This window comes from Gopherus flavomarginatus, chromosome 4 (genome assembly GCF_025201925.1).
Source record: "Gopherus flavomarginatus isolate rGopFla2 chromosome 4, rGopFla2.mat.asm, whole genome shotgun sequence".
Lineage (NCBI taxonomy): Eukaryota > Metazoa > Chordata > Testudines > Testudinidae > Gopherus > Gopherus flavomarginatus.
Window position 1 is genome coordinate 190,845,872 of NC_066620.1, and position 72,089 is coordinate 190,917,960.

Here is a 72,089-nt window from a genome sequence, read left to right on the forward strand (position 1 = left end):
GGCTCAATTGGTGCCAATTTCCCAGAGCAGTGAACTCCCACGTGAGTCTAAAAATGAGCACCCAAATGGCTATTTGCACCTTTTTTGGTGACTATCATAACAAAATGCATTGGGACAAAACAAATTGCATTACAAAGTAACAAGCAGGTCTAGATTTTCAAGGGAACATTTTATTCCCATGTTTTCTTCTAATAAAGGGTAGGACGCTCCAACTGCAGTCATTATACAACTTCCACTGAAGTAAATGAGAACAGATTTAGGTCAAAATCTCCTCCTAAGATTGTAATCATTTAGTTTATGTGACAGATAAACCAAATCTTCATATTATCAACTGCCAACTCTTGTTTCCTTTTAACATGGGTATGTAAAACAATGTACAAAAAAAAATACAGGCCAAGCACACTATATCTATTTAGACACTGTCATATAATAACTCCTTTTAAAGTATTATAAATAAAAGGTGGTGCTTCCACACATAATTGTGAGCTCTTCATGATATTTAGATTGCATTCACACAGAGCAGGAACTTAGCACTGCAAATGTAAAGCACTGAAGTACAGTGTGTTAATACATTTGCATCCCACAACAAGGTCATTCTACATGCCCAGTAGAAGACTCAGGAAATAACAAGCAGGCCAAGCAGATTGCATTACAGAGCTTGATTATTCGAAATTAAATCGCACTATGGCCTGACAGAATGAAGCATAAAATTAAAACCTTACAAAAGGTATGAAATTTGGAGTTCAGATTAAACTCCTTCTTTATCATATGCTACTGTGCATGCATATTACAAAATGTAATGGGCCAGATCCTCAACAGGTATAAATCAGCATTGTTCCACTGAAGTCAATAGATTGTACCAATTGAAACAAGAAGATATTTAGTCACTGTAAGGAGATCCATGAAATGCCTATACTATATAAAAGGTAGGTTAAAGACAAATGTAGAATGCTATTGAGGAAATTAACTAGCCATGGAGTGAAAGTAAAGTACTTTCATAAATTAGAACTAGCTAAGAAACAAACAACAAGAAATTAAAGATAAGATTAAATAGTCTATTTTCAACATGGCAAAAGGTTAACACTGGGTTTGTAGTAGGACTGGTACCACTTAATGTATGAATTAACAGTCTGGAAAAGTTCAACGGTGAAGTGAGAATCTATTGATGACATATTTATTTAGTATAGTCAAGACTATACTGGAGAAAACCGTAAGGAACTCCAAAATCAGATGAATAAGCAGTATAATGGCAGATGAAATTCAATAGCTACAAAGTAAGGCACATTGGGAAGAATAATTTGAGCTACTTAAGTATGTGGGTGGAATCTCAGGGTATACTATATTATGAGGAATATGCCGGCATAGCTATGTTGTTGTAGTTATACTGGCATAACCCCATAGTGTAACATAAGAACATAAGAATGGCCGTACTGAGTTAAACCAATGGTCCATTTAGCCCAGTATTCTGTCTTTCAACAGTGGCCAATGCCAGATGCCCCAAAGAGTGTGAGAGGGCTTTCCCTTCACCCTCTCCGCTGGTTCTTGTCACGCAGGCAGAGAGCAAAAGACTGGAAGTATGAAGTGCAAACAATGTGATATTTATTGGGGTTAGCTTCCAGCAAGCATGTGTCCCAAACTCTGATGCTGCAGAGCTATGTTTTCCAGTGTTCCCCCTCTCCCCTCCTCAACTCGTGCAATTATACCTGAAATACACGCCCAGAGCCCCACCCCTTACAACTTATGGTCATGTTCCATTTTGGGGGGTCATCGGGCTGGGGTCTTCTTTCCCACCCATCTTGTACCCTATGAGAGGGGTAAGGAGTGAGGTTGTGCTCTGGTCAGAGGCAGGCATGTCTCTGGTCTTTTAGTGTTTTACCTTCCCTCCCTCTAACCCGCCGTTTGCCCCTCCCGACTGGTTGCTTTACCTTGCTTTGAGATAAGGAGTTGAGACAGTCTTCAAGTGTGCGTTCATATATTACATTCCCACCATGCTCAGTAACATTTTAACTGCTCTTATCTGTTTCCATTATACTAACAAGCCCATTTGGTTTAGGCAAAAGCAACATTTACAATGTCTGTCTTTGTTTCTATTAAGAATTGTTTGTTCACACACAGTAGTAAAAATGTATATATATCAAAAAACCAAAAAGGCAAGCAAAACTCAAAATACTGTCTCAGGCGAAACTACAAGCCTGAATCCTACATTGACACTAATACTCCTAATGGAGGGAGTGAAGACTATACTTATGGGAAAGGGTTTTTTCAAATGATGGTAGGTGGCATTCTCCATTGATCTAGCTGTATCTATACTGTAGGTTAGAACAGCATAGCTATGGCGCTCAGAGGGATGGATTTTTCACAGACCCTGACCAATGTAGTTATATCAACCTAACTTTTCTGTGTGGATAAGGCTTCAGTTAACTGTAACTACACAGAAAATGTCCTGGTATCATTGCGAACAGCTCAAATTGCACAGTGGCAGTCAGAAAAGGAAACAAAATAGAATGGGATAAAAAGCACTGAAAATTAGAGCTGATTGAAAAATGGTAAGCATGTAAGTAAGGCAAGGGCGGGGGCATTTCAGCAGGGAGGAGAGACAACTCATCCTCCAAATACTCCAGTGCACAGCTGAATGTACATCTGTTATGCCAGCACAGCCTGCTGTCCACTGTGTGCTTGGCCTGGGCAAGGCTATGGCCTAGAATTCTTCCATCCCCTTTGAAGCTACTTATACTGCCAGGAGCACAGGAAAGTGCAGAGACTGCTGTTGCCGATGGCCTCTTTTAAGGATGTGCTAGGCAGGAATCTCTTTGTGCCTTCCAGCACTCACTCCCTGCCATACTCTAATGCCCTATTAGTTACACAAACAAGAATTTTTGTTGAGTAATTTTTTTTATCAGTGTCACTTTGGTGATTGCTACTCTTAGAACATGTATTAGCTATAGCCTATTTTGTTTTTAGGAGATCCATGCCACCCAATTTTTATTAAAAATACCTCTCTAAAAACTTGTGCATTATCTAGACTATTTACATTAATTATGTATCAGTTGTCCCATTAATTCCTGACTTTCTGTTATTCTATTAATCAGCAACATTTTAACTTTAAAACTCTTTGTTTTTTCACCTCTAAGCATTAAAAATTGTAAGGAAGATGATTTAGAAACTCAGTTTATATAAAAAAAATGTGTTATGGGCTGAAACAAAATATGACAAGTTACAGCCTGAAGTGAATTTTTATGGCTGAGTTATAAACTTCTGTAGAAAGGGAGTTTTAATGGAAATACTGACAGGCATTTAACTATAGCAATGCTAGCAGGGCTGTTATAATAATTGGATTTGGGGTGGCAATACAAAGCTAAATTTACAGATTCTTTCTGCCGTAGGGAAAGCTCTTCATTTTTGTCTGAAGTGGCTAAGACGAAACATAGCATCTGTTCAGGGAAAAAGAAAAAAAGACACTTAAAAAAAAGAATGATTCCATTTCTGTTAGCTCTGAGAAAACAATCATTACTTAATAGATTTAGTGATGCATGAAATATTGGAACCTACATCTGGGAATCATTTCGGAAAGAATACACTGTGATTTATATTGAACATCTTAATTTGTTGCTGTAAGTGAAAACGTGTATGCAACCTTGTGTGTCTGACACAACTAGCCTGCTATTGGATAGTTCATTGGAGTGTTAAATTAAACAACACCCAAATAAAACTGAAGAAGTAAAGGTTGAACTATTAAGCACTTAGTCTGCAGATCTCTGTTCTGTAGGCCCTGTGCCTTAATTCAATTAAAATTAGGATTTTCTTTTTTCCCCCATTAACTTATTGCGTTTGACAGTACTGAACTACACCTTAAAATTTGTGCAGGTGAAAGAGATTGATTTGATTTGTTTTGTCACAGAGACAGATTAATCAAGAAACTGAATAGTAATATTGATGATGTTGCACATAGTAACAAAGACGACTTTCAGGGGTGCATTTAATGTATATACTTGTCAAACCCTCAGTGCATGCACAAATCCCATTGTCTCTCAAAAGCATCCATTATGCTGCCTCCACAGTAACTTTTCATTGCTTGATAAAGACTAACTTGCCATAAAATTAGAAAGACTTGCTGAGCCAAATGTATTCATGATGTAACTCCCTGGAAAGATTTGTACCAATGATGGATTTGGCTCAATGTGTGTTTCTACTAGGGCTAATTAGGTTTTCCAACTAAAAGAAAGTCACTGAATTTGTAACACATCCACAATCCTTTATGTAATGCAGCTGGCTTTGTTCAGTATCATATCCACTTCCAGTCACTTCTGATAATGCTCATGTGCTTACCTTGGAGGTATATTCTGAGGATTCATTAATTAATAGGCCAGATCAGCAGTTCTTGCTGAGACAAAACCAAATGAAAGTTTTCACTGGACTAAGGACTGTATATTCAAACCCAGTATTAGGTCTCATCTGTACCTAAAACTTGGGTCAAACCAGCTACATCACTGAAGGGGTGTAAAAAATTCACATCCCTGAGAGATGTAGTTAAGATGACCTAAGCCCTGGTGTAGACACTGCTAGGTTGAAAGAAAAATTCTTCTGTCAGTCTAGCTACCACCTCTTAAGGGGGTGGATTTGCTATAGCAATGGAAAAACCCGTTCCCACACTGTAACGTCTACACTATAGCACGACAGTGGTGTAGCTGCAGCTGTGCTGCTGTAGTTCTTGTAGAGTAGACATGTCCTTATGCAGGAGGATTAAATGACCTAATACTGTTTGGATGATATTCTGCCATCCTCGCTCACAGTGCTTTGGTTTGGCACCTTCTAATTTAGCCTGAGTAATGAGTAGCACATAGCTATGCTGTCCAGGAGCTGGGAAGGGCCCAAACGATATCACAGCTTTTTCTCGCTTCCCTCATGGGAGGGAATGAAGCTAAGATAGCCTTTGTTCTAATACAACTGTCTTCAGCTTCTGCCCTGGCTGCTTGGTTCACTTCCTGCCCTTATACACCATTCCCCGATCCCCTGCACAGGAGGGTCAGTAGCTGCCAGGCAGAGACCACTTTCTTCTGTCCCTCTCATGTAGGGCCTAAGCAGTAGAGGCAGCCCACACAGAAGTATAAAGGGGCTTGCTCTCCTGCATCTGGGCATCTAAACTCACAATTGTGCCCATTAATTAGTATCTTGTAGTATAGACCTATATTAGGATAATGAAGTTGCTCAGGGGTGTGAAAAATCCACACCCCGAGCGACATAGTTATACTGACCTAACCTCCATAAAGACAGCGCTATGTCGGTGGAAGAGCTTCTCCTGCTGACAATGCTACCACGTCTCGGAGAGATGGATTTACTACACCAATGGGAGAGCTCTCTCCTGTTGGTGTAGAGCATCTTCATCAAAGCACTCCAGCAGCGCAGCTACATCAGTGCAGATGCCCATGCAGTGTTTTAAGTGTAGACGTGTCCTGGGATTATCTGTGTAATAAAGTTCTACTCCAGGTGAGTAAGTGTGGCTAGGGTGACCAGATGTCCCGATATTCGGGACTTTGTCTTATACAGGCAACTATTACCCACCTCCCAATCCTGATTTTTCACACTTGCTATCTGGTCACCCTAAGCATGACAGAATTTTGCCTTTTTATAAACGTTCTCAGAAACTAAGTAAAAGGAGTAATTTTGGGACAGCTTCTAAGTATATTTGAAGAGGTGCCTGTAGACTATATTGTGCCATAATATTTGCTCTGTAAAACCGTGTTTTCTAAAATATTTTCTCTGTTTGTTATGCTTTCTCTTTATATCCTAAGGATGTATTTCATCTAAGGTCTCTGGAGCTGTAAAATGTATTGTGGGGATGTGTACAGATAAGAAGTGAATATTCCCTAGGACTAAATCACTGCAGCTGATGCATGATTATTCATTAGACAAACACAGCTACAGGAAGTCTAACTGCAGAATTCAGTCTGTGGCACTCACCAAAAGAAAACTGCTGACATGGTCTGCTAACCAATAAGGTACATGAAGATATGTTGCTGGTCTACTTAAATATTGAATATACGCAAAAAAATGAGCTATGAAAATCAGACTATTATCCTTTTCCCACTTTCTTGCCTCTTCTGTTTAATACTGTGCTCCTTGTCTTCAACCCCACAGAGCCTCACTGCTTGATTCTCTTTCCTGTCTCCCACCTCTGTTCTACAGTTCCCTAGCAATACCACTAGTGCTCTCTCTCTCACATCTAATCTGCTTCTTCTACTCTTATGCTCCTGAAACACTAGAAAGTGCAGGGACACGCAGACATTCTGTTCTACACATTTGTTCTTTCTTCCTTGCTCAATAATACTTCACCACTCTGATCAACTGTTGTACCTTTAGCCATTAGCACTCGTTTCTTAACCAGGGCTTCCTCAGAAAGGCTCCCTGATCCAGTCTTAGAGGCTTGTCTACAAGAGGAAATTAAGGCCATGGCTGCACTGGTGTTTTACAGCGCTTCAACTTTCGCGCTCAGGGGTGTGAAAAAAACACACCCCTGAGCGCTGCAAGATACAACGCTATAAAGCCTCAGTGTAAACAGTGCCGCAGCTGGCAGCACTTTGAAGTGCAAGTGTAGCCATAGCCTAATGGGCATATTTAGTCCAGTTTAATTTAGCTATTCTGGAAGAATTCCCCCATATAGGCATTCTACTCTGGAATTTCTCTGCTTTGCAGGAGGAATAATTTATCCTGGAATAAAGTCCCTTTTTTCCCCTGGAATAGTGTTTTCACATGGAGAGCTGTTTTGGAACAGTTATGCTGAAAAAACTATTGCAGTCAACTTCTCAGACAAGACCTTGGTCCTCGTAACATCCTTTGTCTAGCAGTAACTTGTTCTGGATGGCAGTAGCTGGGGGAGCAAGAGTTGTGGTGTTTGTGGAAGAAGGGGGCACTTGTTTGGGATTTCTGAAGCCCTTATGCTTTCCCTGAAGAGAGCGAGTGTAGTCAGAGGGTACGTCTAGACTACCCGCCGTATCGGCGGGTAGCGATCGATTTCTCAGGGATTGATATATCGCGTCTCATCTAGATGCGATATATCGATCCCCGAAAGCGCTCCTGTCAACTCCAGAACTCTACCAGTGTGAACGGCAGTAACGGAGTCGACAGGGGGAGCCACGGACGTCGATCCCGCGCCGTGAGGACGAGAGGTAAATCGATATAAGATACTTCGACTTCAGCTACACTATTGACGTAGCTGAAGTTGCATATCTTAGATCAATCCTCACCCCCTCGTGTAGACCAGCCCTAAGTGTCACAGGGTCAAAGCAGGCTCCCCGACTTTTGTGCCTGCACGCTGTGTTAGGCTGGCATAATAAGTCTTCCACATCTTCTTTTGCTGGATCAACCAAGTGTCTTTGTTTACAGAGTTTGTGCAGTTCCTTGGTCTCCCAACAGCTAGCACCCCACAGACCCTCCCCAGCGTCTTCTGCCTTTGAGGCTTCCTGCTTTGGTAAGGAGACAGCAATACTACCCTCCTGTCTCCTCCCAGTCTAGCCTCCTCACTGAGGTTTGTTCAGGGTTTTTATGGCCCTCCCATGCCTCAGTCCAGCTGTCAACACTCAGCTCAGCATGTTCCTCTGAGCCAGCCCTAATTAGGGCTTGCAGCTGGGCACACTGCTGAATACCTGTGTCTCTACCCTGGCCTCCTGGCCGAAGAGCAGACTGCAGCCAGCATTTTGGCAGGGCTTTAAAGGGGGTTTTACCCCTGCCCTGCCACACTAAGAAACTGTGCCCAATATGAAAAAACAGAAATTCCTGTGACAGAGCTGGGAATAGAACAGAACATCAATTTGTGTTCGCTTAACCTCACCAATTTATTGCTGGTTTCCCATCTGAAAAAATGGGATTCATACTTGTATCTCTACCTCACATTGCTAATGTTTCTACAGTGTTTTGAAGGTGTAAAATTTTAAAGTTGTCCTCCTCTGAAATCCTTAAATATAGTCTTACCTGGTGGCCTTCCAGAAATTTTCCATTTCCAATATACATTTTGATTGTAACCTAAGATCTTAGAACATTGTTTAGTTATGAAGACACACTGGCTGCTGCTTTTTTCTTATAAATTATTTTTTTCACAAGAATTCTAGTCTGTTGTGCTTTCATCACACCTTACTCACTTCATTTCCCAAACCATGATTTCCTGTCCTTGTACACAGGGGTGGCTCTAGGCATTTTGCCGCCCCAAGCATGGCAGGCAGGCTGCCTTTGGTGGCTTGCCTGCGGGAGGTCCCCAGTCCCGCAAATTTAGTGGCAGCCTGCGGGAGATCCGCTGAAGCCGCAGGACCAGCGGACCCTCCACAGGCATCCCGCCGAAGGCAACCTGCCTTTCGCCCTTGCTGCGACCGGCAGAACACCCCCCGCGGCTTGCCACCCCAGGCACGTGCTTGGCGTGCTGGGGCCTGGAGCCGCCCCTGCTTATACCAGTGAATTTTATAATCCATTTCTTACTGCACTGAATTCAAGAAGTTTTTAGTTACTGGTACCTTCTCATTAGTCTCACATTCTTCATTTCTTTCCAATTGGTAGTAAATGCATCATCCCTCATAGAAACCAGCAGCTATGTGGATCCCCTTTGTGGACCTCCTCTGTGGGATCGATCCTGGGCTCAGCTGTTCCAAGGGTAAACCCTGCCATCAGGAAGTGATGGAGGATCATGGAAGCCAGGAGTTGAGGGAATGTATGGATCTTGTCTCTAGTTAAAATCCCCTGATAGTCACAGGTTTTGAGGAGAGAGGGAATAAACCACCTGATGAAATAATCTGCTGGAAAGCCTCTGAGTGGAACTTCACAGAGTTGGTTTACCCTATGCAGAATTATGTTTCTAGGTTCATGATCTGAGCCATAACCATATGTGGGGAGCTACAGGAAAATAGTTTGTTTAGCTTCTTAAAGAGAAGGTCAATTAAAAAAGAAGGGCCCAATAAAGAACTGTGATCAGAATGTCCTGGAATGCTTGGATGAGAGTTTATAGTTTGTATTAATCTGCATATTACTGAAATCTAAGATGGTCCAAACTATTTCAAGCCATCTTGAGTCATTTCTTTCTGTTGTCTCTTAGTCCTTTTAACACAACGTTATTAATATTACATTGAACATTGGATTGAATATTGAACATTAATTCTTAATGCTATATTTAACATTGAGTCTAATAGTTCAGCATACTAAAGTACACTTATGAAGTTGTTTTATGTCTTTCTGAGTTTGTATATTTCAATCTTCTTTGAGAAGTGATAAATGGACCATTTTAATAGAGTAACCTACCATTAATAATACTGTGTATATAATGTAAATTGTAACTTACTAGTGTATTTGGTCCTTTTGATATTATGAAAGGAAGGTCATGAAATTTGTGAGCTGTGACATAGCCTTGTGTAAAGGAAAACAGCACTAGTAATTATTTACTGAAGTATCATTATAAACAGCTACTATAAAATGCTATTCCTAAGAAATAGAGGATTTTGGTTACTGTAAGACATGATTCACAACATCTAGTTTTGTTACTATGCCCATCACCCTGGTGTTTGAGGACATGGCTTATTATATGGCATTTCAGTGAGTAGGGTAACTTATCAACAATTCAGGACCACCCAGAGAGGGGGGCAAGTGGGGCAATTTGCCCTGGGCCCTGCAGGGCCCCCCATGAGAATATAGTATTCTATAGTATTGCAACTTTTTCTTATGGAAGGGGCCCCTGAAATTGCTTTGCCCCAGACCCTCTGAATCCTCTGGGCAGCCCTGCAACAATTTCGTAATAAACAAGTTTATTGCTGTACAATAAAGGAAAGTCCATGGAAATAATTCATTGAACTTTGACTTAGGCTTGCTGAAACTCTTTGATAAGATTGCAAAAATATGTGAAAGCATTAGGTGAGGGTTGCAGTGCTAAATTCAGCTTTATGAAAGTATGTATATTTTATTATATCAATGAGCCACATCATTCCATATCTGGGAAAAAAAATTGAGTCTGGTATGACTATGTAACTCTTATGATTTTACATATATTGCACCATTCAATTGCTAGAAGTGTGCTCTCAGCAGATGCCATATTTTTTGGCAGAGTTGATACAACATGTGATGGAAAACATCCGCTGTTGGCTCACAGAGACATTGTGTTTGTTCTTTCTTGCTTTGCTATTTCCCTTAATTAGATATAAAGGTCACTAGAAGTATATAGAGGCTTCTTTTTTGTATAGACAAAGAAAACAAGAGTCAGGGAACTCTCTTCATGAATTTTAATTAAAAAATTTCTTACAATTTGCTTTAGGATATTGGCGTTTCCTTCCATCAAAAGGCAATGGATTTGACCTGGATCTGTGGAAGCCCTGAGATTTAGATATCTGCAGATAGCTTGGGCTATTTTACCCTCCATATTACTGTACCTCCCTCTGGTGGAGTGAAGATCAAAAATGAAAACACACCAACATCTACTTTTATGATTGCTATCTATGAAAATGTGAGTTGCAGAAAGTCATACTACCATAATGATGCTTTTATCTGCCCCATTGTTTGAATTATAGAATAGAAAATTATAGACTTTGTTTTGTGATATCTACTTTTTTAAATACTGTGCAATACAGTAAAGGGAAGGAAAAAAGGAGCAGCTTTAGCATAAGACTAGGAGCTAGGAATAAAGGGTAAATTGATTTTAATCTGTGGTATGATGTGTAGAATTTGAAAGTTTTCCCAGTCTGAAAATCTCCACTTAATATACATGAAGAGCAGTAAGAGTTTGCAGAAATGTCTGTAATGGGAACTGATATTTAAAAGCAAAAGGCCAGAGGGACTCATTGCTTTTCTATTTAGACGATACCTCCAAATGAATAAATAAAGTGTCCCCCATATAAAGTTGTTTTCAAAGTTCATCAAATTGACAATATAATCTGGATAAATACCATGAAATTATCATTGCTCCATATAGAGTTGGACTCTCGAAATATTTTAATTACATATTAATTTACAAAGAGCAGCAACACTGCAGCAAATTTTTTTTACATATATTTATTATTACTAGGGGCACAAGTGAAAATATTCAGAACTTTCCCTAACGTTAAGATTTATAGGGCTACCATAATCAATGTCCCCACTTAATGTTATGTAGGGCTTCGTCCATCAGCTTCCTTCTCTGAAGAAAGGTGGAAGTACCCTCTGTGTGGTGCTAGGTGACAATGTAGATCAGGGGTTGGCAACCTTTCAGAAGTGGTGTGCCAAGTCTTCATTTACTCACTCTAATTTAAGTTTTCGCGTGCCAGTAATACATTTTAACATTTTCAGAAGGTCTTTTTCTATAAGTCTATAATATTTAACTAAACTATTGTTATATGTAAAGTAAATAAGAAGATTTTTAAAATATTTAAGAAGCTTCATTTAAAATTAAATTTAAATGCAGAGACCCCAGACTGGTAGCCAGAACCGGGGCAGTGTGAGTGCCACTGAAAATCAGCTCACGTGCTGCCTTTGGCACCCGTGCCATAGGTTGACTACCCCTGGTGTAGATGAAAGATAGAAACACTTATTAACAAAGTGTACCCTGTAAGCTGTGACACACGTTCCTTATTGCTCACTCTGAAAACTGAACCCTACAAGTCAGGGTTGATGATGATCAACCACTCAGACTAAATGATCATGATGGTCTCTTCTGACCTTAAGGTCTATGAGTTTGATTTGAAGGGGTTTGGCAGCAGTAACTAACAATAAGTGTAAATAAGTAAAATAACACTTTTCACCTATATAGCAATGTGACTGATTAAGTCAATGGCAGAGCTGTAGATATATTGACTTCCAGGCTAGCACCCAATTCACAGGACCATTTCCTTAAATGCTTTCAGGGTTGGTCCTGGAGCTTGTTGATGGAAATAGAAGACTGGCTGGAGAGACAGATGAGTAATGGTGGTGGTTATTCATTGAGCATGGTGGTGTACAATCACTAAATAGCTGCCGAACCAACAAGAGGTGATGCCATTTTAGATTGGTGAATACTGAGGATCTCATAGAATAACTGGTTGTAGGAGAACAACTCTGGTTTGAGTGATCAGGAGCTAACTTAGTTTAAACTAAGTGGAAGGATAAACAACAATAGATCTGTAAGTAAGATCCTTGACTTCAAAAGGGCAAACTTTAAAAAAAAGAAGGGAAATAATGAGGGAAGTGGACTGAAGAACTCAACGATCTGAATGTGGAGGAGACTTGGAATTACTTTAAGTCAAAGCTGCAGAAACTATCTGCAGCCTGCATCCCAAGCAGGGGAAAAATTCCTAGGAAAGTGTTGCAGACCAAGATGGATGAACAAGCACCTCAAACAGGTTATTAAAAGAAAGCAGAAAGCCTACAAGGAATGCAAGGAGGGATGGAACAACAAGGAAAGCTTAAAGCTACCTGTTGGAGACCAAAAAGTGTAGGGAAAAAGTGAGACTTGCCAAAAGCCAAGCAGAGTTGGGAAGGAGATTAAAACCAATAGTAAAAGGTTCTATAGCTATATAAATAAAACAAAAACAAGGAAAGAAGAAGTAGGACCACTAAACACTGAGAGATGGGGTGGAGATTAAAGATAATATATGCATGACCCAACACCTTAACAAATACTTTGCCTCTGTTTTTAATAAGGTAATGAGGAACTTAGCGAGAGTGGTATGGTGGCTCATGGAAATGAGGTTATGGAAGTAGAAATTCCCACATACAAGGTGGGAGTGAAACTCAAACAGATTAATGGGACTAAATTGGGCGGGGGTGGGGGGGAGAGATAATCTCCGTTCAAAGATATTAAAGGAACTGGCACATGAAATTGCAAGCCCAATATCAAGTAAACTTGAGGGTCATACACCAATGACTGGAGACTTACTAATATAGTACCTATTTTTTTAAGAGAGGAAAAAATAGTGATCCAGGAAACTACAGGCATGTTAGATTGACCTCCATTTTATGCAAGGTCTTGGAACAAATTTTGAATGAGAAAGTAGTTACAGACATAGAAATAAATAGTACCTGGGATAAAATACAATGTTTTAACAAAAGGTAGATCATGCCAAATAAATCTGATCTCCTTCTTTTCAGAAGATAACTGATTTTTTAGGTAAAGGAACTGCAGTAGATCTAATCTACCTGGTTTTCAATACGGCATTTGATACAATTCCACATGAGAAATTATTAGTTAAATTGGAGAAGATGAGGATTAATATGAGAACTGAAAGATGTACCAGGAACTGGTTAAAGGGGAGACTTGAAGGCGTTATACTGAATGGTGAACTGTCAAGCAGGAAGGAGTTTACTAATAGAGTTTCTCAGGGATCTGTCTTGGAACCAATCTTATTTAACATTTTTATTAACAGCCTTGACACAAAAGTGGGAGTGTGCTAATAAAATTTGCATATGACACAAACTTGGGAGACATTGCCATTATGGAGGAGGACCAGAATATGATTCAAGAAGAGCTGGATAACCATGAAAACTGGAGTAATAGAAATGGGATGAAATTGAATAGTGCATAGTGCAGTCATGCACTTAGGGATTAACAACAAGAATTTTTGCTATATGCTGGGGACATATCAGTTGGAAGTGACAGAGGAGGAAAAGAGCTGAGTGTATTGGTTGATCACAGGATGACTAAGAACCTACAATGTGATGTGACCATGAAAAAGGTTAATGCAATCTTAGGATGCATCAGGCAAAGTATTTCCAGTTGAGACAGGGAAGTGTTAGTACCATTATACAAAGCATTGGTGAGACCTCATCTGGGATACTGTGTGCAGTTCTGGTCTCCCACATTTAAGAAAGATTAATTCAAACTGGAACAGGTGCAGAGAATGGCTACTGGGATGATCAGAGGAACAGAAAACCTACCTTATGAGATGAGACTCAAAGAGCTTGGCTTGTTTAGCTTAACCAAAAAAAGACTGAGGGGAGATATAATTGTTTCCTTAAATACATCAGAGGGATAAATACAAGGGAAGAAGAGGAGTTATTCAAGTTAAGTGCCAATGTTAACACAAGAACAAATGGATATAAACTGGCCATCAGTAAGTTTCTAACCATCACAGGAGTGAAGTTCTGGAACAGCCTTCCAAGGGGAGCAGTGGGGGGCAAAAAACCTAATTGGCTTCAAGACTGAGTTTGATAATTTTATGGAAGGGATGGATTATCTGTAGCTTGAAGTATTTAAATCATGATTTGAGGACTTCAGTAACTCAGCCAGAGGTATGGGTCTATTACAGTAGTGGGTGCGTGAGGTTGTGTGGCCTGCAATGTGCAGATGATCAGACTAGATGATCATTATGGTCCCTTGTGGCCTTAAATTCTATGAGTCTATGACAAAGACTGCCCCAAGGATCTTCCAATCTGAGTTGAAAACAGGCAATCCCATTTAGACACATACAGGTTCCATGGGGCAGAGAGCATAGATTACTCTTTTTTGTACAGTGCAGAGGACACTGTTAATGCCCAATAAATAATAAACTCTGACAACACAGTACCACGAATGAACCTCCTACCTTACTAGTTTATCTTCTGAAGCATGACGTTCGATTTTCCTGGTATCAGTGTCTTATTTTGCGCAACTACCAATGCTTTAATGCTTGTAAAAGTATTCAGCCCTTCATATAATTCTGCTAAGTTATTTACTCTTCTCTGGCAGAGAATTTCTGTGGTTCAATATTTGCTACCTAAATATTTGCCATTTCTTGATATGAGGCTTCTTGGTTTCATTGGGTATCATCTTACACTTGTACAATAAAAAGCAGATGAGCCATGACAAACCATCCCTCCCTGAGGAGATCCAGTCCTGTATGTGGGTTAGTTAGGAGATCCTGTCATCTGTGGGGAACAGAGAAGTAGTTTGTGATAGGCTGTTCCTTCCTCACATTTTCCATGCTGCCCAGGTTACAACAGTTTGGTGGCATAGACTATTCTGCCTATGGCTATAACTAATGATACATGCTCTGCTTAGATGCTCATCAAGAAAAGTATAAAAAAAAGCATGTGAAACTTAACATCTTATTTCTTCTCACAGAGTAAATGAATTTTATATCTATAGCTCAGTATAAAACTTTCTGTTCAATTAATGTGCCAATGGATTTACCATAGTGACATCTGTCTGATGTATATAATGAATAACATTGGTCTGACAGGCAAAACATTGGCCAGGGCTATACAACTATTCGGAAGCAGTAGACATTCTCCTGTGTAAGACAAATGTGTAAGATGCAGGATAGCAGCTACACAGATTAGTGGTGGTAGGGAAACAGGATAATTAAAAGATAACTTGAAGGATAATTAAAAGATAACAGCAACTAACCTTATGTACTCTAGGCTAACTGTAATAATTAAACTTGGTACATGCTCTACAATAAAGGCTTTGCAATATATTCCAGTATGCTTGCTGTTGTGAAATCACAGTTGTAGGTAGGAAATAATAATTGGACCACACAAAAATGTTCATGTTACACTGGCTCTGTCACTAGAATAGTTAGTTCTGCCACCAAAGACTGCATTTTATAAAATAGGCAAGAAGAAGAGAACAACCTAATTATCTGCTGGTATTTTTGGTGTCCTATAAATATAGTTAAAGCATTTTTCTCTCAGTTCTCAGTGAACTTAGTACGTGAGAAAAGTGCCTGAGTGACGGCTCTGGAGATTCAAATCCCCTCTTCATCCACAGAATAGACCGAACACAGCTTGTGCAAGATGCTCACCCTCCTTGTTGTGCCTTAATCCTATTCTGGGGAGGAAACAATCCTGAAGGTGAGGGAATAAAATTGGGGTGGGCAGGTTGCCAGATTTGTCAGCAGCAATGGAACAGGCCATCTGGGGAACTTGCACAGTGGGAGAGGTGGAAAGGGCCTTTTCAATGTAACTAACAAAACTTACACCTTTGGGACATTTAGTTTGTATTTTACTTATCTATTTGTCTAAGTAGATTACAAATTCCTCAGGGCAAGGACCACAACTTACTCAGTTTTTGTACAGTGCCTAGCACATGGTGTGTCAGTTTTGATTGGGTCTTATTGGCACTACTGGAATACAAATGGTAAGTGATAATTTGTCCATTCTTTCTCTAGAGTTTCTGCCGACACAGCCAAAAATGATGTGTTTAGTATCAACTGTTTGCTTTTTCTAATATGAACTTACAAGAACTGAATTGAGATGACTGACTTTCTTTCCCATAGGCCACCAATTTCTAATACTCTACAGTTAGAAACTATTTAATGATGTAACCTTCCTTTATGAATTAAAACCTGAATGAAAGGTCCAACAAGTAGTAGAGAAACATCAGTAACATTTGTTTTCTGCTTTTAAATTTAAAATAAAACATTGCCATAAAACAACCAATGGGGAAGAGGAAGCTTCACTGTCTCCCAGAAAAATAGAAGGAAAGGAAAGGTAGGGCAGGGAACAGGAAAAACAGGTGCTATGTTCACTTTAAAGACTATCCTGAAGAGTTAATATTAGGGGTCGGAGCTCCAGATGGAGTAAATCAAAAGCCAGTGGAGTTGTACCAATTTAAAGATCTAGCTGTAAACTTGCAGGATTACTTTGATCATTTAGTTGAGAGTAGTTGGTCTAGTGGTTGTGGTGCTAGCCAGGGACTGGAGAACCCTGGGTTAAATTCCCTGTTGTGTCACAGACTTCTTGTGTGACTTTTGGGAAAGTCACTTAGGTTCAGATCCTCAAAGGTATGTAGGCACCTAACTCCTGTTGTTTTCAAAGTGCATCAGTCCCCCATCTCTACTGTGGGGATAATACTTCACAGGAGCATGGCTATGGCTAATTCTGCAATAATGACTGTACACATATACATGTGCTACAGTGCCGTGTGGATGGGGGGCCAGGGACTTGTGCCAGGTCCCAAGTTTCAATATTCCTCCAGGCCCATTTTCACAATGTACTGAACCCTTTTCTGCTTGACCCATACCCAGTGTATAAAGGTCCGTGGCCCACCCTCGTTAGCAGTAGCAGTGAGCTGCACTGACCACTTCAGATCAGTTTTCCACTATATTCTGGTCAGTATAGGTTAATATGCATCACGTTCCCAGAGCAGCGGCCTGGTTCACTGAGCACACCTGAGTGCTCATCAATGTGTGGTCAGAGTACAAGGTCCTCTGTGACTTCACCCAGAGCAGCAGGAACAGTCACCTTTACTTGAGATTTCCCAGAGGCTGTCGGAGGCTTGCATTCCTTCCCAGTGTCAGGAACACCTGAAACACATCATGTTCCTTGAACGACTAGAACAGTCGCTCTGGGAAAGATCCTTGTACATGTTCATGCTATAACAAGCAGGATTAGATCCTCTCCAGTACAGAGTCTGAAGTGGCTTATAACTCCTTGCCACTGGCCTCATCATACAACAGGACGCCAATGAGGGGCAGGATGCAGAGGCAGTTGGGACCTAGGAGACTCTTAGGAAGAGGAGCAGGAGATGCCATCACCAAATATATGAAAGTGGGGGACAGTTCCAAGAACACACAACAATGGAGTTCCTAAAGTGCCTTCTGTGATGCACATTAACTCTGGGATACCGCCCCTGAAATAGCTGTGCTAATGTCGCCTACCAAGAAGGGGCAGTGTGGACACAGCATATGCAGACACTGGGTGCAGCTATGGATGAGCAGTACATGAAAAACTACCTGTACATGCTCGCAAGTGTAGGTTGTGAGGTGCTCAGATACTACAGTGGCTGGGGTGATGTGTAAGTAACTTGGATAGTTGTTCTAACCTAAGCAGTGGTAATCTTTCTGGCTCTTCACAATTGGGGGTGAAGCTCCTCCTGAAACTGAAATCAATTTTAGGGGCAAGGGATTTATATTTTCAGCTAACACTTGGTATATTAAAAAACACCCAGAACACTACATTGCAGAAAATAGTTCACTTTTTTTTTTAAGTCATTTTGGCTCATTTAACTGATAGAATTTCTTAAAATTGATGGTACTCTGGGAAAAGTTTCTTTTTTGAGTTGAGCAACAAAGTCCTGTGGCACCTTATAGACTAACAGACGTATTGGAGCATAAGCTTGTGTCTGTTAGTCTATAACGTGCCACAGGACTCTTTGTTGCTTTTTACAGATCCAGACTAACATGGCTACCCCTCTGATTTTTTGAGATAGGAAACCATCTGCTGCATTTTTTTCCTTATTTATGAAACAGGTTTTTGTTTTACACTCTTTGTTTTAGACTGAAATTCAGTCAAGGAGGTGGAGTGGGAGGAGATCTAGGACTCAAGAGAGTAGAATATAGGTTGTATAGAGCAATGTCATTAGTTTCTTTTTTTCCCCTTACATTAGCAATAGGTTTGCCAACTCTCCAGGACTGGCCTGGAGTCTCCAGGACTTAAAGATTAATCTTTAATTAAAGATTATGTCATGTAATTAAATCTCCAACAATACATCCAGCCAAAATTGGCAACCTTAATTATCAACCAGTGCCATACTATAAATGGAACTTTGCTAGGGGACAATTTTCAAAGTCGCCTAGTGATTGACTGACTGTCTCATGGACTTTCAGTGGGATAGAGGTACATTAAAGAATAGAACTTGGGCTATGACACTCACATGCTTCTGAAACTGCAGTCCCTAGTTTCTATATTAATATGGATTCCACTCATGCCACTGCTTACTTCAATTAAAACAGCCTTAAAGGTGAAAAGTCACACAGATTGTATAAGCTCTCACTTATACACTTTCTGATACTAGATGTTTGTGCAGCGGCTAGCACAATGGCACCATTACCCTGATTAGAGCCTTTGGAGGCTACTGCGATACAAATAATAAAGTAACTATGGTGATACCTTGCACTATGAGAATCTTTGTCTAGTAAGTACTGAATATTATTTACAATGATGAGGCGAAGGGTGGTCCAGTGGCTAGGTTGTATCCTGGGACTCGTTAGACCTAGGTTCAGTTATGTTCTCTGTCTGAACTTGAGTAAGTTTCTTAGTCTAAGTGTGCCTCAATTCCTCATCTGCAAAATGGCAGTAATAACAGGTTTTTTTGGTTCAGGTGTTTCGTGAGGATAAATACATTGAAGATTGTGAGGCACTCTGATACTATAGTGCTGGGGCCATACGGGGGATCTGTGGTCAGGGCCGGTTCCAGGCACCAGCTCAGCAAGCAGGTACTTGGGGCAGCAAGTTGGGATCTTCGGTGGCAATTCTGCGGCGGGTCCCTAGGTCCCTCTCAGAGGGAAGGACCTTCCACTGAAGAAGAAAGCGGCGCGGTGAAGCTGCCACTGATCGCAGCTTTTTTTTTTTTTCCGCTTGAGGCGACAAAAAACCTGGAGCTGGCCATGTCTGTGTTAGATAGAATGTTATTTTTAAAGAGATTTTGCCATTTGTCTTTATACGAGTGTCAAACAATTTTTTGTTTGTTTGGTTGGTTTGTTGGAGGATTGGGGGTGATGTTTGTTTTTGTTGATAAAACCCTTGCACTCTCTTTGAGAAAGGAATCAAAGTTCTAATGATCAGCACAAGAGTTGTGATAAACTCTGACTCGCAGGAGCCAATGAAGCCCTAATAACCTAATAAAAGTAACTTTATTGAGTGATTTGCAGATGTGTCACCACCTATGTTTAATTAATCGTCCAATGCTGTAAACATGACTAATGCTACACAAGTTTGAAGTATTATTTGTCACACATGCTGCAGATTCTCAGGCGGAAGAGTTGGCTCAGCTGCTAATGGTACTTGAAAAGAGGTTCTCAAACTGTGGTCTGTGGACCGCCAGTGGTCCGTGAGCTCCATTCAGGTGGTCTGCAGATAGTTCCCTCTAAGGTGCAGTCTGGATGGCCACACATGAGAGAATGACGGGCCACCCACGTAATTAGTGGAGCCGTGCAGGCATGGTTCCACTAATTAGGGGCCTGGACCCTGGAGAAGACGCACATGTAAGGTGAGGTGGTGGCCTTGGGGGGAATAGGGTCAGGTGGGAGGGAACTGTGCAGTGAGAAGAGGGAGTGGGAGAAATTTGGGACATGCAGGGCTGCGGCGGCCAAAGAAAGAAGCGACTTTTCCCACCTCCATGGCTGCAGCTGCCGGGAAGAGAGGAGACCCCCCCCCTTCTTCCCATCGCCAACTCAGGGGCTGCTGTGGTGGGGGACAGAGGGAGAGACCCCCCTCCTTCCCAGCTCCAGCTCAGAGCCTGCCACAGCTGGAAAGAGATCCCTTGCTTCCCAGCCCCTGCTCGGGGGCTGCTGCTGTGGGGGGGGGGAGGGCACATCCATCACATTAGGAAGGTAAGACTACTGATACTAAAATATGAGTAGTGTGCTTTTATTTGTAGAACAAAAATGTTGTTTATTATTAAGGTTTTATATATATATATATATATATATATATATATATATATATATATATATATATATAGTGCTTTTTATCCAAAGCACTTTACAATAGTTAGCTAACGGTACAAGTACAAGTACAAGTACAAACAACATTTGCAAAGATCATTAAGTGGTCTGCCGAGACCCTCAGCAATTTTCAAGCGGTCTGCGAAAAAAAATTAGTTTGAGAAACACTATACTAGAATACTGAAGAAAGAATCTTGAGTGAAGCAGATTATGTGCTGACACTGATGGTTTTCCTCAGTGTGAAGACAAGGGTAAGATGTGAATCTTACTACATCTGCTATTGCATTTGTTGTTGTAATATCTGGTCCTGCCTGTACTACTCCTGTGAAACATTGGCTCCTGACACTATTTGCTGCTGGCTTTGTTTTATTCATATCTTTTTTTAAATCTAATTTAATTTTTAAGGCCAGAAGGAATCATTATGATAATCTAGTCTGACTTCCTGCATAACACAGGTTAAAAGAATTTCACCCAGACATTCCTGCATTAAGTCCATATATTATAGTTGAGCTAGGGCATCTGTCTCTAAGTTTAACTGCACCCTCTTAAATGGAAAGAAATTTTTGGGAGGCTCAGATAATGACAATACAGTGCATCTTCATGCTACTCTTTCTCCTCTGAACCATTTCGTATTTTTATGGTGGGCATGAACAAAAGTACAGCCCACAACTCCAATTTGCTTCATCTCCCTCTTAAAATCAGCTGAGATGGAACATGCTCATTTTCCTTCCACTAACCAACAAATGTAAAGGAGCAATTGCAATATACAGACAATGAGCCTTATTCTCTTCTCGTTTACACTGATGTAAATTAGGAAGCACTCTGAAGTCATTGTGAAAATGGCATGAGAGATTTGGGTGTAGCGGACTAAATTCTGCATTACAGCGGTATAAATCTAGGGTAATGACTTCAGTGAAGTTGCTCTGAATTGGCACATTGTGTCTGAGGCCATGGCTACACTGGAGAGTTGCAGCGCTGGTGATGGGGTTACAGCGCTGCAACTCACTCTGTGTCCACACTTGCAAAGCACAGCCAGGGCTGCAACTCCCTGGCTGCAGTGCTGGCTGTACACCTGGTCTGCCTCGGGTGTAGCGATTCCAGCGCTGGTGATGCAGAGCTGATCATCAAGTGTGGCCACCAGAAGCGCTTTTATTGGCCTCCAGGGTAATAGGCGGTATCCCAGCATACCTTTTCAGCCACTCTGCTCATCGTTTCACACTCCACTGCCCTGGGCTCAGGTGACCCGCCCTTTAAATGCCCCGGGAATTTTAAAAATCCCCTTCCTGTTTGCTCAGCCAGGTGTGGAGTGCAATCAATCAATCAATCAATCAGTGACCATGCCTCCACGCCCCAAACGAGCCCCAGCATGGAACACTTCCGAGCTGCAGGACCTCATCAGTGTTTGGGGTGAGGAAGCTGTGCAAGCACAGCTGCGCTCCAGCTGTAGAAATTATGATACCTATGGGCAGATATCAAAGTCCATGCTGCAAAGGGGCCATAAACGGGACGCGTTGCAGTGCAGGGTAAAAGTAAAGGAGCTGTGCAGTGCCTATTGCAAAGCCCGTGAGGGAAATCGCCGCTCAGGCCCCACGACCTGCCGTTTTTACAAGGAGCTGGATGCCATACTTGCGTGTGACCCCACTGCCAATCCGAGGACCACGATGGAGAGTTCAGAGCAGGGAGAAGTTGGGAAGAGTGTAGAGGAAGCCGAGAGTGAGGCTACTGGGGTGGAGGGAGACACCCCAGAGTCCCAGGAGGCATGCAGCCAGGAGCTCTTCTCAAGCCAGGAGGAGGCTAGCCAGTCACAGCAGCTGGAACTTGTTGGTGAAGAAGAAGCAGAGGAGCGTGTTCCCGGTAAGCAGATTTTATTGTTAGGATGGAAATGTTTTGGGAGAGGAGGGTGGGGGTTATGGCTGCCTGCATGCATGCCTAAATGTGGAATAGCCCATTGATTTGGTCTATCACGTCTCTGTAATCCGCCTCGGTAATCTCTTGAAAACTTGCAGCCAGAGCATGGGCAATGTGCTTGCGCAAGTTTATAGGGAGAGCCACCATGGTCCTTGTCCCGGTCAGGCTAACTCGTCCTCGCCACTGTGCCGCGAGGGGTGGGTGGACCATTGCTGCACACAGGCAAGCTGCATAGGGACCAGGGCGGAATCCACATTGCTGTAGAAGACCCTCCCTCTCTTCCCAGGTAACACACAGCAGTGATATATCTGGCAGTAGAAAATCCTGTTGAGAATGTAGGGATAGTGTTCAGTGCAGGTCCCTGCTCTCTGTTTTCCCCAGTGCAGGTCCCAAAGTACCTGCTCTTTTCTTTCCCCAGTTCAGGTCCCCAGGTCCATGCTCTCTGCTTTCCCCAGTGCAGGTCCCCAGGTCCATGCTCTCTGCTTTCCCCAGTGCAGGTCCCCAGGTCCATGCTCTCTGCTTTCCCCAGTGCAGGTCCCAAAGTACTTGCTCTCTACTTTCCCCAGTGCAGGTCCTCAGGTCCCTGCTCTCTGCTTTCTCCAGTGCAGGTCCCTGCTCTCTGCTTTCCCCAGTGCACAGAAACCCCAGTGAGCCCTCAGGCAGTTCCCCTTCCCAGGTGAAGTCGCAGCAGAAACACTCACCTCATTGCTCGCCATGCCTTCGCTGTCGTGGCCTCTCTGTGCTATGTTTGGTATGTGTAAATGATGCTACAAATAGTCTACAAACTTCTTCACTGTGATAATAAACAATGTAGCCTCTGTATTAAATGTTTCTATTTATGTTTTTTTAAGTGACCTTGAATAATCCAGCACTATCACCGCCTGCCCGACGGTTACAGAACTTGAGGAAAAATCCTAGAAAATCAAAAGAAGATTTGATCAAAGCAGTTATGAATCAGTACGCCAGAGACAGTAAAAGTCTGCAGGACTGGAGAGAGAAAATGCATGAGTGGAGACAAACACAGAGCAGAAGAAAGGAATTGGCTACCAAGAAAAGCACGAAGCAGCTGATAAGCCTCCTGGCTCGCCAAACTGACTGTATGCAGTCTCTCATAGCCATGCAGGCAGATCAGTACCGTGGTAACCCCCACCCCTCCCAAAGCTCTCTCTCTTGTTCCCCAGTATTTGCACAAAACACCTTTCTCCAGCAGCCTGGTTCTTACCACCCCTAGCTGCCCCCAACACCTGTACGATCACCTACCAGCCCTGATAACTGCAACCCTTACCCTATGTACTCAACCCCCATCACGATGCAGCATAGTAATCCTGAAGTGCAGCAGGCATTGAACAGCAATCCAAGCAGGACATATTCATACCTCTGAATGTACAGTGCACCACCCTACCCCCCTGCCCCTTTATGTACTGTATTTTGAATAAATGATTTCTTGGCTTATAAAACATTTTTTATTATTGAAGAAAGTGATAAATACTGTACCCCAAGGGAAAAATGGGCACAGCAAAGGCACCAAACATTACTGTTGGCTTTCAGCCTCAAATTGCTCCCTTAAGGCATCCCTAATCCTTGAAGCCCTTTGCTGGGCCTCTCTAGTAGCCCTGCTCTCTGGCTGTGCAAATTCAGCCTCTAGGCGTCAAACCTCGGAGGCCCATTCCTCACTGAATCTTTCACCCTTCCCTTCACAAATATTATGGAGGGTACAGCGCGCGGATATAACAGCAGAGATGCTGCTTTCCCTCAAATCTAGCTTCCCGTAGAGACACCTCCAGCGCGCCTTTAAACGGCCAAAAGCACACTCCACAGTCATTCTGCACCGGCTCAGCCTGTAGTTGAACCAGTCCTTGCTCCTGTCAAGCTTCCCTGTATACGGTTTCATGAGCCATGGCATTAAGGGGTAAGTGGGGTCTCCAAGGATCACAGTGGGCATTTCGACGTCCCCTACTGTGATCTTGCGGTCTGGGAAAAAAGTCCTGGCCATCAGCTTCCTGAACAGGGCACTGTTCCGAAAGATGCGTGCATCGTGCACCTTTCCAGGCCATCCTGAGTAACTGTCAGTGAAACGCCCACGGTGATCCACAAGCGCTTGCAGAACCACGGAGAAATACCCCTTGCGATTAACGTACTCTGATGCCAGGTAGGGTGGTGCCAGAATAGGAATATGCGTCCCATCTATTGCCCCTCCACAGTTAGGGAAACCCATTTGTGCAAAGCCATCGACAATGTCCTGCATGTTCCCCAGAGTCACAGTTCTTCTTAGCAGGGTGCGATTAATGGCCGTGCAAACTTGCATCAACACTATTCCAACAGTCGACTTTCCCACTCCAAACTAGTTCGCCACTGATTGGTAGCTGTCTGGAGTTGCCAGCTTCTAGATTGCAATAGCCACCCGCTTCTCCACTGGAAGGGCAGTTCTCAATCTCATGTCCCTGCGCCGCAGGGTAGGGGCAAGCTCAGCACACAGTCCCATGAAAGTGGCTTTTCTCATCCGAAAGTTCTGCAGCCACTGCTCATCATCCCAGGCTTGCAGGATGATGTGATCCCACCACTCAATGCTCGTTTCCCGAGCCCAAAGGCGGCGTTCCATGGTGCTGAGCACATCCGTTACTGCCACAAGCAATTTAGTGTCTTGCGCGTCAGGCGAATCAATATCATCGTCTGACTTCTCACTGTCACTTTGGAGCTGAAGGAATAGCTCCACTGCCATGTGTGATGTGCTGGCAACATTCATCAGCAAGGTCCTCAGCAGCTCGGGCTCCATTTGTAACAGAAATCGCGCTGCAGACCAATGCTGCCAAACTGCTTGGAATGTGTAGTAAAGCACCACGGGGCATTGGAACAGGAAGCGGAAAGACCTGCACCCTTCCGTCCCCTTCCCACAAGCCACAGCGCCAAAATGGGACGAGGTGCTCTGTGGGATAGCTGCCCACAATGCACAACTCCCAACAGTGCTGCAAATGCTGCAAATGTGGCCACACTGCAGCGCTGGTAGCTGTCAGTGTGGCCACACTGCAGCGCTGGCCCTACACAGCTGTACGAACACAGCTGTAACTCCCAGCGCTGCACAAATGTAAGTGTAGCCGTACCCTGAGAGCAGAATGTATTCCACAATCTCTAACTGTGAGCCTTCCCTCCTCTTCTTCGCTTCCGAAGAAGGAAGAGATAAGGATAAAGAGTTGGTTTAAAAATGATTTTTGGTTCTGTAAACCCCTCTGTTTTCAGAAACTGACTTATTAATGTTTAAAACAGCCCTGATAATGTCTTGGAACAGGGTCACTAGTTTTTTTAAAATAATATATCTTGGTATCTGGCTAGATCCATATCTCATTTTTGGTGTATATTTCACAAATATAAATGATATTTTCCCCATAGTGGGGCCAAGGCGGGAAGCACTGTATATGTTCAGCAGAAAAAAGTGATGTTACCCACTATCTCTCAGACATTTATGTGAAATGATTGTTATGTCTGGCATCTTTCTGAAAGCGCCTATCTTTACCCTTCCCCCAGTGCTTACCCTAGTCTTATGAATAGCGATGTGATTACAGTGGACAAGACTTGATTATATCATTGAAGCAGTGCAGTGAAATATTGATTAGCCCATACTGGAGAAAGCACATGGGAGCTTCTTGCTGAATTTCTGCCATCAAACTGAAGGAAGAATTGGGGAGATTTCCATGCTACTGGGGGAATTCATTGCTTCTGGCTAGGGCTAAAGCATTCCTACTCCAGACAAGCATTTATTTATTTTCCTTTGGAATCGGTGTCTAAAAATGTCCAAGGTTTTACTAGGCCTCCTTAAAGACTTGTTGCTGCAACATAAAGTGAATACCCTACTACAATATCTGTATTTTCAGTACCCTTATCAGGAACAAAATACAAGCCTTTCCAGTGCATTGAACAGAAGTATCTTTGCTTAGTGATGGTGATCCTTGTTTATGAGTGCTTTCTTGTATAAAAGCGGTGGGATTCTGGAAATTGATCAATTCTCCAGTCCTCTCTCCTTCAAGAGCATGCCTCCAGTGTGCCCAAGCATTGTCATAGGCTAAAGGAGACGACTTCTGTTGGAGTCATTTGTTAATCTAGTTAATTGTTTACTTTCAATATCACCCATCCTGAATTGAGGGTTTTGTATATTTAAATGTCTCTGGGTTGTCACTGCAGACAGGAGAGAAATGATATAATAAACTCTGTAGGGACTTACTCCTTTTATGAACTTGAAACACATCATTATGATCTCTGCAGTTGACTTAATTGGCTACGTTTCTTCTAGCGAAGGCAACAACATCAATTTACCACATTGCACAAATGTTTTCCTAGCGTGGCATGGGCCTATTTGTGCTTGTTTTTATCCAACACAGACATCTACCTTTCCCTTCACTCAGCTCAGGCTGTTAATTTCAAGATACCTAGAACCAAGGCTCACAGTGGCTGGCAGTCATTGGGTTTGCAGCCTGAGATAGCTGGAATAAGTGTAACTGTCCCACTGAAATAGCCGCCAATGTTGTCTGGTTTTAAGAAGCTTTTTACCTCTTGTGTTAAGCTTTGTCAAAAGAAACAGAACATAAATAGTCACCGCTCATGTTGTCTACTACCTTCATTTAGACTGCATTATATTGCTGTACGATTAGATCATGCAAATGGCATACATGAGTATAGCTGTTATTCCTCAGGGGTCCCCAGGAAAATGAAATGTTTCTGTTATGAGATGGTAGAAGTTAATAACTTACCATTTCTGTTATAGTCAATTGACAACAACATGAAGGATGCAGGCAAAATTGTAGAAGAAAGAAGAATATAGATTTATTGGGCCCAATTCTGTTTTCAAATACATAAGTGTTAAGTCAGAGTAACTCCTCAGTTTCTTGGGCCCACTGTAATTAGACGTTTTGCTATGGCTTGATTCTCCTAGGTCGTGCACTGTGTAGTCATTTACACGTGTGTTAATTGAGTGTATGCTTAATGTAAAATGTTACCTTTCTGAGCTGGTAGCACATTGCACAGGTGTACGTGACTGCAGCAGGTGCAAGGCACTGGGTGGCAAATCAAGCCCTAAATCTAGGGCACTATCATAGAGAGTCCTTTTAAGGGAGTCCTGGGTTCAGTCCCACCTGTGACAAGTCTAGGAGGTGACATGATGGGTGCACATGACTAGGAACCAGACCTGCTGGGGGACATGAGGGTAATCTGAGAAGAGACCCAGGAGCAGGAGGGCTGTGCATTCTTCCTCTCCCCTCCAACTTTCTTTATCTCCCAGGGACAGGCTGAAATCAAAGAGAGCCCAGCTGGAAGAATAGCCAGGCTCAGGGAGGAAGCAGTACTCCCTGGTTGCCAGGGAAAAACTGGAGTGCAACTTAAAGTATCTGGAGAGCCAGATCAGACTAGGGCAAAGCAGTTAACTAGCTCCACAGTTTTGTAGGCACAGATGGAAGATTATGCAAGAGCTGGATGAAATATGCTCCTCCTGGATTAAGATTGAGACACAAACTGTAAAGGAGGAATTGGAACTAGTCCATCTAAAGACAGAGATGGAAATGCAGGGAGGCAGCACTGCTGTTGGAGGATGAACTAGCTAAGCTCTGTGCTGAGATGGAGATGAAGCCTGGGATGCTGGACTCAGAGAAGCAAAGGTCCAGTGACAAGACTGAGTCATGGAAACAAGTGTGACAGATTTATGTTACCAATCTGCCTGGGGATTCAGGTGATCAGGCTGAAGCTGCAGGATCTTTAGGGGAGGAGATGAAGGAGCACACCAAGTGACTAAGTTTAAAGCTTTTATTAACCAAATAACAGCGGTGAGTGCTGGGGTGCCCTACGTCACTCAGAGGGAGGAAGAGAGCATTAGTGCCCTAGCCCTAACCTCACTTTCATACTTACACACACACACACACACACACAACCCAAGGCTGGCCAAGCCTGGGTATAATGTAAGACGAAGACAGAAGGGGAATGGTAGACGTGAGTTCTGCCCTGTGCACAGGCCGTCTAGGATCCGCTGTAAATGTCTGACTTGCTTCAGTTCTCGGGAGGGCTTTAACACCTGGGTTCTTCTGGGGACATTTTTGTCCAGGGACCCTCGTCCCATGTGCTCTCGGTACCAGTCCGAACCAGCCTTCCGTGGCTCCCTTAGTTTCCCCAAAACACACCGGTTTCAGGGTTGCAAGACTGTTGTTTTCCAACTCACTGACCTTACTAGTTTGCTACCCCTTTCAGTTCTGTCTGACTCAGTTCTCCTTTCTCACATCTGGCTGGGTTGAGACACAGGCTTCTGGCTGTTTGGCAGCAAATAGCTTGTTTGTGTTTGCTGGCCATGGGCTGCAGTATTGTTCCTTATCTTTGGGCCTCGCTGGGCTATCGAGATAACCCGTTCCTTTCTCCCTTCCTCCCCTTTCAGCCTCTTGTAACCTGCAAAGGAATCTTCCACTCCAAACGCACACCTTCATCCCTTCCCAAGATACTTCCCAAAGCATATAAAGGTGTTAGCAATATACAACGCTGGTGCTGACCCAGGGGATCCCGGGGAGGGGGGCATTTTATTGTGACACAAGGAATACATAGAGTTGTGTGACTAATGACACTTTGAAGAGTCAGTAACAGAGGCTCTCCAAGCTGCAAGCAATGCACAGCTTGCATCGGAGCAGCTGTTGGCTGAAGGGAGGAACAGCTCTGCCCATCATACTGAGGAGCATGAGGGCAAGAGATGCTGATCCTCTCCAGGGCAAGGGATGAGGAAGGAGAATTGGACTAAACAATGCAGAAGCTCTGTAAAGGGGTGGAGGAGAATGAAGCACAACTTGAAGGAGGAGGAGGCCAGCAAGCTAAGTGAGCTCGTCAAAGAAATAGAGTAGTTGTAGGCTCAGGCAGAGGCTGGGGAGCAGCAGAGAAATATGGCCACAGGAACGAGCATGGGAGAACCTTCTGGAATGTGTGATGAATCTGGCATGAGTACAGAGGCTACAGGGGGAAAAACAACACTCTGCAGTCACTGTAGTGCCTCTTACAGCTGCCAGGCTAACCAATACAGCACTGCAGGACCTGATCTTCTTGGGAGGGACTTGCAGCTTCAGAGCAAGCCAGCCAGAAATACTTTGAAGAAAGTAGTGCAGACAAGCAAGGCTTAGAGTTCCAATTATAGATGCTGGATGAGAGAGAGAGAGAGAGGAGAGACAGAATTTATCTCCAGCTACGTGATATGAAGGGAGTACTCCTGCAGAGGGACTGGCTACTTTCTGAGCCTAATGAGCTGAAAAGAGAGCAGGAGGGACTGAGGACAGAAAAACAGACTGTCTGGTCTTGACAGAAGAAATGAGGCTCATGTAACATACAGAGATCCTGTCTGTAGATGGGCAAGGCTCTGGGGAGTGGGGAGCAAATGGGACAGACTGAGCTGGCCCTTTGAAACAGTTGTGGTTTCAGGCTAACCTGTGCCTAGGAACCAGACCTTTGGGGTATGTGAGGGCAGGCTGAGGTCAGTCTCTGAGTTCAGGGAAGAGGCTCATAGGAGCAAGAAGGTTGACTCCACACTGAGGACACTCCTTAGTTCCCAGGCACATGTTAATGAATCAGTTTCCTGAAAGGAGAGAGTTATTGAGAGAACGACTGCAGTGTGATATGTAATGACCTGGGGAAGAAGATGAAACAGAGCCAGCAACAGGGCCTGATGCTGAATTGGGTAAGGCTCTGCTACAGGGATTTATATCACTTATCTTAGGGAACCAGTAATAAATAAACAAACTAACCAACAAAAACCTGGAAATCTTATGAGTTGGATCAACTGATATTTCCAGCTTGACTTCTGTTACAAAGAGAGTTGTATCAGTCTCAGATAAGCTTCTGAATGTTAAGAGGCTAATTCAATCCCATAGGACTTCTGTGAGTGCTCACTACTTCCATTAGATTGGATCAGCAGGGTGAAGTGGTTGGGTTGACTGTGCTAGATGAGATGGTAAACTACAGCCTCCCTCTGTATTCTCTGGGTCAGAGTCTCGTTTATGTTCTAACTCCTTTGAGCCACTTAGGCAGCTGGATTCTTGCTGTAACTGATCAACAGAGATTACCACTTGTGGAGGAGGGGAACCCTGGCAGGCTCCGTTGCCAATCACACCTTGGCATAGGAGAGTGTGTTGAGGAGCAAGTGCGTGTTTTGGGTGGGAAAGTGCAAAGTGGGGTCCTCTAGACTGCTTGAACACATGCCAGCATACAGAATCAGGGATCTGTATCCAGCTCCACTGCCCTGCACTGATCTGTTTCTTTACCCTTGGCTTGACTAACTGTTTTTTTGCAGACTGTCATACTAAAACAAAGCAGCTTTTTGGTCTGGATCACATTAAAATCTTTAATGAAAGAGAGAGAGGTTAAGTTGTCATCCTCTTCTGCTCATAACTCCGACTAACTATTGTCATAATGTAGCTGTGATGCTGGTAAGCCGGGTGCCAGCTCATGCTGAGGCCCCAGGCCTCAAGGAACACTTACAAATGCACAGCTGGAAACCAGTCTTGCTTACCTGTTTGTTTGCATTTTCAAAATAAGTATTAGACATTAAGTTGATAAGAAAGTGTTTAGACTTTATAAAATACTTGTAGGATGCTGCATGTATTGATCTTATTTATAAGCTCTATAGCCTATGGTATAAAGTTATATTGGGTGTTTGCATTGTAAACTTCTGTAATTGTGTAATTCACCAAACAGGAAAAGTAGCATTAGTTTGAGGTAAAGTGCTCTAGTGGCCCATTGAAGGCAAATAATGTATTGTGTAGCATCAAAGGAGAGAGGCCCTGTTGATTGCATTGCTAACTCTCTCTAGGACACCCATGGATGAAATCATCCCATCAATTTGGACTCTGGAGTTGAGGGGATAAAAACCTCTGACGAGGAGAAACTCAATCTTTCATGCTATCTGAGGGACAAAGACTTCTAAACATAAGCAGCATGGGGTGCTCTTTGTTTGGCGTGGGTTAGCCCTGAAAAGACATTCAGTACTGACAGATTACTACATCTCTGTCACCTTTTGGAACTACAGACTGAACTCATTTGTGCATGTACGTTGCCTGCTTTAACCTGTGAATTACTCTCTGGTTTCTTTTTCCTAGTTAATAAATCCTTAATTAGCTTATGATAGGATCGGCTACCTGTCTTGTCTGGTGTGAGATCTAACGTACAAATTGATCTGGAGTAAGTGACTAGTCTCTTGGGACTGGGAGCAACCTGAATATTGTATGATTTTTTTTTTTGGTGTAAGTGACCATTTATGACTAAATCCACCTTGCCTGGGTGGCAAGATAGACTGGAGAGGCCAAGAGGGCTGACTGTGACTGCATGGTAAGATTGTTACAGTGATCTGAGAGTTAACATTTGTTACTGGGTTGATGAAATCTAAATATAGAATATAGCACCAGTTTGAGGTGTCTGCCCTGATTTTGACAGTCTGCTCTGAGGTATCAGAGAGGTAGCCACGTTAGTCTGGATCTGTAAAAGCAGTAAAGAATCCTGTGACACATTATAGACTAACAGATGTTTTGAAGCATGAGCTTTCGTGGGTCATCAGATGCACGTAGTGGAAATTTCCAGGGGCAGGTATATATATGCAAGCAAGCTAGAGATAACGAGGTTAGTTCAATCAGGGAGGATGAGGCCCTGTTCTAGCAGTTGAGATGTGAAAACCCAGGGAGGAGAAACTGGTTTTGTAGTTGGCAAGCCATTCACAGTCTTTGTTTAATCCTAAAATGATGGTGTCAAATTTGCAGATGAACTGAAGCTCAGCAGTTTCTCTTTGAAGTCTGGTCCTGAAGTTTTTTTGCTGCAGGATGGCCACCTTAAGGTCTGCTGTAGTGTGGCCAGGGAGGTTGAAGTAAGCACTCATGATTGTGAACTACTCTGGACAGCATGACAGTCATTAATCTTAGCTTCCTCACCCCTCTTTCTGTGCCTAAAGACAATTAAGGAATCTGGGAATTGTCAGAATTAATTCATTCATATCAGGCTCTTTCCATCTCTCCTAATGATTTTGTTACTCTCTTCAACACTAATGAGTACAACTTTGGCATTTCTTACAGTCCAAATTGTTCCTTGAGCCTGGAAGCCAGTACCTAACTATGACAAGGACAGTTGCTTTTAGCACCTAGGTCTAAAACTGTGTTTATTTCAGGTTTGAGGTTGAATTTTATGTACTGATGGTCAAGATTGTTTCAAGTCCACTCCTGCTCACTGAGGTGAACCTGTTAAATCAAGCTGAGTGGCTAAATTGGCATAGATGCACACTTGGACAGATAAGAGTAGCAGGCAGTAGTTGGACAGATCCTATCCTTTCCATTTCTCTCAGTTCTGTTAAGCATGCAAACCATATTCCGCAGTGAGTGTTTTTTTAAATCATAGTCTGAGTACAATCCCAAAGAATTCTAGCTTTTATTTCAGTTAAACAAGACATTTTCCTGGTGCCACAGCAATGAGGTTTTGGGGTGTACACCCCTGAAATGTCTCCTACATGAGTTGCTTGTCAGCTTTGCATTTTCTTCTTAGGAGCCTCTTTGTGCACAACCATTATAATTCTAGAACAACATTGTTATGAATCAAGTATATGTAATGAGTGTAAGCGACATGGATGAGTTTGGCACCTAGTACCACCACAGATTTACTAGATTATTTTGGGCAAATGACTCAATCTCCCTGTGCCTCAGTTCCTCAACTGAAAAAAGGGTAACTGCTTCCTTTCACCATTCCTCATCTTGTCTATTTAGACTGTAGGCTATTCAGGGCACGACCTATCCCTTACTATGTGTTTTATACAATGCCTAGAACAATGAGCCATGAACTGTGGTGCCTTTTAGGTTCTATTACAATATAAACAGTTAATTGATTCGTGTGCTGTTCAATTGATATTTCCAATACAGATGAGTCTGAACTGCAAAATATCAATTCTATTTTATTTAGGTTCTTGTACCTCATTTATCACCATGGTTTCTGAACTTGGAAGATAGCTCCAAAAAGCCAAAGTTTTGGGATGAATAAATACAGAGTTTTCATTCAGGCTAATATCTAATATTTATAATCAACTAAATGCAGTGCTTCAACACATCACATGTATTGCAAAGACAGATATTGTTTATTTTGCAATAAACTTTTTTTTAAGGGAGCTGTTGTTTTTCCTGCAATAAGTAAACCTTTGCCAAATATTTAGGTACACATGCTGATTTTTAAATCACTTGATAAGTAGGATTCTTTATAAATACGATGTTTAAATTTGCAATAAGAGGGGTTATTGTATTTTTCAGTTGATTTGCTGTTACTCCCTTTGGTTATAAGACATGCAAATTGATGGCTTTTAAGAAACAATCTGGATGCCTTGATTTAAGACTTGTAGATGATACTTGTAGATCAAAGAACACTTCCTGGGGAAAGCTCTGGGAAACGCTGTATTAGTTAATATGCTACATTAACTTTCTAATAATGATGTAGTAATACATCTCCTTGGCCTGGCAGCTGTATCTTCTTTAGATTTTGAAGTATACAAGGATCCTATTTTATCTGTTATGCATTATTTTCCTTTAGGCATGATGTATGAAGATTTAATTTGCATTCTAATGGCCCAGTTGTGGAACCCATACTCATCCTGATGGGCATTTACACACAAGAGTGTGCCTTTTCCTATCAGTGGAACTACTTTCCTGAGTAGGTGCTGACCAACGTAAGTCATGGATCCACAATTTGGCTCAGGTAAACGGTGATCCAAGTTGCTAGTGCAGAAGTGCTCTAGATGCCGAAAGTCCACTAGAGGTGTCATAAACAGATAAGAAAAGTTAATAGCACAGAAGTACTTTATATTTCTTTGACTGTAAAGGGTTAACAAGTTCAGTAAGCCTGGCTGTCACCTGACCAGAGGACCAATCAGAGGACAGGATACTTTCAAACCTTGAGGGAGGGAAGATTTTGTGCTGTGCTGTTAGTTTTGATTGTTGTTCACTCTGGGGGCTCAGAGGAATCAGATGTGCAACTAGGTTTCTCTCCAATCTCCCTGATACAGGTTCTTATAGATCCAGAATAGTGAGTACGAGGTAGATAAAGCGAGTTAAGCTTATGTTTGTTTTCTTTATTTGCAAATGTGTATTTGGCTGAAAGGAGTTCAAATGTGTATTTGGCTGGGAGGAGTTCAAATTGGTATTTTGCTGAAAAGATTTTAATTTGTACTTGTATACTTAGGCTGGGAGGGCATTGTCAGTGTCTATATCTGAAAGACCCTGTACCTATTCCATTTTTTTTTAATTTATAAAGATAATTTTTACTGTTTTTTCTTCATGTCATGGTACAATTCCCCACTCTGAACTTGTTAACCCTTTGCAGTCAAAGAGATATAAAGTACTTCTATGCTATTAACTTTTCTTATCTGTTTATGACACCTCTAGTGGACTTTCTTATTAACTTTTCTTATTTGTTTATGACAAGAGGGTAAGAGGAGACTGTTCCTTCAAACAGTGTCACCTTTTCCTCCTGTAATATTCCAGCTGTTAAACTGTAATGAGTTAGCAACTGCCATTTGTTCTGATAAGCCTTACTGCACACTGTCGCTGAATATAGTATAGAACTCTGCATAGCTGTGGGTCTCAGTGTGTGGTACACAGAGAACTTGGAGGTAGAGGAGGAACTGATCATATGATGCTATATTTATTTCCAGCTTCTAAATTGCATTAGAAGCTTAAACACATACATAACATTATTCTTCCACATAAGTAACTGTTGTTGTTTCCCCTGGGAAGTTATGAAAGTAAAAATGGGAGGGGAGACAGGTCCATGAAACAATTGTGCTACTAAATATAGTCCACACTTCAGGGAAAAACAACAGTGAATCTCTCCTTATCGGTGCATGTTATAAGCCTCCTTCTTTATGTAATCTAATAAAATTTGAACCAGCTCAACTTTCCTAATGCAGGATGGTCTGGCATTTTATTTACATGGTATTATAGCATGTTACTACAAGTAGAACCACAATGCAAGCCTCAGTACTGTTACTATAGACTCAATACGTCTTTCGGTTTTGTCATTGTAATGCTGTCTAAGGTGACTGTCTACACTAATACGGTCACCTTTATGACAAAATTGTTATAAATCTTGTACAAAGTATGGCTTTTGAGGTATCATTGGAAAAGTTGTAATCTGCTGAATATTATGATCTTGTTATACAATGTATATTGACATGTTATGAAATTTTGCTATGTGTTTGTAGTTCAAACATGCTGTGTGTATGAAAAATGCCCACAGGTTAGCTCTTTAGAAATAACAAAGGAGCTGTAAACAAGGGGTCTGCACATCATCCCCAAAGACACCTCAAATGGCACATATGCAAAGGTGCAAGCTAGAGTTTGCAATTCATATGAGGAACTGATGGCCAAACACATATGCCATGAAACTGCCTGACCCATGATGCAACCAGGATTTTTCCAGCAAAAATGGTCAAGATATAAAAGTGGAGACCCAAAGGCCCCTGGCCATCTCTTTCCTACCCCATCTCTGGTCTGTAAATTCTGACGGGGAGTTTTGAACAAAAGGATGGAGGTCCTCAATGTTACTTGGGCAACCCAGACAGACTTATAGAAAACTAGTAGATTTAACTTCCCTGCTAACATTCTGGATTACATATTCTGATCCATCTGTGATGTATTTTACCTGTCTTAACCTTTTAATAGCTGTCATTTCTTTTCTTAGGTAATAAATCTTTAGTTAGTTTACTAAGGATTGGCTAGAGCATTGTTTTTGGTATAAGGTCCTGAGTATCCTTTCACCTGGGTAAGAGACGGGCCCCCTTTGTCTGGAGGAACCTAATGAGTGGTGAGTTTTGGTTTTAATAACCTTTCATCACAGAAATCCAGCTTGTCTGGGTTAGTATGGACTGAAGGCCTGTGGCTCCGTATTAAGCCAGTATAGAAATCCAGAAGCACACATTTTTTGCTGGTTTGGTTAAATCTGATTATAGAGTAAACCACCACCGTGGGAGTCTCTGTCCAGTTTTTGTCAGTCTGACCTGAAAATGGCTTTCTCAGCTGTGATCTCAGCAGACACGGTGAAAGTCATGTTGTCATTATATTGCCACAGGAACATCTGTACACAGATGCTGACAAATTTTATAAAGCAGTCATGTATTCTAAAGCTTGACTAAAACTGCAGCAACAATAGAAGCCTCTAAACAGTATGAAGTCCGAACTCTATTTTATAAAGTCTTCCTCCTGTAAGAACTGCCAACACCGGGAATACCATGTTCATCAGATAGTTGACTGCAGCCCACGGCACGTACGTAGGCCTTCAAATTACTCAAAAAGACAAGTCATGGCAACACAGAGGAGTGAGAGTAACAGCATGCTGCAAGGGGAGATAATGTGTCAGTCATGCATTCCAAATCAGTCTCGCTAGAGGCTCAGGAGGAATGATGTATACTGTCCTGACAGAAATTCTCCAGGTGATGCAGCTTGCTTCCAGCACACTGTCTGAGGACAACAACTTCTTTTATAGATAACCCTGAAGTGGAAACTTCAGTTATAGGGTGAAATCCCCCACAGGCAAAACAAGTTGGGGGCTATAGTCTGGGAGGGATTGAACAGAAGAAGTTGGAGTTGTTCTGTGCATGCACCATTTTACTTTTTAGAGAATGACAAGGAATCCGTATGAGGGACTGCAGACCTGTATGTTGTCTATCATACAATCCACCATGCACCACAGCAGAATCTATGGAACCAGTGTAAGAACTCGATACTGTCTGGCTCATGTTCATTCAAGGAAAAGGTAGCAACTGCCCTAGAGCAGGATAAGGAGTAAACGTTTTGGTGGTCTCATAGTCTGCACTTTGGTTCCCAAGAGCACCTGCTTTCTTAGAGTGTATGCACTGCACAAACTATAGGTTCTACCCAAAGTCACTGAAGTCAAGAGGAGTCTTCCCTCTGACTTCAGTGGGCTTTGGATCAGGCCTATAAATCTAGATGCAAATGGGATCATCCTGGCAAATATCCATGAGAAGACCATGGGGTGTGATGTCATTTTTTTTTCTTAAAAAGATTCTGAACGGAATGTTTTCCAGTTTTCCTAAACCGGATTGGTAGGAAGACCAATCTGACACTCCATGTGTAACTGGACTGGTAGTGGGCACAGTGTATAGAAGAGTTCCAGTGCTCGTCATCCATGAGCACACAGTTGTATTTTCAGTGTTAAGGTATAAGATTTCTAATTTGGTTTATTTTATTGGACTAGCTGGCATATTTTATTAGCTAATTTTGTTGTAGTTGCAAAATGTGAATATAGTAAAAGTATTCCCCATAAAAATAATTGTAACACCTCCTGTCAAATGCTATGGTTGACACTAATCTTTGAGTAGCCAAATTTAATTGTAGCCTTTCTTAAACCAAGTTTATCCACCTCTCTTTTATCCTTATTGGCCTATTCTTTTTCACCCTCACTGACCTAAATGATCCTGTTCCTGACTATTACTGACTACAATGATTTCAACAGGCAGTTTTGCTTGGATGCGTTCTCGGGTGATTTCTGCCCTTTGCCTGTGTGTCTTCTACCTTTCTAGTTGTTGAAGCAGAAGGCCGATGACTCTCTTGACTAACAAAAGCACAAATGACAAATTAACTTTCATGTTGACAGTGCACTTGGTGGCTTGTATTGGAGATTACAGATAGCTCCATAGAACGTCCTACTTGTATCCTTATTTAGAAATGATGCTCTCTCTAAATTCAAAACCAAACTAGGGTGTATGCAGAAGAATAGTCTAGGGTCAGGCACATATAGGAGCAGTTTTTTAGTTGCCATAAGTCTATTTAGCTCCACTGACTTCTATAGGTGCTGGAACTAAGAGTGCTAGAGGTGCTGCCGCACCCCCTGGCTTGAAGTGGTTTCCATTAGACATAGGGTTTGCAGTTTAATTCAGTGGCTCTCAGCACCCCACTATACAAATTGTTCCAGTACCCCTGATGACTTCAGTGGAGCTATGTCAATTTACACCAGCTGCATATTTGGCTTATAGTGCTGAAGTGTCCGGTCCGGAGCCCAGAGTCTTCGGTGGTATAATGTGGCTGCTTTCACCAGGGAGACTGTGAAGTACAGCTGGTCAAGTGACAAAATAAGTGATCGGTAAATATATTTTGCAAATAAACATTTTCATTAGCCAAGGTCATTTTGTGGTGATGTTTCTTAAGGCCACAAAATGTTTATACAAAAGTGCAAATGTGCATGTTTAATAAATATATGTCAGTATTGCTATTGCCAGATACTGACTTGCCATGAGAGGCATATTTCTTGGATGGAAAGATAATCTTGTTATTACTTATTTTATTAACTGGTCTTGTAATGGAGTAGGACCCCATTATGTTGTGCATGGCAGAAACACATGACACAAAGTTGGTCTCTGTCCTGAAGGGCTTACTGTCTAAAGTTCTGAATCAGTTTTTTCCTGAACAGCTGAATAATTGTCAGTTGCTTTGAGCTTTGAATAGCTTTGATGATGTCTGTCTTTTTACCAGAAGTGCATTATTTGTGTGCTGTTCTGCTTATTTAAAAAAAAAATCAAGAATCTATTCAGGAAGCAGAAACAGTACTATATGTTTTGAATGATCAGTCACGTGCAACAGTCATAGAATTTTAAAAATGTAAGACTGGAAAGGACTTAGGAAGTCATCAAGTCCAGCCCTCCGCACTGCGACAAGACCAAGTAAAAGACCATCTCTGACAGCAGCTGTTCTAACTTGTTTTTAAAAGCTTCCAGTGGTGGATACTCTACCTTGGAAGCCTATTCCAGAGCTTAACTACCCATATAGTTAGAAGGGTTTTCCTAATATCTGACTTAAATCTCCCTTGCTGCAGATTAAGCCTATTACTTCTTATCCTATCTTCAATGAGCATGGAGAACAATTCATCACTGTCCTCTTTATTACAACCGTTAACATATTGGAAGACCGTTATCAGGTCACCACCTCAGTCTTCTTTTCTCAAGACCAAACTTGCCCAGCTTTTTTAGCCTTCCTTCATAGCTCAGGTTTTCTAAACCTTTTATAACTTTTGTTGTTCTCCTCTGGATTCTTTCCAATTTGTCCACCTCTTTCCCAAAGTGTGGTTCCCAGAACTGGACACAGTACTCCAGCTGGGGCCTCACCAGTGCAGACTAGAGTGGGACAATTACCTTCTGTATCTTACGTATATCACTCCTGTTAATACACCCCAGAATCATGTCCGTGATTTTTTTTTTGTAGCTGCATCACACTGATCACTCATTCAGTTTGTGGTCCACTATAAACCCCAGATCCGCTTTAGCAATACTACCACCTAGACAGTTATTCCCCATTTTGTAGTTCTACATTTGATTTTTCCTTCCTTCATAAAATACTTTGCACTTGTTTTTGTTCAATTTCACCTTGTTGAATTCTGACTAATTCCCCAGTTTTTCAAGGTCATTTTGAATTTTAAATCTGTCCTCCCAAGTACTTGCAACCCTACCTTCTGCTCTATTATCCAAGTCATATAGTGAAAATATTGAATAGTACTCGGCTCAGGACTGACCCTGTGGGACCCCGATACACTCTCCCAAATTGACAGCAAATCACTGATAACTACTCTTTCAGTATGGTCTTTCAATCAGTTGTACACTCACCTTATAGTAATTTCAGCCAGACCAAGACCAAACACCCCGTAGTATGAAGTTTGTCAGGACACTCTGCAATGCATAATTTTGTCAATCTCCACTCTAAAATGTGTTTGATAAAAGAAGATTCTGTAAGCTCTCCTCTGGAAGCTCTCCATGTTAGAAAAATCTCTCTAGCCATATTTTGATATATTACAGCCTAGTCCAGTCCCTAGTTACCACTCTGGATTTCCCGGTATATCCCTGCCACAGAAAGAGTTCTGTGTTGAGCATCCCTAAAATATCTCATTTTTGCTATGGGTAAATCAATTGTGTGTTGTACTTTGGACTGTATTTTATAGCATTTGGGATGTACTAATTGCAGACTCCATAAAGACTCCTTTCCTTGCCAGCAAATACTTGTGGTGAGATATGTTTATGCTTCCCATAAATATCTGCATGTGTTTCTATGTTTGGCTAATCTTTAGCATTGTTAAAGGAGAGAAAAATAAATCTAAAACTACTACTAATGAAACTAATAAGAAAGAGAAGTCAGTCCAAATACATTATTCATTGCTGACCAGGGGAGCGCAACTGGCAATACCCTGTGACTAAGGCTTTGTCTACACTAGCACTTTTGTCGGTAAAACTTTTGTCACTCGGTGTGTTAAAACAATATCTCCCTGACCGACAAAAGTTTCACTGACAAAACTGCCAGTATGACAGCCAGAGACACTCTCCTGTCAACATAGTTACTGCCGCTCAGTAGGGATGGTTTAATTATGCCAGCAGGAGAGCTCTCTCCCAACCGCATAAAGCAACTACACAGGAGACGGTCCATAGTGTAGATATAGCGGAAGGCCCAGCTGCCTTATTGTAAAGTTATCAGCTACTTTATTCAACTCATGTGTAAGATGCTCTCCCTCCTGATTCTGTCTTTTGCAATGTCCCCATTGACTGTTTAGTCTCATAGATTAGGGAAAACATGAAGTATTTTTGGAACTCCTTACTCAAAATTCAAAACAGAAATTGTTTTTCTAGCCTTATTAGAATAATTCTGCATTATCACCTTCATTGCCACATTCATCATAAACAAAGAGCAAACCACTTAATAAGAGCAGCACTCACCAAAATACTTGGTCCTTATATCATGCTGTCTGTGTTCAAGCACTGTCCAAACATTGTCTCATCTGACTAATCTATATTAATGGCAGACTAATTAATGTGGGATGACTCTAAAGGATTATTTTTCAAAACCTTGCATAGAATTTTTAACCACGTGACTTCCAACTTCAACGAGAGACAAAAGGCTAAAACCTAAGGCAACATTCTGAGCCATACTTTGTTGCTCCCATTCTGCAGCCAGAGTGCACTTGTGGTATTGTAACAAATTCTAGGGTTTCATTTGTATTTGTTGTGTGCTACTTGTAGTTTTAAAGGCATTTCATCCTCAAATCAGTGAAGTATTTGAACATATGCTTAACCTAAATACTTCCTTAAGTGCATCCCCAATGAGCAAAACATTTAAGAATATACTTATGTCACATTGAAATCAGTAGGACCTAAATATCTGCTTAAGTGATTTGTTGAATCAGGGTCTTAAGCAAGACAATGAGTGAAATACAGAAGAGAGGGAAAATGGGCAGCTGCAGAACATTGAACATCATAGAAAGGGCATAAAAGTTTTGATAGTTAAGATACTTCTGCTTTACAATATAGCATTAAGCTGTGTTACTTCACTTATACCATTATATGCTGCCACCTGCCAGCAATAACCATGTTTTTACTAGCCTTTTGGATAATCCTTGAGCTAGTGGAATACAGTCTTAATGTTAATGTCAGAGGCTGCTTCTGAGCAAGTCAGTATCCTTCTGTTGCAGCGGTGACAAGGCTGAGAAATCTCAGAGGATGCAAGCAAAGGAATTTTTGCAGGCTACTGCACTTTGAAAAGGCATAACATTGTTTGTTTCCTCAAATGTATTTAAAAGGCCAATGTCAAATCAAAGCCACAGAGCCTGATTCTCTACTCTGTTAAACCACTTTTATACTGATACATTTATAAGCTTATTTCCCCGTACCATTTTTTAAATTTTGAGAATTTAGGTTTCCTTATGTTTAGGCTTGGAAGAATTAGATCAGGGGCCAGCAACCTTTGGCACGGGGCCCATCAGGGTAATCCGCTGACGGGCCATGAGACAGTTTGTTGACATTGACCAACTGCAGGTACGGCGCCCTGCAGCTTCCAGTGGCCACGGTTTGCCATTCCCGGCCAATAGGAGCTGCGGGAACTCAAACACTGTTATTATCCATTGAAATTATAAAAACATAACAATTTAATTCTGCCAAGCCTATCTATGGTGTAAAGCTGGCTCTATATACACTGTAATATATTTTTCTCCCATCTCTCTCCTCTATCAGCCCAACCAACACCACAAAATTCTGCCTGCCAGTAAAAAAAAAAAAAAAAAAAGAGAAAGTGATAAGAGACCTTTATGTCAAATATGTATGGCTTCATATTTGCAGCTGCTGCTCTGTCTTCTGAGCAAGCCATACAACAGTTACAAAGTGGGATTCTTTCTCACTATTCACCCTTTACTACCTTTCTGCCTTGTGTTTCTTTTGTCAGCATGAAGAGGAGGAAAGGGAGGGCTGGGCAAGTTTCAGTAGTTGTGCTGAATTTCAATGAGACGATGCTTAGTTCCAGCCAGGGCAGTTTTTCTAAAAGATTTTCTTCAAGTATTAAACACCTGACCTGAACTGTTTTATGTTCAACTGTGGGTCGTATTATCTGAGAACCCGGGGACATTTTGGTTTGCACCATCAATCACTGAGTTAGCCAATAATTCTGTCTAAGACTTTGCTATAATAGCTATAAATATATACACTAAAGAAGTATTTCTCAAATGCGGCCACTGTGGCTGCATACAGTCACCAGGGGCTTATCTTGCAGCCACAGCCTCCTAGGCAGTGACATGGTGGAGGGAGGAGAAGCAGTGGCCCCTCCTCATCCCTGATGCTCCCTGATACACCGCTTTAGTGTTGGTTGCTGGGGCCGCTCACAGGGTTGGGCCCTGCCCCGCTTTGGAGACAGCTGGGGCACAACACTAGAGAAGCAGCTGGTGAGTTCCCCACCTTCCTGGGGCAGTGGGACTCAGTTTTGGGGCTTCAATCCTGGAGTGATGGGGTGGTGGGCTCTGGCCGCAGGGCTTCAGGGACTGCACGGCGGCAGGCCCCAGGCTCCAGCTGTGTGGCTTCATTCTCTGTCCTCCAGCCATGGGGCTTTGGGCTCTGCCCACCTCCTGCCTTCCAGGCCCACGCTGCCTCCCCCGACTACCCATCCAGGACTTAATTTGTCCCCGGACTTGCCAGGGCTGAGTAAGTTTGATGTGAAAAATGATACTTGTATGTTTGTTAATATCATTTTTTGCAACAGACTTACTAGCTAGCAGTAAATACATTACAATGACTTGGACATGTATATGTGTATATTTGTTTGTTTTTTCCTAAAGCTAATTAAATATTTTAGGAAAAAGCATGAGAGCGGCCACTAGCAAGAGTTGGTGGCCGCACTCTGAGGCCACCAAAAATTTTGTCCTTAGAATCTCTGCACTAATGTAATTATAAGAACAAACATGTCCATGACTGTGTAATTACTCAGACATGTTATCTGTCACATTTGTTTTTAAACAGCCATGTATCTGATGTATGGTATTCTAGAGTAACTAGTATTGCAATTGTAGGCCCTAGACTACCTAATCCAAACTAATGACTTTTAAAAATTATTATTTGTGTAGAAAGGTTAGAGTTTCATGGAGTAGTGTGCAGGCTTTGAAGTGACTGACACTCAAATGCCTAAAATATTTGAACAGATATACAAGTACAGACTGAAGGTCCAATCTGTCTCCAGGAAACAAATGGTAAAACTCTAATTATCTTCAGAGGGAGAAGGATTAGAACCATATTGGAAGATTTGGTCCCTTCCCCAAGGAGTTTATCATTTATTTAATTGTGAACCCTTTGGGACAGGGACTTTTTGTTCTGTGTTTGTACACCACCTAGCACAATGGGATCCTGGTCTATGACTAGTGTTCCCAGGTGCTACAGCAATACAACTAATACTCATATTCAGGCAGAGTATGTTTGAGTAGTTATTTAACACCTTTTAATTTATATATTTTTTAAAATGTTTAAATTACCTATAGCATGCAGGTTGCCAGCTAGCACAAACTCTGTTGAAATCTCAGTGCTTATTTACGCCAGCTGAGGATCTGGTCTAGTGTCTTGCATATCATCAGTGCAGAGTACAGATGAAGCTGCATCCAAAATATAAAACAGTTCTAAAGAAAATGATAGCAAGGCAAGCTGACCTTGTTATGTTATAATTAGGGTTGTCAAGCAATTTTAAAAAATTAATTGCAATTAATTGTGCAATTAAAAAATAATCGCACTGTTAAACAATAATAAAATACCATTTATTTAAATATTTGTGGATGTTTTCTACATTTTTAAATATATTGATTTCAATTACAGCACAGAATACAAAGTGTACAATGCTCACTTTATTTTTTATTACAAATATTTGCCTGGTAAAAAACAAATGAGATGTATTAGGTGAATTTAAAAATACTATGTACTGTAGTGCAATTTCTTTATTGTGAAAGTGCAATTTACAAATGTAGAATTATGTAAAAAAAAATCTGCATTCAAAAATAAAACAATATAAACCTTTAGACCCTACAAGTCCACTCAGTCCTACTTCTTGTTCAGCCAATTGCTCAGACAAACAAGTTTGTTTACATTTGCAGAAGATAATGCCTCCTGCTGCTTGTTTATAATGTCACCTGAAAGTTAAAACAGGCATTTGCATGGCACTGTTGTAGCTGGTGTCGCAGGATATTTACATGTCAGATGCGCTAAAGATTCATATGTCCCTTGGTGCTTCAACCACCATTCCAGGAGGACATGCATCCATGATGATGACAGGTTCTGCTCAATAATGATCCAAAGCAGTGCGGACTGATGCATGTTCATTTTCATCATCTGAGTCAGATGCCACCAGCAGAAGGTTGATTTTCCTTTTTGGTGACTTGGGTTTTGTAGTTTCTGCGCTGGAGTGTTGCTCTTTTAAGACTTCTGAGAGCATGCTCCACACCTCATCTCTCTCAGATTTTGAAAGGCACTTCAGATTCTTAAACCTTGGGTTGAGTGCTGTAGCTATCTTTAGAAATTTCACATTAGTATCTTTGCATTTTGTCAAATGTGAAGTGAAAGTATTCGTGACCCAGCACATATTGTTCATTTTATTATCCAAGACTGCCATAACATGAAATATATGGTAGAATGTGGGTAACATAGAGCTGGAGACATACAATTCTCCCCCAAGGAGTTCAGTCACAAATTTAATTAATGCATTATTTTTTAATGTGTGTCATCAGCATGCAAGCATGCCCTCTAAAATGATGGCCAAAGCATGAAGAGGCATAGAGGCATATGAATCTTTAGCACATCTGGCACATAAATATCTTGAAATGCTGGCTACAACAGTGCCATGGAAATGCCTGTTCTCACTTTCAGGTGACGTTGTAAACAAGAAGCGGGCAGCATTATCTCCTGCAAATTGTAACCATACTTGTTTGTCTGAGTAATTGGTTGAAATAAGACTGAGTGGACTTGTAGACTCTGTGGTTTTACATTGTTTTATTTTTTGAGTTCAGTTATGTAACAAAAAAACCTACATTTGTAAGCTGAACTTTCACGATAAAAAGATTGCACTACAGTACTTGTATGAGGTAAATTGAAAAATACAGTTTCTTTTGTTTTATCATTTTTACAGTTCAAATATTTGTAGTAAAAAATAATATAAAGTGAGCATTGTACACTTTGTATTCTGTGGTGTAATTGAAATTCAGATATATGAAAATGTATAAAAACATCCCAAAATATTTAATAAATTTCAATTGGTATTCTATTGTTTAACAGTGTAATTAATCAAGATTAATTTTTTAATCACAATTAATTTTTTGAGTTAATCGCATGAGTTAACTGCAATTAATTGACAACCCTAGTTATAATCACACAGCACGAAGGCAGAATGCTGGTAAGTAAGACATTTTTGGCGAATATATTTATCTGTGATATTGTACAGTACTTGGCTGAATTGAATGAGCTGTAGTAATAGTCTTTACAATAATGTCATTGTGATATTTTATTAGAAGAGGGTTTTTTTATGGTGGAATTAACTTTATTTTATTATGATGGGAAAATGGCATCTTTTAAATTATGTGGCCAGATCTTGCTTAAGGTCCATACAGTTGTTTCCCACTCAAGTTGTTAATGCTAGGTACATGGGTATATTAGAGGGCAATATTTTGTTCTTTCATTGTAAAGTTTATGCACACCCAACATGGGATTGCTTCAGTATTGAGAGTGTAGGGTTTTTTTGTTAATAAACAAGTTTTATACAACATTTGCAAGAGAAATAAGGAAAAGCCATGTATTGTACATCTGTTCATCATTCAAGACTCAGTCCTGCCAGCTGCTCAGAGCCCTGGCTTAGCTCTAGCAAATCACTTAAACATGTGCTTATCTTTAAGTATCAGAGTAGACCCAGTGATATTAGTGAGACTACTTACATGGTTAAAGTTAAGCATGTGGTTTTCTGGTTGAAGCTAGGGTTCTCAGTGCCTAAGAGGATCAAGCCCTCTAGCACTGTGAAGCAAAACGCTATGGATGCCAAAAATAGCTCAATATCAACCGCTCAAGGTGATTTCAGGAAGAACAATATCTTGCTGTACTTTGAACAGTATAGATAAATTGTCACAGAGTTGAGTTTTGAATAATGACTGCCCTGTTATGGGTCAGTGTGTTTTCTTTAGTATTGGACCTCAGGCTAGACTCTAATTACAGTCGAAGTCGTATTTATTCACTAACCTACTCAATATTGTTATGTTTAACCGGAGCTTAGCTTACAAGAAAAGAATGTTAGTTTCACTTTTAGCCCTGTGCTTGAATATTTTCAGATACAGTTGTTATAATCTGTGTCACTTGCTCTTGTCTGAAGCAGACAAACCAGTGGAGGGAGGATTCAGAATTGCAGAACAAGTCACAATCAGTTTTATTTATCCCTGAAGTTACTTTGAATCGAGGAGAATTTTCTGACATCTGAGAGAATGGAGGGAGCATCTTTCAACCTCTGCTGACCTGGGCCCCAGAGCACATAGGATCTTTCCATAGTACCTAACACCAGAGTATGCATTTTAGGGTGAAATTCAGCACTGCAAAAAGACCGGCACATTAGAGGGCTTAAATTGTGTCAGTCCATTGCACAAAGATGAATTTCATGCTTTCGGACATACTGATCTTCTACCCTACAGGATGCACTGTAAGATACTGACTTGGATGTCGTACTAACTGAACAGTGTCTCTCCTTTGGCGAAACACATGTATTACGTTGGGTGAAATTGCTAGCAATAAAACATATATTTATTCAGTTTGAACTGATGAAGAGAGCTGCAGTTTAGATATTATTAAATGGGGAGGAAGGAGAGCCCAAGGGATTAATATTTATAGAGTGCTGTAAGGTAAAGTTCCACTCCTGATACCTGGACCAGTCAATGTGGAAATATGTATGTGCCTAACACCTATAAAAGTTAATAAAACAGAGCAACTATGTTTTATGGATGAGCTCTGAATGTTTGAAAGTATTTTATGCAAAGCAAAAAGTGGGAAAATTAAGGAATTGTGAAATAGCTGTCTCTTCAGCCATGAATAACGGCTGGTTCCATCTGCTGCTAACTTCTTTAAACATCTCAAGTCAGATTCACCAGTATGCCCAGTCTATCTTGCATTGCTTTGGTGACACAAAAGCAGCTGTACACCTGGTTTAACTAGTGGTATTGAATAAATTATTGCCAATTAATTGGTATCAAAATTTTGCCCTAAGAGAGCTTAGAACTCTTTTCATTAATAGAACAGTATTTTAATCATTTAGCCATTGGCAAATTAATGAGAATTGAGAACCTCTTGCCATTCTGTAACTAAAGTTTTACCTGTTTCGAGAAACACTTATGAAAAGACAATATGCAACTTACTGAAAAGACTCTGATTTTTCATGAGCTACCTTTACTGCATCCTAATCAGCACCAGACAACTCACAATGATATCACTAAACTTGTTAATTTGTCTCCTGTCTTTATATAAGACCTGTTCTGCTCTTCCTTTAATCGGATGTAGGGAGAAGAATATATTTTTGATTATTTTGCATTTTTCCTTTAAAAATGTTCATAAGGAGAATGGCAATATCAATTAAAATTAAACATTCAATATAAAACCTGTCTCCACACAGGTCTCTGAGAATGGAGTTTCACCAGAGTTTGTTAATTTAACTGAAATAATGAATTCAGTCTTAGAGATTCCCATGTAAATATTCTTCCTCCTGGACAGGTATACTAATGGATTTATATTACTTCTCACTCAGTTCAAGGTAGTGAATTTATTCTTTTGTATATTTTCAAATGTATGATGTTTTCTCCAATTGTCTATCTGACATTTTCATTATTATAGCTTGTGTAACATGTTTTTCAAATTTATAGACACAATGAAAAAGCTGAAGAATGAAGATATCTATTCTTTATGACTAGCATAAGTAGCATTCTCTCAAGGAAGGGAGCTGTGGGTGTGACCACTGGAATGGGGTTCTGACCTGGGGCCGGGGGTTGGGGTGGAAGCTCCAGAAGGTGGTATTTACCTCAAGTGGCTACCAGTCAGCAGCACAGCGCAGCTAAGGCAGGCTCCCTACCTGCCCTGGCTCTATGCTGCTCCCAGAAGCGACTGCCATATCCGTCTCCTAGGCGGAGGTGGCTTTGCGCTGTGTGCGTTCCCTGCACCCACAGGAGGCACCACCCCTGCAGCTCCCATTGGCCATGGTTCCCGGCCAATGGGAGCTGCAGAGGCAGTGCTTGAGGCGGGGAAGAATGTGGAGCTTCTCTGATCACACCTGCATCTAGGGACTGCAGGGATATGCCGGTTGCTTCCGGGAGCTGCACGGAGCCAGGGTAGTCAGGGAGCCTGCCTTAGCCCCACTGCACCACCGACCGGCCTTTTAACGGCCGATCAACAGTGCTGACCGGACCTGCCAGGGTCCTTTTTCGACCGGGTGTTCCGGTCGAAAACCAGACGCCTGGCAACCCTAACACAGATGTGTAAGAATTTCCAGAATGTAGGCCTTAAATTTTAATGGTCTCCACTAAAATATTTACAATTGCTATTTGCAAGAAATTCGTATTATGTTGATATTAAGTAGAAGAAATGTCAAGCTCTTAATGTCAACACTTTCACCTTTTCAGGGCGTGGATTATGGCTATTTGTTTATAAAGCACTCGCCACACCTATGGTACTCAGAAATAATTACACACAAAAATACTAATTAAAAAAACATTATTAAGGTTGCAAAGTCAAGCACTCAGAAATTTGGCTCCCTGGTGGAAATACATTATGACAGTCTTTAATTACATGATCAATGCTATTTCTTTTCATAGGGCCCTTGCCTTATTCTGTGCACAGATTGGACAGTGTTCATGTAATGAGCAGCTATTCGATATTTTGTTTTTGTATCATTCTTAAATGTGTGCCCTGTGCCTTATTTAGTGCTCTGAAGATAAAATTATTAATTTCCTCATGGACTTCTCTATGGTATTTATAGCTATATACTAGCTGAGTACTTCAAACACTAATTTTCACAGTGCTTCTGTGAGATGAGGGGGTATTACTGCCATTTCATACATGGGAAACTGAGTCACAAACATTAAGGTAAAAAATATCCAGTAATTTTAGGTGGCCAATGTGAGACAGGTACGACCTGATTTTTCAAAGTACTTAGCATTAAATAGCACTTTCTACATTCAAAGTACAGCTCCCATTGGCTAACAGTTGTGGTTGTGAGGATTCAGCACTTCTGCAAATCAAACTCCAGGGTCTCAAAGCCAGCACCCAGAAACTCTGTGGCAAGGGGAGGGATAGAAAACAATTCTCCAGGGCAGCTTTAACTGCCTTAATCATGAGACTATCCCTTCGCTTCCCGCAGTTCCCCAGGGTGGGAACCTTTGGATAGATTTAACAGACCATTGCCCCTTAAGCTAATGGAGTAACTGATAGCAATAGTAGCATGAGAATGGCTGAGATGATGAGCAGTGACGGTCTTTAGGGCTCAATGTAATGCTGTTTTCATGTCACTTCTCAAGCAGATTAGATGAGATTGTTTTGCAGCTGTAGATTCCAGCCTAGGAAACTTCTGCTTCTGTCTATCCCTATCTGGTACTGGCTACAATTTATGGGATTGAGGAAGGAGCTTCAGAAAAGGCAAAGCTCTTAGTGAAAAGAAGAATAATAACATAAGAACGGCCATACTGGGCCAGACCAAAGGTCCATCTAGCCCAGTATCCTGTCTACTAACAGTGGCCAATGCCAGGTGCCCCAGACAGAGTGAACCTAACAGGTAATGATCAAGCGATCTCCCTCCTGCCATCCATCTCTACCCTCTGACAAACAGAGTCTAGGGACAAAAGACTAAAACTAGAGTGATGGGAACAAGCAAGAAACCTGTTCAATTCACTTTCCTTTAGATTTGCTTGGCAATCCACACTTCAGTTCTCAGGGATAAATAAATCCATATGTCTGCAGTCAGCTTTCAATGGCAAGTACAGAAAAAATAGCTAAATGGAGTGAGCCCTCTTTTCATTTTTTAATTGAGAATAGAAAGTGACAGTTCATCTGAGAACATATTAAGCCACAAATAAATTGATGATAAAGATTCAGTTACTGAAAACATCTGGGAAAACTGTCTGCTGCAGACTAAGGCATTTTAAAATATCAGATGCCTCTCAGAATTGTCTCTGCTTTAAATGAAATCACATCAGAAAAACAACAACATTATCATTTTATTACTCATCTCTGCTGCTTATTCAGTTTTCTGCATTGTGAGTACAGGTATTCTGCTTTTCAGATCCTTTCTGTCAGCATGCAATGATGTATTGGAATCTAATGAGCCAATGACTCTGTAAGACAGCAAATAAAGAAACAGAATATTACTGCTGGTTCTTACATGTTCCCATTTTGGAGTCAGATTAAAGTAATCTTCTGTGGAGTTAGGCACAGATCATATTTGTTATCAACCATTCCTTAGGTTGTAATCTCCACAGGCAGCAAACCATGGTCTCTGTACTGCATGTACTCTGTGAGCACAGGGAGCCGTATCCTGATTTGAGCCACTGAGCACTGATTTAGTATAAATATTTAGTAATAATAATCACTATTGATTGAGCACTGATTTTGGTGAAACACTTATTTTCTCTTTGCTTTAGGATCAGTTAGATGCAGCCCTTGGGAAGAATAAAGAGACTCTCTTTGGATCTCAGACTGTCTCTGAATGACTCACTCAGAAAAACACTGCCCTAGTCTAGATGTTACCAGCGCCTTTTGTGATGCAGACTTGTTCACGGTTGTGGGCCAAGGTTCTACACTATCAGTATTCAATGTAAATGAAAGTCTCCAATGCAATATTATTAAATAAGTTAAGATCTTGATCTGTTAATTTGTCTGACTCTAATTGGATGTAGAAAAAAAAATCTGTAGGAGTCTTCCTGACATCCACACTGAGTTTTTATACTGGCTTCCCATTTGGTTCCAGGTGTAATTCAAAGTGTTAATTATGATTTTTAATGCCAGGCATAGTCTGGAGTTTTGTTTTCTGAGAAGCTACTTCCACTCCATCTGCTACTTTCTTTCATAGATTCTAAGGCCAGAAGGGACCACTGTGATCATCTAGTCTGACTTCCTGTATAGCACAGGCCATGGAACTTCCCCAAAATAATCCCTAGAGCAGATCTCTTAGAAAAACACCCAGTCTTGATTTTTCAAATATCCAGTGATATAGAATCTGCCACAATGCTTGGTAAATTGCTCCAGTGGTTAATTATTCTCACTGTTAAAAATGTGCAACTTGTTTCCAGTCTGAATTTTTCCAGCTTGAACTTCCATCTATTGGCTCATGTTATACCTTTCTCTTCTAGACTGAAGAGCCCATTAGCAAATATTTGTTCCCCTATAGATACTTATAGACTGCATCAAGACACCTCTTAACCTTCTCTTTCTTATGCTAAACAGATTGACAGACTCAAAGAGCTCAATATGAGGCAGGTTTTCTAACCCTTTAATCATTCTCATGGCTCTTCTCTGAACTCTCTCCAATTTATCAACAACTTTTCTGAACTGTGGAAACTGCAACAGCACACAGCAGGGGTCACACTAATGTCAAATACAGAGGTAAAATAACCATCTACGGCTACTCAAAATCCCCTGTTTATGTATCCCAGGATCACATTTGTCCTTTTGGGCACACATCACACTGGCAAATCCATGTTCAGCTGATTGTCCACCATGATACCAAATCTTGTGCAGAGTCACGACTTCCCAGGATAGAGTTCCCCATTGCATATGTATTACCTACTTTCTTTGTTGTAAATGTGTGATTTGCGTTTAGTTGTATTAAAACACACAGTTACAGATCGCTTTGTATCAGTGATCTGTCCTTTGTTATTTACCACTCCCCCAATTTTTGTCATCTGCAAACTTTATCAGTGATGATTTAATGTTGTTTTTTCTACGTAGGTAATTAATAAAAATGTTAAATACTGTAGGACCATGAACCAAATCCTGTGGAACCCCACTACAAACACACCCACTCAGTGATGATGCCTCTTTAACTATTATATTTTGGGACCTATCAATTAACCATTTTCTAATCCATTTAATATGTGCCATTATAATAGGTTGGCACCCATCTCTCATGCTCTTACGAGTGCCCCCTCTGGTTCGGTGTGTCTGCAGTCTTTAAACCAGTCCTAAACCTAAACCAGTCCTACTTTCAGCCATACCAGCAGGGCTTCCTACCTGGAGGCAATGGTTTTGTTCTCTTAGTCTTTTTTGGCCCAGTCTTCAGATGGGCTTCCTGACAGTTCAGTTCCCTTCTGGGGGTTTACTTATGTCCAGTTGTAGGCACTTCCCCAGTAGCCTATGGGGATGGGGGGAGGGAAATCTGGGCCCACACACTAATCTGGGCCCCAGCCTTCACCGTTGCCTTATGCTCAGGGCTCTTCTAAGTTCAGGCCCAGTAGCCACCCAGGAGCTCTGCCTTGCTCCCCCAGTCTCTACTAAGCACTGGGCTGTCCGTTGTGCTGCAGTTCCCTCAGCCAGCCATACCATCCACACTCCTCCAGCTCTAGTGAGGAACTGTACTGTCTCTGGCTCTGTAGCTCCTTTTTATAGGGACGTCCTGGGCCCTGATTGGCTGTTTCCCCTGCAGCCACTCTAGCCTACTTAGAGAACCTCTCCGAAACTCCTTTCCTTGGGTCAGTGTGGCAGAATCCTGAGGCCTCAAGCAGGGGGCCTTTGGGCCTAATCCACCCCATCAGAGGCATGTTAATTTTATATTCTACTTTTTTAATAAAGATGTTATGTGGTACCATAATCGGTAAAATTGTAATCTCATAAAAAAAGATATCAAGTTGGTTGACAAGGTCTATTTACCATAAACCCATGTTGCTTGTCATTAATTATGTTACCCTTCTTTAATTCTTGATTGATAAAGTCTCATATCAGCTGCTCCATTATCTTGCCTCGGATTGATGTCAGACCGATAGGACTAAAACTACTAAACATCCCATTTAAACGTATTTAAATATTGGCACAACAGTAGTTTTTTTTTTTAAGTCTTCTGGAACTTCTCCTGTGTTCTAAGACTTATTGAAAATCAACATTAAGGGTCCAGCAAGGATGTCAGGGAGCTATTTTAAAACTCTTAGATGAAGTTATCCACACTTGCTGATTTAAAAGTATCCAACATTAGTAGTTTCTTCTTTACATCTTCCTGAGGTACTAGTTGAATGAAAAGAGTATTATCATATGATATGACTACATCATGTTTTCCCCCTCAAATACAGAACAGAAGTATTTATTGAACAATTCTGCCTTTTCTGCATTATTAATAGTAATTGTCATGGTTAATAGACTACTACCATTGTTAGAATTCTTTTTGTTCCTAATATATTTAAAAAACTATTACTTATTGTCCTTAACTCAGCTGGCCATAGATTTCTCATTGTGTTCTTTTACTTCTCTTATCATTTGTTTACAATTCCTAACTTCTCATTTATATTCATTACAATCAACTTCCCCTTTCTTTGTTAAATATTATTTATTTATTTTATAGCTGCCTTCACTACCCCACTAAAGTAGTTCTTGTTTTAACTAATACATCCTTCTTCCTTGATTGTGAGATTGTGTTTTTCTGCGCATCTTGTAAAGTGTTCTTAAACAATTCCTAATGATCATTCATGTTTTTTTCTGATTTAATTCTTCCTATCAGCTAATTAGGCACATAATTGTTTATAGTTTTGTGAAGCTGGGGTCTTTTAAAGACCAAGTATATATATATATATATCACTGGCCTGGACTTTGTTCTGTTTGCACAATATAAATGTGATCAGTCATGATCGGCGTACCTAAGCTATCATTAGTTTTCAATTCTGTGATCAAAAGAACGGCCATACTGGGTCAGACCAAAGGTCTATCTAGCCCAGTATCCTGTTTTCTGACAGTGGCCAATGTCAGGTGCCCCGGAGGGAATGAACAGAACAGGTAATCATCAAGTGATCCATTCCCTGTCGGTCATTCCCAGCTTCTGGCAAACAGTGTCTAGGGACACCATCCTTGCCCATCCCGGCTAATAGCCATTGATGGATCTATCCTCCATGAATTTATTTAATTCAAGACTTCCACACGTTGATTCTGTGTTGTGTGAAGAAATACTTCCTTTTGTTGGTTTTAAACCTGTAGCCTCTTAATTTCGTTTTGTGACCCCTAGCCTTCTGTTATGAGAAGGAGTAAATAACACATCCTTATTTACTTTCTCCACACCAGGCATGATTTTATAGACCTCAATCATATCCCCCCTTAGTTGTCTCTTTTCCAAGCTGAAAAGTTCCAGTCTTATTATTCTCACCTCATACAGAGGCTGTTCTATACCCTTAATAATTTTTGGTGCCCTTTTCTGAACCTTTTCCAATTACAATATATCTTTTTTGAGATGAGGTGACCACCTTCGCACACAGTATTCAAGATGTGGATGTACCATGGATTTATATAGAAGCAATATGCTATTTTATATCTTATTACCTATTCATTTCTTCATGATGCTTAACATTCTGTTCACTTTTTTGACTGCTGTTGCAGTGGATGTTTTCAGAGTACTATCCACAATGACTCCAAGATCTCTTTCTTAAGTGGTAACAGCTAATTTAGACACCATCATTTTATATGTATAGTTGGGGTTATGTTTTCCATTGTGCATTACTTTGCATTTATCAACATTGAATTTCATCTGCCATTTTGTTGCCCAGTCACCTAGTTTTGAGAGGTCCTTTTGTAGCTCTTCACAGTCTGCATGGGACTTAACTGTCTTGAGTAGTTTTGTATCATCTGAAAATTTTCCAGGTCATTTATGAATATGTGGAATAGGACTGGTCCCAGTACAGACTCCTGAGGGACACTGCTATTTACCTCTCTCCATTCTGAAAACTGATCATTTATTCCTACCCTTCATTTTCTATATTTTAACCAGTTAGCAATCCATGAGAGGACCTTTCTTCTTATCTCATGACAGCTTAATTTGCTTAAGAGCCTTTGGTGAGGGATCTTGTCAAAGGCTTTCTGAAAATCTAAGTATGCTATATCCTTGTCCACATGCCTGTTGACCCCCTCAAAGAATTCTAGTAGATTTGGTGAGGCATGATCTCCCTTTACAAAAACCATGTTGACTCTTCCTCAACAAATTATGTTCATTTATGTATGTGATAATTTTATTCTTTACTATAGTTCCAACCTGTTTGCCTGGTACTGAAGTCAGGCTTACCGCCTATAATTGCTGGGATCACCTCTGGAGCCCTTTTTAAAAATTGGCATCACATTAGCTATCCTCCAGGCATTTGGTACAGAAGCTGATTTAAATTGTAGGTTACAGACTACAGTTAGTAGTTCTGCGGTTTCACATTTGAGGTCCTTCAGAACTCTTGGTGAATTCTCTCTGGTCCTGGTGACTTATTACTGTTTAGTTTATCAATTTGTTCCAAAACCTCCTCTAATGACACCTTAATCAGATAGTTCCTCAGATTTGCCCCCAAAAAGAATGGTGCAGGTTTGGGAATCTTCCTCACATCCTCAACCGTGAAGACTGATGCAAAGTTTATCATTTAGTTTCTCCGCAATGGCCTTATCGTCCTTGAGTGCTCCTTTAGCATCTCAATCGTCCAGTGGCCCCACTGGTTGTTTAGGAGGCTTCCTGCTTCTGATGTACTTGAAAAAAAATCGCTATTACTTTTTCAGTCTTTGGCTAGCTGTTCCTCAAATTCTTTTTTGGCATTCCTAATTATATTTTTATATTTCATTTGCCAGAGTTTATGCTCCTTTCTATTTTCCTCATTAGGATTTAACTTCCACTTTGTAAAGGATGCCTTTTTGCCCCTCACTGCTTCTTTTACTTTGTCATTTAGCCACAGTGGCACAGTTGCTCCCAGAAGCAGTCATTTATGGCAGTGTTTCTCAAACTATTGTACTGGTGACACCTTTCACATAGTAAGATTCTGAATGCGACCCCCACCCCCATATAGCCTTGCCCCTAGTTCCAAAACTCAGCAATTTGGGCCAAATTATGCCCTAAAATGATTGAGTGTAACTCATTTATATTAGTGTTGGTCCTGAATATTCAGTGACAGATGGATCTGGGAGAGAAATGGTTTCCTAGCCCACTATTCATTGTCATTCATAATAGCAATTCATAGTAATTCATGATGACAGTAGGGTGTCACTGGGCAATCAAAAGAGAGTGAGAATGACTCTACAGCCATGTGGTTAGTTCATTTCAACATTATCAAAATGTATAGACTTTCTCAGTTCAATGGAAACTGTTCAGCAAACTCAACAAAAAATTGTGAATGGTTCTGGTTGATCCAAAACTGCATTTTTTGGTAAATTACCCTAAAAATTTCCCTCAGTTTCAGTGTCAGAGACTCATCAGTAGAGAATCCCTGCCTTAAGCATTAAGTTACATTGGCAGTCCTTCAGGGAGAGTCTAATGAACCAGGATGCAAGAGACTTCTATTTTGTTTGACTGATTTTGTTTTGAGCTATCGCTTCTCCCCGTCTGCAAAAGAAATAAGATGTATGCAGTACCACTGCAAAAAACATCAACACCACAGTAGTATGAGAGCCTGGGGTAAATGACTCAGGCTCATGGGCCTCCTGCTACAGAGTTAAAAATAGCAGCATCGATGTTCCCCCTCAACTTGAGGCCTCAGTGCTGAAACACTCCCACCTCTTTGATGGGGCTCCAATCTGAGCAGGAACATCTACACTGCTATTTTTAGCCCCATAGCACTAGCCCAATTGACCCAGGATCTCAGACTCCCCTAAGCTAACTCGTATTCCTGTATTTATCACCACCAATTTTACACATTCCCTAACTCCTTCCTTTGCTTTCTCTTCTCTTGTTTTGACATGTGTCTGCTTAAGTTGACTAGGAACTTCTGTTTATCCGGCCTCAATATATAACAAGGGGAGATTTGGTGATACTGAAAGGTGGCAAATTCAAACTTGATAAAGTATTGGGCCAGTGAAAGAGAGTGATAATAACTCTATAGCCTGGTGGTTAGGACATTCACCTAGAATGGGGGAGGGAGGGACCCACATTGCAGTCTCTTCTCTAGAGGGAGGATTTGAACCTCAGTTTCCCACATTCCATGTGAATACTCTAACCACTGGGCTGTTGGATATAAGGGGATGTGATTTTTTGTGAATTCAGCACATCATTTCCTTTGCTTTTATTTAAAATGCACAAAATGGAACATTTTGCTCCAGCCAAAAATTCTGAAAAATTTCAATTTTCATTCAGAGTTGTTGTTTTTTCTCTCCACGATGTTTTGAAACTGCCAGAAACCAAAATATAATCAGTTATTCACACAACTGTACAGATCAACCAGGGAGTAAGGGGACCATTCCTTTTGTAAAGAGACGGCTCAGTGCAACAAAAATAATACTTTACTCACGGGACTGCAGGCTGAGAAATTTGCTGCTTTATTCAACCGTACCACATCAAACTGAGTTGGGAGCAGACTCCCTTTACCCTTAATAAAACATGAAGTTAGGGAAGAGTGGAGCATGGCTCCATTCCCTAATACTCTGGGTAACACAATTAACCCCATGAGGACCATTTTACTGCAATTCCCTCTACATGTAGGGGAGGAGCTGGGGAGCTGTGCTTCCCTGCATCCTCTTTACTGTAATCTCCTGATGATGTTGCCCTTCAAACAAGAGACTTTCTCTCCCCATATGGTTGTACAACATCTAGCACAACGGGAATCCAGATAGGGGCAATTTATCTGTTACCATAATAATTGTTTTATCTCATATTGATTGCATGCCATTATTGTAATTATCTTCTATTCCTGTGTGTTTAAACCTCATTTTAAGGGAAAAAAATTGATTTTGCAATTAACTCTGATGTGATAGTGAAGCATAGTCTGTTTAGGATAACTACCTGAGATTACCTGTTTTAGCGTAATGTTTTGAATATCCCCAAGATTGCTTAGTCCCAGGGTACCACCAATTTATATATTTCCTGCAATGTTTCAGCCCATTTCTAGAAATAACATCTATATTGATGAGGCAACAGGTTTCTGATAAAAATGAAGTCTGCTTTTAGCTATAACAGTATGCCTATTTCATGAAGTATTGCTTGAGTAAGCAAGTACCCAGTTAATGGCATACATACACTTCTGTCACAAAACGGAATGGAATGTGCTTTAGTAGAAGTTTGTGTAGTGGTGACTGGCCTACGTATTTGCATAGAAAAGAGTGCGAAACCTATTCTAGTAATTTGGCGGAGGCTATAAAAACATAATTAGAAATGTTTAGTCTCACAAGGACACAAAATTGTACTTGGAAGCAGCTCATTAAAAATTCATTTTTTTTAAACAAGAGTTCTTTCTAATTTTATAAATGCACTAACATGTTATCTGAATACACGGTCAGAAGGAAGCTTGTAAAACTATTTGTGGGTGCCTTGAGTTTTCCTCGTGTACTCCAAATGACCCTGTGCTCAATGTCTTGTAATGAGGAGATTATTATCCATTATTATGACACAAATAGAGGTAATTTTAGATTCCTGCTAATCTTTTTATGAAGGAAATATTTAACCATTTTAAAGAGGTTGGGTTTTTTTTAATGCAGTGGCTACATTGACACATTAGAATGACTGTCCATAATCTGATTGGTTTAATCTTCACTTTAAATATTTCACACAAATATTATTATAGTCACCCATCTTTCTTTCTCTTTTTTCAATCTTTCTCTTTTGTCTCCATAATACACATTAAGACAAGGAATTGGGAAATGAAGCGGCATTAAGGACTTTTTACATTTGCTTACAGATTCTGGTGATATTAAAAAGCAAATAGCAAAGCAAAACAATGTTATCTGCTTGTGAGTGTTGTCAGGTAAAATTGAATAGCAGCTACCAGATTTAACTCTGGTACTAGTCAAACAATTGTATGTGCTGTAATTCAGACATTAGGATTGAAAATACTGCTGGGAATAATCCTCCATTTTAGTTTAAATAGTGTCAGGTGCAGATTTCCAGTATTTTATGCAATTCACTGTAAAAAAAAAAAAAAAAAAACCAAGTGATGATCAGCTTTGATTTATGGTTTCCATGGTTGTGCGTGGGAGGGAGTTTGTTTTGTTTTTTTTCTGTAAGGACTTCAAGTAAATGGCTAAGAACCAACTCCATTTGCTTTTCTTGAGTAATCCCAGGGTAGTTTTGAATTCAAGCTCCAGAATAGGGAAGTTTATCTGTAAGCACTCAGCTCAGATTTGACCTTAGGCTTCATGCAGCTCACATAGCTGTAGGAACAATATCCACAGAGGGTAAAATTATTTTTAATAATACTGGTCCGAGTGCTGGTTCTAGAAACCATTCTGCTATTAGGAGCAGTATCCCTAGATGCCAGTGATACAAGTGCTTTTGTTAAATGATACTTCTCATTCTGATAATTCAATCTATGAAAAACATAAGGGGAATGTCAGTGTCAATATCTTTTTGTCACCTTTTAGTGTTGGATGCCACAGCACACCAGAAGACAGTCTGCTCAGTCCATATTTTTTTGTGCTGAAAGATTTTGAGTGCATTCTATTTATTTCTTCTTTGGTACAGGCTTCTTATCCATTCAGACTTCCCAGGGGTATGGAAAAGCTTTCTACGAAAAGCTTTTTCTCTTAGTATAGTTTTATTATGGTGCACAAATACTGAGGACTTTGTTCTGAATGATGGTTTCCTTAAAGAAATAACCTGATTTTCCATCATTACACAAATTACTTTTCATTTGGATCAATTTAATGTAGGAAGGATTAGACCTGCTGTCTGCATGTCATCTGACTTTTGTTAAAACTCTACTAGCGACATTTTCTAAATTACTTAAAAATAGAGAGGAGTTAAACTCAGAACCTGGAATCAGAGCACATTTGAATTGTGTGCGCATATTTGAATCTCCAAATCCAAACTTGTCCCTACAATTTTGGTTTTAGGTCCGATCCAAAAATGGGGAGGAGTTTGATGCACATGCCTTCAAAATTTCATGAGAACAATGATTTTTTGTAATATTTCATTGCAGCACAAGAACATGTGCATCTTGAAAAAATAACTGAGACCATAAAATTTCAGAGGTTAACAAGTCTCAGGAGATCAGCTCACAAAAGTTTGGTATCTTTATTTACGGCTAAATCGGCCCTGCTGTGATCAATGTAGCAGTGTCAATTTAGCAGGTCTAGTGAAGACAAGCCCAGTTAATGACAGAGCGCTTTCCTGTCAACATCTGTACTCCACTTCCCTGAGAGGCGGAAGATAAGTCGATCGTAGAGCATCTCCCATTGACACAGTGCAGTGTAGACACTGCTGTAAGTCGACCTAAATTATGCTGACTTCAGTTACATCACTTGCGTAACTGAAGTAGTGTAAGGTAAGTCAATTTACAGGTTTAGTGTAAACCAGCTCCTCGTCCCGATTCATCCTCAAATGCAAATAGTAGGTTAATCTCACTCTGACTCTGGGGGCTAGATTGTGACAAGAATTGTTGGAAACCCTTAACTTTCCTTTTAGTAGGAAATTTTGGCATTTCAAAAAAAATTTTCCTTCTGAATTAAAATGAAAATTTGAAATAGCAAAAATTTTCCCAAAACAATTCTGAGAAGTGTTGAATCTGGAATATCAAAACAAGAAAGTCAACATTTTTATCTAGACAAAATGATTATGATATGTTGGAATTAATTGATTTGTTTGGATTGTCTTGATCAGGGAATAGAAAAAAAGTCAAAATTGTCAATGGCCCACCCCAAAAAAATATTGATTTTTTTTTTTTACAGAAACCTTGTTTTCCAACAGGAAAGTTTGTCAGTTATCTTGAATTATGACTTTATGAATCGCTCTTGTCTTCAAAGCTGGTCCTGAACTGCATCATTCCAGGAATAGATCCGAGAGCTGTTGTTTCTCAGATGTACCACTGACTTCTAGTTTGTCCCTTTTCCCCCAAGGGATGCTGGTCTATTTTAGCAGCAAACTGACAAGCTCAAAGTTATATCAGCTCTACTGTCTAGCAATTGGAAGCTGGAGCCATAGCTCCACTCATTTTTTACCTTTTCCTGCCCACTTGTTGCAGAGGAAGAGTAAGAGGTCATGCAGCACCCGCTTACTCATACATACTCACTGCGTAGCCATATTCAAGGGAATACTGGAAGTTCTTAGTCTCCTATGGGAGTCCAAGACACAATCTAGCCCTGCATCTAGATAAGACCATCTCTAACTAAAATAACAGTGGAGCTTAGCAAAGCTCTAATCAAGAAAATTATAGAGAATAAAGAAAATTTGATGATGTATGTATATGTGTTTCCAAAATCATCATGTCTTTAATAAATGATCAAGAAAGATTTTCACTGCTGCAAATTTGCCCTCTCTCGCAATGGAAAACCACAATGTCAAGAATCAGTATATATAAATATAAAAATGATTAGTGCCACTAGTAGCGATGATAGTGAGAACAAGGTTCTGAAAAAAAGTTTTCTAGTGTATGGTACCAGGTGTCAACGCACACAAATAGAATGCTCTGATTAGGGTAGCACATGTTTAAAAAAACAAGTCCTGCTGCTGTTGCTGCTGAATTCTCCTACTTGGTTTTGAGCATCATGCTTACCTTGTGCGTCCAGCATGGTTTGCCTTCCAAATCCATAGCCACACTTTCAGGTCCCAGATGATACTTTAGTGTTGCCTTCTTGCAGTGTTGGCAATCAGTTAAAAGAATTCATTCAATGTTGTATGTGTGTATGTTGTCCCTTGGCTTTCAGTGATGCAATCATCTTTGATGATTACACTTCTGTTTCAAGCACAGATACATGCTGCTTCATCCACTTTCATATTTTTTTCAATGTGTTTATTTTTTAAGGCACTTCACTTCCACATAGTGCCCCAAAGAGAACAAAAGCTGGTTAGTGAAGAATCTCTTTTAAAAATGCCTTTGATCACTAAACTTTGCAAGATAGCCAACAGTGCAGACCTTTAATGTAGTAAAATCACTTGACTGCTGTCATTTCCTGGGAATATTCACAGACATGGACAGACAGAAACAGGAGCCTGCTGTGTTACATGCATTGCACTTCTAACTTGAGACCCACTAAGTGAATTCTAACTCTACAGTCAAGAAATTTCTCTCATCCTCTTACAAGTGGAAACTCTTTGGAGGGAGAGAAAGACAGTCAAGTCAGACAAATTGAGAGACAGAGAAATAATTATTCTTGGACTGTTTCTGACAGGTGCTACCAGTCCTCATTGAACAGCTAAGTGATTTTAAATGTTAGCCTTTTGCAGTCAATTTTTAAGTCTTGGAAGATAGAACAATGTTTGAAGTAGGATTATATTTAAAAGGAAGTTGTCAGGGTAGTTAAACACTGGAATAGATTGCCTAGGGAAATTGTGGAATCTCCATCTCTGGAGATATTTAAGAGTAGGTTAGATAAATGTCTATTAGGGATGGTCTAGACAGTATTTGGTCCTGCCATGAGGGCAGGGGACTGGACTTGATGACCTCTCAAGGTCCCTTCCAGTCCTAGAGTCTATGAGTCTATGAAGTACAAATTTCAGCTACATTGTTTAGAAAGACTTAAGTGATTATATCTGCTAAAAAAAGTTACCACTACCTGGAAAAACAAACCATAGCGAGACTATATTAATATGATAGCAACACTTTTAAATAAATGGCAGATTATTATTACTTCCTATGCTAATATCTTGTAATAGTGCTAATTCTGATATCTTTTGTTCTTCAAACACATTTAATGCCAGATAAAGTTCTGAAATATCCCAATATATTCCTGCACTCATGCTGTGTTACTGCAGTGCTTGTAACTTGGCCTAATGTGGGTGCATTTTTTCACTGGGACAGCCAAAGGCACATGCCTGATATCAGGGTGATCCCCAACTCCTGCCAAATTCCAGGTTCTTGTTCCAAAGGATGGATGTGCTTAAGAGTCTCAGAGAAACAGTTGTAAGAATTTTGCAACATGAGCAAAAAATATGCCATTTTCTCTCACCTCATTCATGGAAATGGCTGAACAATTTTAATTTAAACTTTCAAAATCAATCTGAGGCAGACAACCAGCTTGGAAATTGGCAAAGTTATAATCAAGTAAAGATCAGGGTCATTTTACGGAAAACATTAGGCAACCTTAGCTATAATTGTCCCTATCTGCACAACCTATTTATTAACTATTTATAAGCTATTTATTAAGTCATTAAATTTCTAGCCTCTAAATACATTATTTTATTACTGTTTTCCTCATTTTTCCTCACCCCACTTGTAGTTGATCTTCACTTGGTGAAGCTCGTTTTAAATCAGATTATAAACTCTTTGGGATGAAGACCATGTCTTCCTGTGTGTTTGTATAATGCTCAGCACAGTGGCCTCACAAACTCATTGGGTCTTTGTATAGCAATACAAATAATATACATTAATACACTTTTCTGACAAATCAGTTATTGATAGCTGCTTTCAACTACCTGAAAGCGGGTTCCAAAGAGGATGGTTCTAGACTGTTCTCACTGGTACCTGATGACAGAACAAGGAGTAATGGTCTCAAGTTGCAGTGGAGGAGGTTTAGGTTGGACATTAGGAAAAACTTTTTCACTAGGAGGGTGGTGAAGCACTGGAATAGGTTACCTAGGGAGGTGGTAGAATCTCCTTCCTTAGAGGTTTTTAAGGTTAGGCTTGACAAAGCCCTGTCTGGGATGATTTAGTTGGGAACTGGTCCTGCTCTGAGCAGGGGTTGGACTAGATGACTTCCTGAGGTCCCTTCCAACCCTGATATTCTATGTTTCTATGATTATTCAGTTGTAAGATTGCAGAACACAGCACTCAAATGGTATCACTGCTTTCAATTTGCTAATGTATCAGTTCTCCCAAGCCAGGTTTCCCCTTCCCTTTACACTTCCTTCCTTTTATTTTTGTACTTAACTCAATATGTTTCCTGCTGTTGGGGAAAAGCACACAGTCTTCTATGGGAAATAACAGTATCTCACTTGGCAGGTATTTGGAAACTTTTGTTTACTGCAGTGCAATAATTGAGGCATTTCTAGTTTCCCCACTTTCTTTTCTCTCAGCACTTTAGTTACTCCTAGATGAACAAATAAGCACAAACAACTACCTAACCTGTTTACTGGTGTAAAAAAAAATCATCAGCATTTGCACTGGTACAGGTTATTATGTCACTGACAGGGTAAAAGAATACAGCAGGAAATTAAATCACAATATAATAGATTTAAAACCCTTAAAACTAAAACCTTCTGTGTTCTTCCAGCTTCCTGACCAGGACTTTAGAGCAAAAGAATGGAGCACTCATGCAACCTTAATTTGGCCCTCTTGTGAATATTCATTATAATACAGTGACAACTGACGAGTGTCCTAGCAAACTCATGAGGAAATTCAGTCTTCAGAGCAGGGGTATGAATGGTGTGCAGTAAATAAGGCATGGAGCCATATTTTTTTATAAAATATTCAAATAAAATATTGAATAGCTGCTAATTCAGTGAATATCATTCATCCTGTGCATTGAATGAAGTAGGGTCCTGTGGAAAAAATAGTATAACCATTACATTTAAAAAAAAATCTTGTAATGCATACTCACAGGGAAGTTGAAATAAGGCCTTAATTGTAGCATTTCCTAACTTCTGAGCACTTGGCTTTGCAAATGTGTTGTTCTTTTAATATAGATTTTTGTATGTTAAACATAATGCTCTGGGCAAAAATCTAAAAAATGCTTATGTCCTATTTTAAAAGTGGTTTAGGAGCCTATGTCTCATTGATTTTTCAATGACACTTTGATTCCTAAGCACCTAAGGGTAAGTCTGCATTGGAGCTGGAAGGTGCAGTTTCCAGCTCTTGTAGACTCACCTGAGCTAGCTCTAATTGAACTAATATGCTAAAAATAGAAGTGAGCTGAGCTGCAGCAGAATGAGCAGGGGCTAGCAACCCAAATACTTACCAAGGGTCTTGGACAGGATCTTATTTGAGTAGCTTTGTGATTATGCTGAGGCAACTACGCTTCTGTTTTTAGTGCTTTATGGAAGCTAGCTTGGTTGTGTCTACTTGAGCTGAATTTTACACCTTACTGCACCAGTGTCGACATAGCCGAAGTCATTTTTAAAAAATGGGACTTGGCCTCCTACGTCACTTAGGTGCTTTTGAAATTGTTCCTCTTTATGTAACTTTTCCCCATATTCATATTTTCATTCTTTAAAATCATTTTCTCTGTTATATTACCCTTTAATTAACTGACCTTGTAAATGTATGTGTGAAAAAGAGTAGGTGCTCTCATACCACAATGCTCCTCATTTAACAAATTAGAAATATATTTCTTCTAAGGTGGTGTGGGTGCATCTTCATTTTAATCAATAGTTTATCCATAGGTAGTGAATGGAATTTCATTCATTCTGGTGCTACATCTTCAAATATGGCCCTTTTTCTAGGCAATGTTATCACTGCCCATTTGAGGAGATATGGTCATGCCATGAATGAAGGTAATACCTCAGTCCTTCAGTGGCCTGGTCGCTTTGTCAGTTTTTAGAGATTCATGGATCAGGTGGATACCTCGTAGGCGCATGAAGTTTGGAATAATTCTGAGTCTCTATATTCCCTGTCAACATAGATGAAACAATGTTGCTGACCAATCCAGTGAATGTCATTGCAAACAAGACATTATCTGATTTTCTAGAACCTGATCATTCCAAGGCATTCATCATAAAGCTTAAACCCTGCGATACATTATAGCAAATTTACTAGATTTATAGTAATCTAAATTTATTAGATTTATCATGGTAGCATCACTTAAAATCCCACTTAGTCATAGAGTCATAGAAGATTAGGGTTGGAAGAGACCTCAGAAAGTCATCTAGTCCAACCCCCCTGTTCAAATCAGGACCAACCCCAATTAAGGAGAGGGATAGTTCAGTGGTTTGAGCATTGGCCTACTAAACCCAGCGCTGTGAGTTCAATCCTTGAGGGGGCCACTTAGAGATCTAGGACAAAATCATATTGTATTTGGTCCTGCCTAGTGAAGGTAAGGGGCTGGACTTGATGACCTTTCAGGGAGCCTTCCAGCTCTATGAGATAGGTATATCTCCATATATTTAAAAAAAATCATCCCAACTAGGGCTTTATCAAACCAGGTCTTAAAAACCTCTATGGATGGAGATTCCACCACATCTGTAGGTAACCCATTCCAGTGCTTTACCATCCTCCTAGTGAAATAGTTTTTCCTAATATCCAACCTAGACCTCCCACACTGCAACTTGAGACCATTGTTCCTTGTTCGGTCATCTGCCACCACTGAGAACAGCCTAGCTCCAATCCTGTATGGAACCCCCCTTCAGGTGTTTGAAGGCTGCTATTAAATCTCTCCTCACTCTTCTCTTCTGCAGACTAAATAAGCCCAGTTCCCTCAGACACTCCTCGTAAGTCATATTCCACAGCCCCCTAATCATTTTCATTGCCCTCTGCTGAAGTCTTTCCAAATTGTCCACATCCTTTCTGTAGTGGGGGGGATGCAAAACTGGATGCAGTACTCCAGATGTGGCCTCACCAGTGCCAGATAGAGGGGAATAAGCACTTCCCTCGATCTACTCTCAATGCTTCTACTAATGCAGCCCAATATGCCATTGGCCTTTTTGACAACAAGGGCACACTGTTGACTCAGATCCAGCTTCTCCTCCACTGTAATCCCCAGGTTCTTTTCTGGAGAACTGCTACTCAGCTAGTCGGTCCCCAGCCTGTAACAGTGCATGGGATTCTTCCATCCTAAGTGCAGGACTCTGCACTTGACCTTGTTGAACCTCATTAGATTTCTTTTTGCCCAATCCTCCAACTTGTATTGATCACTCTGGACCCTATCCCTACCCTCCAGCATATCTACCTTTCCCCTCATCTTAGTGTCATCCACGAACTTGCTGAGGGTGCAATGCATCCCATCATCCAGATCATTAATGAAGATGTTGCACAAAACTGGCCCAAAGACCAACCCCTGAGTTACTCTGCTTGATACTGGCTGCCATCTAGACATCGATCTATTTATCACTACCCATTGAGCCTGACCATCTAGCCAGCTTTCTATTCACCTTATAGTCCGTTCACCCAATCCATACTTTTTTTAACTTGCTTGCAAGAATAATGTGGGAGACTGTATCAAAAGCTTTGCTAAAGTCAAGATCTATCATGTACACTGCTTTCCTCATATCCACAGAGCCAGTTATCTCATCATAGAAGGCAATTAGGTTGGTCAGGCATGACTTGCTCTTCGTAAATCCCTGTTGACTGTTCCTGATCACCTTCCTCTCCTCCAAGTGCTTCAAAATAGATTGCTTGAGGACCCACTCCATGATTTTTCCAGGTACTGAGGTGAGGCTGACTGGTCTGTAGTTCCCCGGATTCTCTTTCTTCCCTTTTTTAAAAATGGGCACTATTTTTGCCTTTTTCCAGTCGTTTTGGACCTCCCTCGATTGCCACGAGTTTTCAAAGATAATGGCCAATGGCTTAGCCATCACATCAGCCAACTCCCTCAGCACCCTCGGATGCATTAGATATGGCCCCATGGACTTGTGCATATCCAGCTTTTCTAAATAGTCCTTAATCTGTTATTTCACCACTGAGGGCTGCTCACCTCCTCCCCATAATGTTCTGCCTAATGCAGCAGTCTGGGAGCTGTCTGTGAAGACCAAGACAAAATAAACATTGAGTACTTCAGCTTTTTCCACATCATCTGTCACTAGGTAGCCTCCCCCATTCAGTAAGTATACTTTCCCTGACCACCAGCTTGTTGCTAACATACCTGTAGAAATACTTCTTGTTACCCTTCACATCCCTTGCTAGCTGCCACTCCAATTGTGCTTTGGCCTTCCTGGTTACACCTCTGCATGCTCAAGCAATATTTTTATATTCCTGCATAGTCATCTGGCCAAGTTTCCATTTCTTGTAAGCTTCCTTTTTGTGTTTAAGCTCACCGAAGATTTCTCTGTTAAGCCAAGATGGTCGCTTGCCATATTTGCCATTCTTTCTGCACATCAGGATGGTTTGTTCCTTTGCCTTCAATAAGGCTTCTTTAAAATACAGCCAGCTCCCCTGGACTCCTTTCCCCCTCATATTAGTCTCAGGTTCTTCCAAAACTTTATAGCTCTGAGCTGTAAAAACAAACATGCTGAAACTGAATATACAATAGGAATCCTGCAATGTGTCATCAACGAATGAACAAATGACTATCCCAATGAGGCAGGACCTGGACTTAGAAAAAAGAATAAAAAAATTGTTTTGCTGAACCTCTTTTTCACTCTATCCCATATAATATCAAACTTGGACATGTCTATAATTTTTCATTTTTCAATTTCTTCATAAATATAGTTGAAGTGCAGATCTGCCCATACAATATATTGCTGTTATGCCTCCAATACAAAGAATAAATAGCATAGAATTCAGCATTGTTCTAATAACTGTGATTACAGACTAACTACTCACAGTTCCTCTAAGACATTGCCTTCTTTTTCTGAGCTTTCTGAAACATATTTCTTTTTGTCAAAAAAATGTAACCACATTTATAACAATGAACCCCATTTGAAGTAGGGTCACTGTTTTCTGTTTGGGGTTGAAGTATGTCATCTTTCTTGCTAAACCATTGTAGAAGAGGAGACCTTGAATTCTACACAGGAGTCAGAAGCAGTTGTAATAAATAAAAATACAGGAATGTTTCCTGATCCATTGTCAGAGGTGATTGTAATGGGGTCTTAACACATCTTATTTGCTGAGATTGTTTCCCTCATATTGGCAGAAAACAACCTTGAAAACAGAGAGAGCCATGACTACCAGGATAGCATAGACCATAAAAATTAAGTGATTTAATTAATTATTTTATGAGATCAACAAGAGTACATTCACTGAGATTTCTTGTTGTCTTGATGTCACACTGCTCCATGATATGAAGATTAATTTCCATCAAAATTCCATCTGTGCTCAAAGCATTGTGTACTCCTTTCAGATTGTTTCTAATCGTGCTGAGCATGGTGAATGGTTTCAAAGTTTTCAGAAGTTAGATAAGTCTCCAAACTCAGAGATAAACATTGTTTTTCACTTACTATGACCATATGTTTCTGTTTAAAAGGAATATTGCTTCTCTGGGGTGAGTGAAGCTGTACCCCCTTTAAGATATACAAACCCCATTTTTTCTCTCCTAACACCATCCTTGAGTTATATCCAGAGAACCTTTTGTTTGGACTAGGTCAGTCTCTCTGTCTTGCAAGAGTCCAGCAGAAACTGAAACCCTTCTGTGCTAGGTGCTATACAAACACCTAGTAGGAGACAGTCTTTGCCCAAAAGATCTTACAATATAAATAGAAAAAGGAAGTATTGTCATCTTCATAATAAATGGATAACTGAGGCACAAAGGTTTGCCCAATTTCAAGGGGGGAAAAGGCCTATCTCAGAACCCAGCCCCAGTCTTTTTGATTCTAAGGCTGATGCCTTAATCACAACCCCATACTTCCCTGTCATGTCTCCTGCAGCCAAGTTTTCCTTCATTGTCTCCTGCTAACAAGAAGACATTCTATCATTTTAAGTCGCTGGAGCATTAGAATTCTACAAAGAAGATCAGACAAGATGATCATGTTTTTGAGGGCTGTCAGGAAAATAACCTTGCGAGCAGCTGCTTTATCAGAGCTTGGCTTCGGGTATATGACCAGAGTGTGTCATGAGGTCAGAACTGCATTCACCAAGCTACAAGCAAATTTGTTTCATCTCACTTTGAAATACCTTATTGGCTCCAGTAGCTGAACTCTGCTGTGTAACATTCTTTCAGATTATGGGTTTTAACACCTGATGCATGGCGAAAAGGTATTTCATTTTATCAGTGAATGAAACAAATCTCAGCTTTTCTGCAGTTTGGGTCATGTGGTGCGACACACCCCCAGACCAGTGAATGGCATATAACAATTGCTGAAGTGGCCTGGCATTTTTTTATATGTATTTTATTGATTAGATTTCATTTAGGCAGAATCCATATCCCTGTTCTTTCACCACTATTCCAACTTGCCCTATCTTGACTATAGATTCTACTAGTTCAAACATTTCATCTCTCCAGGAGTTTTTGTGATAATTTATTTTTATGTCCATGAATGCTCCTATCTCCTTGGCCCTTGAGTTCTGGGAAACTGAAGAAAAAATCATATTGTTTGTCTGATTCCAAAAGAAGTTTAACTTGTGAAAGGCCTTGTTCAGAGATGCATGACATAAGTAATTATAGGCTTGCAAAGACTCCATAGGAAGAGAGATTTAAAGGTACAGAAGAGCAAAATAAGGAGGACAATCATAGTGTTATATACTAAAATGAAGGAATAGAGAATGAGAAGATAAATTGGGTGTGCCTTTTCACCCTTAAATTTGAGAAGCAAAATTATTTTTGTTCAGATGGGTATCATTCTTCTAAGATATGAACATATTATTAGCTGATGAAGGTAAGAAGTAACTCCCTCTGTGAGTACGCTGTTTCATAACTGTTCACTATTAGGATTCTTGCTTCTTATTCTAAATCATCGGGTAGTATGCAGGATATTGGATTAGACCAGTGGTGGGCAACCTTTCAGAAGTGCTGTGCCGAATCTTCATAAATTCACTCTAATTTAAGGTTTCACATGCCAGTCATACATTTTAATGTTTTTAGAAGGTCTCTTTCTATAAGTCTATAATATATAACTAAACTATTGTGGTATGTAAAGTAGATGAGGCTTTTTAAATGTTTAAGAAGCTTCATTTAAAATTAAATTAAAATGCAGAGCCGCCTGGACTGGTGGCTAGGACCCAAGCAGTGTGAATGTCACTGAAAATCAGCTCGAGTGCCGCCTTCGGCACCCGTGCCATAGATTGCCTACCCTTGGACTAGACAGACCACTGATCTGACAGGGTATGTGACTTCCACTGTTCTCAGTCTGAAAACAATAGGTAGGTAGATAACACATAAATGAGACACTAAGAACACTAGTCAGGACGATCACAGTGACTGTTTAGTGATACATACACTGAGTCAACTGGTTTTGCATGTTCAATCCTGCCAACACTGCACAGTTCTGCTGTTTGTACTTTCTCTGTTCCTGAAAGGGAAATTCCAGAAAATACAATTAAATATTCTGTACCATATGGACACACATCACTCACCCTGTTTTGTTTGTGTTATGTTTTGATGGGTTGGGTAACAGAAACCCCCTTGGGACTGCCACCTGATGTGCTAGGACTACCTATGAGCCCGTTTTCCCTGGCAACTTGGGACTTCATTACCTTGCCTTGTTGTGCCAGACATGCTAGCCTGCTGCAAACACAAACCCAGGTCTGAAGCATGTCCCCCAAAAGCTGCAGGCTTATCTGAAAACAGCTTAAGATGTGCTCCTGTCTCCAACTCCCAGATACCCAGTTCCCAATGGGATCCAAACCCCAAATAAATCTGTTTTACTCTGTATAAAGCTTATACAAGGTAAACTCCTAAATTGTTTGCCCTCTATAACACTGATA